The sequence below is a fragment of the Emydura macquarii genome, unplaced genomic scaffold (assembly GCF_026122565.2).
Source record: "Emydura macquarii macquarii isolate MOO-44397 ecotype Brisbane River unplaced genomic scaffold, CSIRO-AGI_Emac_v2 contig_431, whole genome shotgun sequence".
Lineage (NCBI taxonomy): Eukaryota > Metazoa > Chordata > Testudines > Chelidae > Emydura > Emydura macquarii.
Genome location: NW_027130568.1, coordinates 5,463,382 through 5,535,470, shown reverse-complemented (window position 1 = coordinate 5,535,470; position 72,089 = coordinate 5,463,382). Strand labels below are relative to the sequence as shown.

The 72,089-nt window shown below is 38.3% G+C and overlaps 1 long non-coding RNA gene across 1 annotated transcript; it reads right to left on the bottom strand.

Annotated features, from left to right (window-relative positions):
- Positions 1–27,337: 27,337 nt before the first annotated feature.
- On the bottom strand, positions 27,338–70,818 carry LOC137146244 (uncharacterized). The gene is made up of 3 exons (XR_010917865.1): positions 70,447–70,818; positions 48,179–48,246; positions 27,338–27,434 (listed from the first exon to the last, which is right to left on the bottom strand). It is a non-coding gene; the product is annotated as an uncharacterized lncRNA (long non-coding RNA).
- Between the last annotated feature and the right edge of the window lie 1,271 nt (positions 70,819–72,089).

Genomic DNA, 72,089 nt, shown 5'->3' with positions numbered 1-72,089 from the left:
ACTGCTAATTCCTAGTAAATTTTCATTGCTTCTTTCTTAGCATTGCTTGCAGACTGTATGGAATTCCTTGTAATAATTATTTAATATAGCTATAATAAAAGTTTAGTTTTTAGTTTTGTCATGTGTCAACACATTTGATGAGACTAAGCCTCAGCTGCACTTTGCACAGATCATTTTAAGGACGGAAGGAGGCTTTTCACTACCCTTCCATGTCATACCAAGAAACATGGGCAAAAATATCATGCACTTTTCTTTTTAAGGCATCTCATGAGACTATAATGTTTCACTGTTATTTCTAGTGATATAAAATTGCTTGCTAGCTCTAATGAAAATGTGCTATGCTTTGATGGAACAAGACACTCTTTGGGGTCAAATTCTGGGATCAAATGTCACTTTGTATTAATTAAAACAACAATACATGCTGAGAAAATTAAAATGCAATTTGGTTGGGGTCACACAAGGGAACAGTTATTCAGGTTTTAAATATCCTACTCCTTAAAATCTAAGATTCTTGGAACATATAAGACCACCTGACCCACATCAGAAAACAATTATGCACACAATTACTCCTACAATACCTACTGCATAGTCAGTCTGTGTAGCAGCATGTTATAGTATCATCTAATAAGCATTTAACTCCTGCATATGTGCATATTTTATAATAAAGACTCTAACATTATTTATTAATCATTCTGTTACTATGAATACATTGAATGTCACCTTAATAAACTACTACAATAATTTTCAATACTGTAGCTATGAGAATCTATTTTCTTTATTTTAATTAATTAGCACTTCCAATTCAGCGGTGTATTAACAAACTTTAGTTAACAATTAATATCCTTCACCATAAGATTTGCTCTAATGTGGTGTTTGTTTTCTTCACTCTTCCCCTTTCTCTTCCCCAGTGAAACACTGAATTCTAAATGGCCATCTGTCTAAAGTATTTGTGTTGTAGATAGAGCTGATTTATTTACAAGACACATCTTGGCAAGCATTCTTAGATCTCACCTAGGGTCTCAGGAAAACTGGGAGCTGTTTCATAATTCACAGACATCAATTGAAAGTACTTTACATTGCTTGTGTTGCCTGCACAAGGTATATAAAATATTTAGACTCTTCAGTCGAATTTGAAGAGAGAGTTTTGTCACATCAATTTTGACACTTTGTGTTGCACATGGCCAAAGCCAAGGGCCAAAATTTTCTCCTCACCTGTCAAATCCCAGTGAAGTAAGATGTCCACTAAGTCCCTTAAATAAAATTGTTACATGAAATGTACATTTAAAGAACAAAATTGGAGTGTTTGTGGCAGCACAGTCCGAAAGGAAGAATTTACTTAATCTAATTAGGACTCTAGAATATATTGAAAAGAAGTTAATGAGGTTAAGTTAATGAAGTTAATAAGGTTTTGGCTTTAGAGATACCAAACCAGCCATAGAATAAAACTGGTTGAAGATTCCACCACACAATGCCAGAGGAAGAGGGAAGTAAAGACTGAGGGGTGCAAGAGGTTAAAAATGACTAAGAAGAGGTGCAAAAGAATAAGCCATCACTAATTAAAGGTCAAAATCTTATTGTCATCTTTTCTCCTTTAAAAATAAGACTGTGGACACTGATTGTCCAAAGTTGTCTTCTGATTGCTTCTTGCACCATTTTTGGCACGTCACCAACACCATGTCGGAACACACAGCCGAAATATGTACCATTGCTCCAGTAAGGCACATCCTATTGTGTCTTATTGTTTGATTGTATTTTCTGAGATGCCAAGGGATAAAATAAGGATGTGATAAGATTGGCAAGTTGAATAGTAGAATGCATCTGGAACTTAGATGAACTCCGGAGGCCAAGGGGCAGAAAATAATTCCCTCTGTCAGGAAACCATATAACCAAAGTTTTAAAAGAATCAACATTTTGTCAGGTGAGGTTTCCAACTTGCAGATCACAGATTAGGAGAAATTCCTGAGAAAGATACAATAATAATGGCATTTTACTAAGGAAACAGTCAAAAAATTAAGAAATAAATTATGTGTGGGCTCATATTTTGTGATGTAATATACATGGCAGAGTTTAGGTGAGTCACAGTGGCAAAACAAGGCAAATCAATCTTATTTACAGATTTAGGAAAGAGAAAACAAAACAAAAAAAAAACATTTTCTGACTGAAACACTTGAAACAAATGGAACATTTTCAATGGTAAACGACTCTGCAGAAATTAAAGGGTATGATTCAGAATTTTGTCTTTGATGACAGAGAGCTGAAAGAATCTGATCTGTGGATGGATGGAGTTATCAGCTATAGGGAAAGAGGAGAAATCAACTATCTAAAAGATCATGAAGTAGGGAAAAATAATAGACCATAATGTGACCCGTCCGTGCCCAGGGCAGCCACCTGAAAATGCCAAGGTTAGGGCAGGCTGTAAAAGGAGAGCAGATTCTCCCAGCACTGGTGGGTGGCACTAAAGCCAGACTTCCCAACCAGCCACAAACTGCACTTCTGAATCCCCACAGAAGCCAGTATACAAATGCACACAGCCCCTTTTACTGCATTTCAGCTCCAGGCTCCCAAATCAGCACTAGGTCCAGTAAAGAGAGCAGTTGTTTAAACTCTATGCTCTTTACTAAAAAGGTTCTCTCTGACCCCAAGGGGTTAGCCACAGTACCAGTTCAATATAAGTCTGGATCTTACCTAAAATGCCACGCTGCCAGCCAATCCTTTAGTAATTAAAATTAAAGGTTTATTGTAAAAAGAAAGAAATAAACCATTAAGAGAAATGTTAAAGGGTCAAAGCAAATCAGATACATACAAATGATTGAAAGTCCATATACATCAGGTTTCTAGAAGAAATGTGGAGTTGCAGGCTTGTACAGTTCCTCTGGTATACATCCAACACCTGGTTGGGCCTTAGTTCTTTTGGTCAGTTGCAAGTGAATTGATCTAGAGGCAGGTATATGTCAGTAACTGGACAGGAACAAATGCAAAATGGTTTCTCTGGTTTGATCTTATATACCCTCTTTCTCTGGACATGCGGCCTGTGAAAACTTACAGGAGCTAAAATGGAGTCCAGAGTCACATGGGCTAGTAGTCCAGAGTCACATGGGCCAATCCTGATAACTCTCCAGGTATGCCTTTTTAGTTTCTTCCTGGGCCCTGTGCATCTGTGAGTGTCTTGATGGGCCATCCAGCAGGCTATTGTCTTGCTGCTTCTCTGTCTGGGGTGTGTCCCAGCCAGCCCAAGTTGACACACAGAAATATCAACTACATCCATAACTTTCATTTTACATATAATACATGAACATTACTATCTTACTCAGCACAATATATTCTTTCTAACAGTGCCTGACATGGTATATCTTACATGAATCATTATGATTTTGACATATTAATGTTAAGCAATATGACAAATGCCCCCCTTCCAATCCAACCAGTGTGACACATAAGATAAAAAGAGTTCTGATAAACCATGTCCAGTTAAAATCCAAAATTGAGCCTGCTGCATCAGCCAAGAATCAAATTAACAATGAAATAGAATTCCATTCTTGCTTAAAGTGAACAAATACCTAATTTTCAATGCATCTGAAACATCTGTTTTACATAACTATGCATTCTGGCTTGCAGTTTTCATCTGTTATGGTACATTGGTGAAACAGCATAATTAACATTCCACACCCATGCAGCACCTACTGTATACTTCATTTTCAACTCAGAATTATGGCTTAGAACCCTGGTAACAACTGTAAACTGATCATATCACTGAGGCAAAAAACATAGTAGGATTCAAAAAAAGTTACACATTCCTACAGATGACAGCATCTATAGTCATATTAGATAAAAGATAAAATAAACTCAAATAACGGAGATCAAAAATAAAATAAAATAGATAAACTAAAAAGTAGATCAAAATGTATAAGGGATATTCATGCTATAGGACATACACCAGCCACTAACAGATAAGAAATGGGAAGAAACTTTTTCTAAGGGAGGTTTATTCTGTATTCTCCAATATGTGGTTTCTAGTATCTGCCTATGAAATATTTGGTACTTGCCAATATTAAAGACAGGGTACGGGAATAGATGGAACACTTATGATACATCTCTATGTTCCCATAGATACCGGTTACTTCCTGTTCAAATTATAGGTGGGTAAAGTGGTATCTTATCTATTGTGTGGTAACTGTTGTCAAATGATGACCCTCCACCCCCCATTGGTGACCATTATTGTCATTTTGATTATTATGATTATTTATTACAGTAGCACCTAGGAGCCTAAGTCGTGGAACAAGGCTCATTTTGCTAGGCTCTGTACAAATGCAGCACAAAAAGACAATCCCCACCCAAATGGTGCTTAAAATCAAAATAATAAAATAAACACATCACTACTATAAATGGCATGATCATTTACTGAATGAGATAAAGACAACTTATATATGTATTTTATTTAAAGATCATCATCTGGTGTAATCTGGGGTTTATCCTTTGACATACATTTGGGTTAATCATTAATTTTGTACGCAAGGAGTACAAGGTATCTGCACATTAGTTTGGTGCACTGTGTGTCCTAAGCTTGTTGGAAAGATGTTCAGCTTGTGTAAATTGGTTTAGCTACACTCAAGTCAATGCCACTTTATGCCACATTCTTCAGACACACAGTGCACCAAATTATTAAAATACCTAAAACTGATTCTCACCATAACTACATACTGCCAGAATTGATACCGTCTTCCCATCTCCTCTTCCTGGTAGGAGGAACTAGGAAGTTTAAATGCTCATGTAAAACCTGATGCACACAAGGAAACTTTGGGGGTTCTTTTGGTGTTTGTGTTGATGCACATTATGCCAAAGCCTCAGTGAATCAGTGTAGCTCCACTGATGTCTATGGAGCTCTGTCCATTTATATCAGTTCCGGATCTGGCCAAATATATAAACAATATTAAATACACTCCGAGATGATGAAGATCAGCAGCCACAGCTAACATTTAAAAGGTTTTTTGGCATTGTATTGTCCATTCCATTTGGGAAAAAAAGATTTCTTATTAATCCATTTTTGCTAGGAACCAGGTTTTCCTAGCAAATTGCCCATTGTGGATAATGAACCTATTAAGACTGCTCATGCCAAGGAGTTAAGGCATTCAAGAGAGAGCAGAAAGTCATTGAAAATTATATGCTACTTTCATTTTTCCTTTTGTGTCATGAATTATAAAATATCAGCACTTTATTTTGAGGCCATACAAGTCAAGGCTACCGGAAGAGCAGAGGCTTCTAGCAGGGATGATGGGTCATCCCTGTCTCAGTGTGGGGCTTCTGCTGCAAAGATAAAATGGGTCTGTCATGAAATTTTCCCAACAAGCTAATGGTTTTTACTGTAGTGAAAAGCTTTTATTTTTTGCTATGATCTTTTGCAAGTGAGAGTGTAAGTAACTTTGTCTAACATGGAACTGTTTACGGTTCCACACTGATAAAGACTCAGTAACCTCTCTGAGCTGAACTATGTACAGCTCTGCATTTTTTGTAATGAATATCAATTCATAAGTTTAGTAATTCATTTTTAATTTACGGTGACTCTGTATTAATGAATTATATTTGCTACTGAAAGACTTGTTGTGTGTGTGATTTATTTTATATTATTACACAGTTTCAGAAGGAGGATCTGATGATGAAAACATGTACAGATGTATGGGTTTGGTGTAGCAATAAAAATGTGGGATAGGTTGAATGAAGTGAGAGAAACTGGCCTTCCAACTCTAAGCATTTTCTCTGTATACTATGGATATTTGAACTGTCCAGTGGAAAAAGTCACCACCCTTCTTCAACTCCCTCCTCAAAACAAACCTGTCCCATAATGCATACGGTAATACATATGTAAACCGCATACATTTATGCAGCAATCTGATAACGGTTGGCCAAGAGACAAGTTCAGATTGCTACCTATCAACAAGTAGTTTCCTCCCAGATATCTCTGGTGGCCTCAGGGTAGCCCTACAAGTGGCCCCCTTGCCTCAGTTTCTCCTCTTGTTCCCTCAATAAAACCCCTTCAACACACATACACACACACATTCTTTTATGTCCAGTAATGCTCCTTTTACCAGGGTCTAATTTCTTGATATGCAACATAAAACAAAACTCAGTCAAGGGACTTCTCTCCTCCCCCAAAACAGCTCTCTGCAGCAATTCTGTACCTTGGTAGGTCATTCTCAGCCTTACCTGTCTAGTGTATTTTCTTACTCCTGTGGACTCTGCTCTCTTTCTATTCAAAACAAACAGTTCATCTCCTCAAGTCTATGCATTTACCTTCTTATCAAGGCTCCTTTCAGGCCTTTCCTGCCTATGGTCTCAATCCCAAATTCCAGGACAATGCTGGAGCCTACTCATTCCTGAGCATGCCCCCTGTCTGCAGTTTCCTGCTGCTCATTACAGGGGAACCAGGCAAAACCTTTTCAGGTGTGCCTTCTTAAAAATCTGGGTTGGCTGTCTCAGGATGCTAGCCTTTAACAGGCAAGTCACCCTGTTACACTGCCACTGATTGGCTAAGAATTATGCACATCCTATTTTTGTTGCCCTGTCTTCCAAGCCTATCCCCCCACCACACTTTGTTTCATCTACCTGGTATATCTCATCTTTGAGTCTGCAATCTCTGGGAGAGGGGATGCCAACCCGGTGTGCAGTCTAACAATGGTAGAACTGTGGGGTTTCACCTAAGGAGAGCTGAAGGTAATGAAACTTGGCAGCTGTAGGTACTACCATCAGGGACTGCAAGGAGGTGTAAAGCACCTTTCATCCTGTAATAGTGTCACAATGGTGGGAACTGCAGGCATAGTAGCCTGATAAACCAATCTAAAGTGAATGCAGTGAAAGTCAAGGCCTATCACCTGAAGGGAGTTCCCACAGAGACTCTTCACAGGATAGGGCCTTTCACTAGTCAATTCTGTTAATTACAACACGATCATGTCCCTGTTTGGGGCTCTTCAGCAGCGAAGCTGGCAGGATGAGCTCCCAATAATAAGTTAAAAGGCAAATGTACTTCCATATATTTGAAAATAAAAAACATTAACTTGAAAAAGTATTCTCAAAGAAATTTTTTCTATGAGGCAGAGAGGGTAGGAGACACACGTAGGGAAAATCTACAATTTTCTTTTGCTCATTAAAATGAGGAGACTCAGGGACACAGCCCGTGCGCACGCACAATATCACAAATATATTTTCCCACATGGACAGGATGAAGAGACGATCTAGGACCTACAGAATACTCAGATATCTGAAGTTAGCCAGTCACATCACTTGTCACTACCTATTTAGTGGCATTTCTCAGAACTGAACATTCTGAGTGGCAAATAAGAGATGAAAAAAATGTACCTGTGGTAAGTGGGACATTGATCTAATCATCTCTCCTCACCGCAGCACTGGAATCTTTCCATTAAAACACTAATGCTGTGTTTTGTCAGTTCATATCTCTTCAGTTACTACTTGGCTATCAATAACAGTAACATGACTACTGTATCTCTACAGTATCTCAGTTATGTCTACACTATTGGCTGTAACCCTGCAGCTGCGCCTTTGTAAGGTCTCCTGTGTAGCTGCTCTTTGCCAAGAGGAGAAAGCTCTCCTGCTGGCATAATGAAGACTCCCCCAATGAACAGTGGTAGCTATGTAGGAGGGAGAGTATTTCCTGCTGACATAGTGCTGTCCACACCGGCGCTTTTATCGGTGAAACTTATGTCGGCCAGGGTGGTTTTTTTGCATACCACTGGCCAACAAAAGTTTTATCAGCAAAAGTGCTAGTGCAGACAAGATAGAGTGGCAACTAGAATAGTAGGATTCTGCCATGCAGGCAGGTTCCATTCAACTCCATTAGACATGACTTTTGCTGCAATGTTTTCTCAAAAGCTGAAAATTGTTGTCTTGTTTTTAAACTGTCAGCTATTGCAGGCTCAATGAATGTAGAATGTCTTGCCTTAAGGATGCAGCATACTTCTCCTGTGATAGAGACATTAGGTTGATTTAATTGGGGTTGGTCCTGCTTTGAGTAGGGGGTTGGACAAGATGACCTCCTGAGGTACCTTCCATCCCTAATATTCTATGATTCTAGCTATGGTGGCATGAACTTTGCACTGCAAAGTCCCATTGCATAACTATAATATAATGGCAACTTAAAAAATGAAATAAAAAGACATTTTTTGTTTCTGTTAAAGGACATGTCAATTCATTACTTTTTTGTTTTTTCTAAATATCTTTTTCAGTATAAGTAGTAATAATTTATTCTAAAAAGCATCTAAAGTAATATTGTAAAACATTTCCTCTTATTTTACAATCATTTATCTGCAAGCTACAATTTTACTGCGTTTAAAGTGTCAGGAAGAGCCAGTTTCATTCTTAAGAGAGATTGAAGACTATGACAGCTAAATGTTTCCTTTATTAAAATTTATAACTCTGCAGTCTTCTAAGACCATTGAATTTTCTATTAGATGTAAAGGAATCAAAACTCCAATATGCACCTAAATAACTTCACAGGCAAACAAACTGAGGAAGAAAAGAGCTGTGGGAAAAGTCTCTTAGAATGAACTTGGAGTAACTTGTCTTTTATGTTTTAAAAATATATTAAGAAAAATAGATAGGAGAAAAGCTGAGTAAGGTAAATTTTTTTTTTTTTTTTTAAATAGAGGTAGTCTGTATCATGATCCTATCTTGTCAAAACCTTGGAAGTTCAGGTTGTGAAGGAGAGACCTGGATAAGTGGTTCCAGAATTGGCCCATTTCTTAAAATAAAAGAAAAGAAAAATGCTTTGCAAATTTAATTATTCCTTTGGCTCTTATCTCATGCCATGTCATACTTACAAAAAGGATGGCTCTGAAGATGTCACGAGGGTTTGTTTTTCATTCCAGTACAAATACGGTATTAACAAAGAGTGTTAGCTCAAGCAAATTGCTCATCTCAGGTACTCTCTTCAGCAAAAGGAATCTGCAATCTGCACTCTAAGTGAAAAATTGGACACAATACAAGCAAGGGAATTACAGTCCTTTTCACTTTTAAACACACAGACAAATCCTGGTTCAGTGCACTACCCAAGTCATGGTTCAAGTGCAGGAGATGTTTGTAGGGATAGAGGAAAGGAATCCTTCCCCAAAATATGGAATGGCAGCAAAACTCCTATAACAGCATCTATGTCAATTTCTTGGTAAGGAATAGCCAAAAGATTAGCCTTGTCACAAATCTAAAAGCTTTCCCTGTACAAAATATAGTACATATGACAATCAGGGCCCTAGGGTTTTGCGGCACCGTAGCCCTGTTCTATGGCACACAATACAGGTACCCATCTCCAAAAGTTTCTGCTCACCTCTTCCTAGTATATCCTCTAAGTCAGGGCTCTCTTTGGCTGTGGAAGGAGATGAGTAGAATTTGTTCCAAAGAGTTTTCTCAAATACATGGAATACATAATCCAAAATACCCAGTAGAACCGATTGCATGTTTCCATGATATGATTCTAAAGGTTTTTACAGAGTTGGAGGTCTAAAATGTGCTTCTAATGACTGATGATTTTCCTGCCACTACATAGTATCCATCAGTATCAAACTACACTGAATGAGCAGCTGTGAAAAATCTAGAATTTCAGTTTTGTGTTTAAAAAAAAAAAAAAAAAAAAAAAAAAGCCATCTGTGATACTGCTGTATCATCCCCGACACTCTGTGGATTTTTCCTACCTCTAATAATGGATCAAATGCAATGTGTCTTAAAACATTGTCGGATTGGCATGTGCCATACTTTGCATACTTAAACTGATTGTCTTTTTAATTTCTGTGAAGCCTGGATTGATTTAAAATATGGAGTACTGGAAACACATGAAACCCCATGTTAATGCTACAAATGATTTCTTTCTTATTTGGGTTTACACCCTCCAAGCTTCATTTTCATTTTAAAGTTCAAATAAAGCTCAAAATCAGCGAAAACCACTGTGATTCACATTGTTTCAGGTTGAATATTTTTTTCGTGGAACAGGGGACTTCTAAATATGAAATGGATTTACAAATTTGACCCAGGTCGACTCAAAAAAATCTTACAATTCTTTTAGGGCAGCTTGATCAAATGTTGGGTTGGTAATGAAGCCCCAAACAGGAAACAATTGTATACACTTTGTAAAACTCTAGAGCAGTGGTTCTTAACCTTTCCAAACTACTGTACCCCTGAAGCCTGAGTCCCACCCCCACGGGGCTGAGGCATGTAACTTAGTTTCATGGTGCCCCTGTGGCTCCAGGCAATTGCCTTTCTTGCCACCCCCAATACCAGCTCTGCACTTGCGACCCCTCTAAACCCCCAGGTTGAGAAACACTGCTCTAGAGAATATACCAGCACTGCACAGAAAGTGCTTGGTCACATTTTCAAGAAGTGGCTTCCATTTGTGTACCTGTAACGTGCATTTTTCAAACCACAGCACATGCAAATACTGGTGATACATAAAATGTGCACAACCCACTTGTACAAATTTTGTGCATGCTTTACCAGACAGTCTCATGGCCAGAGTTGCACTGCACCCACCTAACAGGGAGGAAGGGACATAGTTGGCTTTTCATCACCTTTCTGCCTTCCCACGCCTTGAAACAGTGAGAGGCCAGTTCTGTCCCTGGCACATATTAAAACAGCCTATGGGCTGCTCTAACCTATGCTAGCAGGTATGGTTCCCAGGGGCTATTCCATCAAACTTAACTCCGGACCCAGGGGGTAGGGCCAAAAGCAGATGGTACAGAGGCAGATACATCAGTTTGATGTCCTCCGGGCATTTCTCTTACACAAGAAAATCGCCATCTGTCTCTTTAAGCCAACTTTCTGTTTCCTTTGCACTGCTGAAGGGGATAAAGGAGATAAGGCTGGATCAAGGATATGGCCTGCAAATTTCAACACTTTCACACAGAGATGTTAGAATAATTATGCATCCTGGTGCTACTTCTTGAAAAGAGCATGCACACGAGGACTGAATGCCAAAGTGGATGGTAACAGATGGTGGCTGGCATAAGACACCAGTGCAAATGGCAGCCCTTGTCTTTCCTCATGGGAGCTATAGAAGCAAGTCCATCCTGGGTTATAACAGGAGGCAGTGGGCAGGTGGAATTCCATTTAGTATTTACTTAAGTGGTTCTGAGAAATGCAAATTCATCAGTCATTTTCCAGAGCTACAGAAGGGTGAATGGAGACAAATGTGTACTTAACCCCGTCTCTGTAGAATCTTCTGAAAAACTTGTGACCCATAGTAGGAAGCACAAGGATGTCAGTTCGTACTAGATCATCTGTCTCATTTGGCTGATGGAGAAGAAAAACATGAGTTGACAGCCACAGCACTTTGAAACAGGGAGTGATGCTACTGCAATTCATTTGCCGGACAGCTTGTTAAAGACATTGCAGAAGCACTTACAGAAAAGTATTTCTGTGATAATTTATAAAAAATGAAAAATAGATATCTAAGAATACCACTTATACATTACAATTAGAAAGCTACCCATCATCCCATTGGTGAAACGCTTTCCTATTCACAGTGTCCTGCCTTGTATCTACATTACCAAAATCTGAAATTAAAACCCTCTGGTTTGTGGGGTGGGTTAAACAATTTTTGGTTTTAACCCTTATGAAAAGTTAGATTCCTGAAAATCTAATCAAATCTGCAAGATATACCTACTGACTCGCTTTATTCCAAGCAGTTGCTGTCTTTTGACTGAGATCTACATCACTGTAATACACTGTACACGGCCTCTCTCTATAGCTTGCCCTTGCAGAGGGATTGAGACTTGATAATCTAGTGGGTGTTCTCTATTTCTTAGTACTAAAATCCTCAATCAGTATACGGGGCCAAATTTGGAATTGGCACCTGTCTGTAGAGCTGTTTTGGGCTTTGTGAATCAGTGGTTATTTTCTTGTTAGTCTAATTATGTAGAAAGAGTTGGGTTTTTTGGTTTATTTATAATCCTGAACCACTCCCCACATCATTGGGCACAGAAAGCCCCAGAACCACACCAGTGCCACAGTGAATGATAGGGGGAGGATGTGGACAGTTAGCATAAGGGTGGATATATATGCGGATATAGCATAAGGGTGTCTTGTGATTTCACTCTCCCTTCCCTATTATGTGTACACTATCTTTGTGTTATTTAACTCTGTCTATCTACTAGGATACAGTTTGATGATGCACAAAATAAAATGGCATTATATTTAAATACGCCAGTTACATTTTATTTTCACTACTAATGGAGGAAAACATTAGCCAAACGCACACAATTTTTTGATAAAACTTGACATAGTGGTTCCAACTAGGACAAGCATTTTTCACAGTATCCTGCCATTTGGCCTCTTGCTAAGATCTGAAAAATCAGAGGAAGGAGAATAATCAGCTTCATTTAGTATCTTATGTAGCACAAAGTTTCCTGCGAAAAATACATGAAGTGGATATCTATATTTTGCAGTCCTTGAAAATAATGAAGAAAACATCACAACCACTCAGATTATTTTACATATGACCAGGCAATCCTAGACAGATGTCCAATGAATGTTGTTAGCTCTAAGTATCAGTGATTTAGAATTATAATTAAATCATTTGCCTTGCAATATTTAACCAGACTGATAAGTGCTTTTTGGATGAACAAGGGACATCTTCTCATCTGCATATAATAGAATGGAAATGGCAACATTCCCAATCACCAGGGAGTTGAAAACCATCCTCCTGAAAAGCATTACCCAAGTCATAAATTTAGACATTAAAAATGAAGGGGCCAAAATATACCAGATAGCTAGGAGGGAGGTTTAAAAAGGAAAGCAGTAGCGTAAAGCTGTGGAGAATGGTCAGGAAGCCTAGCATCCACTAACTTCTTGAACACTAACTAATTTCCTGGTGCTTGTCTTTTACTCAGTTTTCAGAGATTGCACAAGGGCCATGGTCCAGTGAAGATACTTCAAGATGCTAAGCAATCCAAACCCTATTCAGGAAGATGATTAACCTACACACAGTAAGTATTTGACTAATCCTATTAAAGTCAATGAGGCCATTCCTGCAGTGTTGCCCATTTATATGATTTTATTGTGGGAAGCATGACTATGATCTTTGCTGCAAACAGTCCCATGATGATGCAGAAAGCTATGGCTAATTTCGGGAACAAAGACTCTCCCCCATAATACCGTTTAGTCCAGAGACCAGGCATTCTAATCCCAGTATTTCCATTGACTACTGTTAATATGTTTGTACCCTTCACTTGGCTTCATTCTACTACCTTGGGGACGTAACCACAATCTACCTACTTCACAGATTAAAAAAAACTGAGAACTCCCAGAAGTTTTCATTTCAGGCACATCTGGGAATAGAATCCAGGTCTTTAATATAACAGAAACCGGTCTCGGACACTTTGCCACATAGTCTTTCAGGGACAAATTAGATGACCCCGTAACCCATAAACACACAGAGATCTGTGCCACCTTCTTGCAAGTAGACCACATACAGAGGTTCATGACTCTGCTACTGCCTTTGTACAGATGTGCAGAGATCTGGTTCATTTACTCAAGTGGCAGAGACTCATTCTTTGTTACATCCAGCAGTTCTAAAGTTCAGCCCCGACAGATGACCCAGAAGGGAGTATTGTTTCGTTTTGATATGCAGTCTGTAACCATTAGAGCATAACGTAATTGTTGAGGTCAAAGTGTGTGTGTGTGTGTGTGTGTGTGTGTGTGTGTGTGTGGTGGGTTAGGTTATTTTTTTGGTTTTTAAAGGATAATGGGAAAAATTGTAATTCAGAAAACATTAATGGGTTTGCAGCAAGCAGGTGATGTCTTGTGAGACAGCAGTGTTGTCCACCAAGCCTGTGGGCAAAATTACTCCACTGCACCTCTCTTCTCCCAAATTCAGGGATGTTCAGGATCTTCGCTATATTTAAAATAACATAAGCAAAGAGGGATCCGAAAAATGAAAACACTAAGATATTGAGAACAGTAATTTGACACTTGCAAACCTACAGAGGCTAAGAAGAAACTCCTTTCCCACATTGTTTCATTGAACAAATCAAAATTATAAAACCTTAGGATGGTAGTGCTAGTAAGAATAACATTCTTTCAACATTCTCTGGTTGTTGCCACTCCCTTTCAAACAATTACATACACATGCACACACACTATAAATCTAGAAGATGTAATCCCAATAGAATATATCCTACCCAAAAGTGCTTTGCAATCTTTTCTCAGAATGTTCATTTCCTATGTATTCTACTGTAATTGAAATATACTACCAATATGCTTGCCCACCCAAACTAACTGCAAAACAAACACTCACTTATTGATTACTTGTTCATTTCTCAGGTCACAAAGGCTGCCAAAATAAATGTTTGGCCCAGAAGGTTTTCTTCCAGCATTAACAGCATATAATGGCATCGACACCAGAGAAGCTACTACTATAACTGGAGAAAAAGTACCCAAGGCAGCACTACACACAAGTATGTGGTGTGGGAACTCCCAACGCTTAATGAGTGAGGAATCATTTCCAACTTCGATCCCACAGTAGGCTGCGGGGCCTACTTAATCTAATTCACTTAGGCAAGGAGGAGGAATAGGGCAAAAGATCCACCTGGTACTTTAATCTTTAAGGCTTGATCCTTACAGGACTGTTTGTTCTATTTCCACATCAGGTTCTTTACTCAAAAGAGATTTTATTACAAGGTATTTCCACTTCTTTGCTTGTATGCACAAAGTGGCAGATTTCTGAATTACTCACAACATTGAAAAGAGCAGACCCAGACAAGGTAGAATATGTCTAAGTATAACAACAAAATGTTGTTTAACATTTTATTTCTTTTAGAATACAAATTATTACAGTCCAGGATTATAAATTATATCAAAATGCCAGATGGTATCAGTTATCTGTAGGAATATATTCCACCATTCAACAAACAACCACGTCACAGATTTAATAATGTCTCTTCTTAGTCTTTGTAAACAAAATACTGAAAAGAGATTTGTTTTGTTACAATTTACTGCCCCCCCCCCCGAGTTATTATTTTAAACAATATAAAAGGAAAGATACAAAGAATCAATTCAGATTAATAAAGTCTGAAGAGTTGAAAGAGAAAGACAAAAAAATTGAACAAAGTGAGATGTATCTAACGATAAGAGCCTTCATTACAGAAGAAAGGTGATCAATATGACCATTATAGACAAAAATGGACAATATTTGACAGACCCTAAAGAGAAGAGCAAGAGATGGCAAGAATATATCAAGGAACTATAGGGTGATAATAGGCCTGAAAAAAATCAACTAGAGATTAATCAAGTAAAACCATCAATAATGGATGAAGAAATCATAGCAGCTACAAAAAGACTTCTGATTGGAAAAGCACTAGGTTGTGATGGAATACCGGCTATATCGTTAAAAAACATAGGGGATGAAGGCTTGAAAGCCCTGTCTGAAATAATCAAGAATATGTTTGAGATAGGAGAATTGCCAAAAGACTTTTCAACCTGACTGTATCCAAATCCCCCCACCTAAAACAGAATGCTATGGATTATAAAGACAACAGTACAATCAGCCTTGTATTTCATGCCTCCAAAATACTTTTGCAGGTTGTTCAACATGAAATACGAGAACAGACTGATAAAGAAATAAGTGAACAGTATGTTTTAAAATGTGGAAAGGGCATGATAAACACTATTATAAAATTGAATTTCATATTAGAATGATCAATTGCAATCGAGAAGGTAGTAAATTTGTGTTTCATTGACTTCCAAAAAGCATAGGACAGAATCTACCCCTATATACTACTCAAGAAGCTGGATATGTGTCAGCAGTGTGCCCTTACTGCCAAGAAGGCTAACGGCATATTGGGCTGCATTAGAAGGAGCATTGCCAGCAGATCAAAGGAAGTGATTATTTCCCTTTATTCGGCCCTGGTGAGGCTTCATTTGGAGTACTGTGTCCAGTTTTGGGCCCCCCACTACAGAAAGGATGTGGACAAATTTGAGACAGTCCGGCAGAGGGCAACAAAAATGATTAGGAAGCTGGAGCACAAGACTTATGAGGAGAGGCTGAGGGAACTAGGCTTATTTAGTCTTCAGAAGAGAAGAATGAGGGGGGATTTGATAGCAGCCTTTAACTACCTGAAAGGAGGTTCCAGGGAGGATGAAGATAGGCTGTTCTCAGTGGAAGTTGATGATAGAACTAGGAGCAATGGTCTCAAGTTGCAGTGGGGGATATTAGGAAAAACCTTTTTCACTAGGAGGGTGGTGAAGCACTAGAATGGGTTAGCTAGGGAGGTGGTGGAATCTCCATCTTGAGAGGCTTTTAAGGTGACAAACCTCTCTCTGGTATGATTTAGTTGAGGTTGGTCCTACTTTGAGCAGTGGGTTGCACTAGATAACTTCCTGAAGTTCCTGCCAACCCTAATCTTCTATGATTCCATGATGACGAGTGGTGATTGCAGAACTTTCTGATGAACTAATCCACCTTCCTGGAACTATGTGCAGAGCTTGCCCTGGAACTAAAGTGCAAGGAAACCAGAACGAAAGCTACCCTCACTGTGGAAAATCAAGTGGCAATCGTTGTGTGGAAGCTGGCAACTTTAGACTGCTATCTGTCAGTCGTGAATCAGTTTGGAGTTGGAAAGTAAACTGTGGGGGTTGTAGTGAAGCAAGTGTGCAGGGCCATTAATTGCTTCCTGCTAGGAAGAACCGTGACTCACAGTAACATGTAGGAAATACTTGATGGCTTTGAGGCAATTGGATTCCTTAACTGTGGTGGGACAATAGCTGGAATGTATATCTCAGTTTTGGCTACAGACCATTTTGCAACCGAGTACATTAACCTTTTCCATGGTCTTGCAGGCATTGGTGGATCACCAGGGCCATTTCACTGACATCAATGGGGATGATCAGAGAAGGGATATGATGCACACATCTTTAGAAACACTGGACTGTATAGAAAGCTGCATGTTGGGACTTCCTTTCTAAACTAGAAGGCTTAAGTGATATGGAAATGCCCATAAGTAATCTTGAGAGACCCCCATCTACCCATTGCTCATGAAGCCTCACACAGGGAACCTAGACAGCAGCAAGAAGCTCTTCAATAAACTGACTCAGCAGGAGCCAGATGACCATTGAATGTACCTTTGTCCAATTAAAAGGTTGCTGGTGTTGCCTTTTTGGCAGGTTAGATCTCAACGAGGAAAATATTCTGATGGTCATTGCAGTCTGCTGTACTTTGCATAACATTTGTGAAGCAAAGAGGGACAAGTTTCCTCAGGGGTGGACAGGCTGGCTGCTGATTTTGAGCAGCCAGATACCAGAGCAATTAGAGAAGCACAGTGGGGAGGGGGTATTTAATTTAGGGAGACTAATGATTTTGACAATGATTCCCAGTAAAGTGCCTTCATGTGATGCATTCAGCCAGGCAATGTTTTTTTGCTGCTTTGAATGACCTCTGTAGTGCTTGCTTCCTGAGTGTGAATTGTACTGAGCAAATAGTCTTGCCTATAGCTACTGTTTCAATACTAGCACCAATTAATGTGTTATGACATAAAGACTAATTTTATTTTGAAGACTAAAGTTCAATAATGGGACAAAAAATTGTCAAAGAGGGGACATGGCAATGAGGAACAGTCTCTCGGTTACACAACTGCATGTAACTCCAGCTTTCATTGCTGATGCTAAAATTGAAGCAAAGACTCCCATTGACTTCAGTGGGCTTTAGTTCAAATCATCATTGCTATGTCACTTTTAAGAACTGTGCTGTGAGTACATGGCTAGTTAATTAAGTTCTGAAGCTTCTACTGCTCCCTGGAACACCTTACAGGAATGTGCATAGACCTATATTTAAAGATACTTTTGAAAGAAGTCCCTCAGTGCTCTGCTGTGGCTGTTGGACTACTCAGTGAAGTCTTCAGCTTCTGGTGCTTTGGAGATTCCCTACTGGAATGGGCACAAGCCCACTCACTAGACAATTGGCAGTGGGACACTCCTGCATGGATTGTGGCTCTGAAGAGTAATTTCATTCAGCTATTGTGAATGAGAACACTGGGATGGCTGTAAGTTAATTTTATTCTGATTTTCTCTTTGTCCTGAATAGGGTACTGCCCCAGGCATCCTAAAGTTAAAGTTTTCACCTCTGCTGATAGGGAAGAAGAGAGAAAGATTGAGACAATGGGGCAGTTTTATAGAGTAAGACAATCCTTTGGGTACATAATCAGTTCAAGACAGTCATTGGATTTTTTATTATCATTATAACCTCAGTCTTTGACATAATACATCAGCATTGGGATAGATCTCAAAGGCAAGGATTGGACTATTATTATTATTGAAATATTCGATGAATATCTTAATCCCTATCCAGGCAGTACATTCAGGCCTCAGATCCGTTTCTGGAGCCCTATCTGGCACAATTGTCTAATCCTCTGATGGTAGTCTTGTCATTAAATTTCCACGCAGAAGTCAACAGGAAGCCAGCATTCTATTCCTAAAGAATTGTAATAATTTAAAAGGAGGGACCAGTACTTAACAAGTGAGCAGTTTTTTGTTTTGTTTTGACATCGGCTGTGGCTATTGTGTGATTTTCAAGTGTGGCTCCACATGGAGCATATTTCAACAATCCAATGTGGAAATTACAATGGCCTGATTATTCTGGTGAAGTCCACAGTCAAGAGGAAAAGTGACAAACACCTATCCAGACAAAAGAAGATACTGTTGGGTCACTGATGCCACATTTCCAAGAGTGCCACTTTCACCTCAAATTGCAAATGTCTTAGTAAATAGCAAGCAAACCCCTTGGGAAGGTGTTTGGTTAGACTGAACATCAACTAGTTCACTCTTATCCAGATTCCAGTCTTTGGCTAGACAGGAAAAGTGAAAAGACAGAACTCTTGTGAAACACTGAACAAAATATCCCTCAAGGTAGATGTGCATCATCCCTAATCCACCATCTGGGTTCTTTTCTAACATGATTCCATCTATCTCTGACAAATAGTTAAAAATCTCATGTTTTGTAACTAGTTATAATTGTTCATTTTAACTTCCCCATAGAAGACCCAATGAAAGAAGACAAACTAAGAAAAACTGAGTGGTTGTTTATATAGAATAAGTAGAACAAAAATGTGGCAACTGTGAAATAGAAGTCTATGTAATTCCTTTGAGAACCTCTGATGAGGTCATTCACCATTAGTGAAGCTTGTACATAGAATCCTGTCTGTGATTCAATGAAAGTTCATCAGAACAAAATGGTTTCCACCATACATTTCAAGTTTGATGAATTGGTATTTTCCAATGAAACAGTTTCTGACCAGTTCTCCTTCTGACATACTTTAAGAATTTCTTGTTTCTTGTTCTTTGCCTTCAGCTATTTGATCTTTATTTTCATCTTAGCTTTCTTAATTTCCTTTTTGTACATTGAGCAGTGGGGGCACGATTCAAGTGCAATGTATTCTAGTGTAAGGTCTTTTACACCCCTGTAGAATTTAGAACATCCATGATGAAGCTGTTCTAAATTATGCCCGGGGCTGAACTTATCCCAAATTTATCAGGGTAGCATAGAGATGACTGAAATATATCTTTGCCTTCCCCACTCCCCCCAGCTACTAAACAGAGTTCTAGCATGAAGATCTAGCCACTAGTATTATACATTTAAATCAAAACATCTAACAGACTTTTCATACTTCCATAAAATCCACAAAATCAAGCCAGAATTAAGGAATACACATCTCATCATTCTGACTCATCACCTCTGGATTTTCCTGTGTCTCATCTTCTTGAGTGTATATGTTTGTCTCACAGATCGTAAGTTTATTAAGGCAGGGGCTGTCTTTCTGTGACTTTTACAGTACCAAGCATATTAATGGTGCATAACATGCAACAACTTACAAGTGAGTAGGTTTTAAAATTAGTGTTATAAAATGAAAGTTATAAATAGGATTTAAAAAATACCGGTCTGCTCTGAAAAGTGACTACATAGAAATTACATTCTGTCAACAGATCTGTTGTCTGGGCATATTTTGAATTACCAAAAAACAAGATTTTACTACTTTTTATTCGTTTTAGCCCTGTAGAACCAACAAAATTAAATGAGAATGAGCTGGATTCTATTCTTTGTATCAACAGAATTGTTTGACTAGAATCTTGAATTTAATAGTCAGTACATTTGTAAACTCCATAAAAGGAAGTGAGATTGCACAGGTGTCACTAGCAGCACAATCTTGGCCTGAAGAGCATTTACTATTAGTAATGATGAGGTAGAAGGAAAGAACCCAGCTTGGCTTTCTGATCCCAGGCAGTTTACTTGTAAACTGAGTACATTTGTTCTAGAAATCACAGATACAAAAATGGAAATCTACAAGACCATATTCAAAATCATCACAGCATAGATTACAGTCACATTCAGAGATTAATTACACTTCAAATAAATCATAAATCCTATGCATTTGTTTTTTATATCTCTTTTGCCACTGATATTTTTGCCACCTATCATTGAACAATGTACAAATGTAAATCCATAAGGATTATAGATAGAAAGCTGATAGGTATAGAAGAAAATAAGTAGTAAACTGAAAATTATTGATATTCCACAATGTTTTAACTTCCAGCTGCGGTTTTTTATATTTATATTTTATTTAAGCAGAAAAGAAAATATGGTAGATGGAAGAAAAAAGCTTTCGTAATTTAGATATCAAGTTTGAGAAACACTCTGAATATAAAAAGGATGTAATATAGGAAACCGACAAAAAAAATTCTCCAGAATTCCAGTGCCTATAAGTTTTACACTTTACACTTCATAATTATTTTCTATTCCATGTTCCTGAAGTTTCTGAAATTCTAGAGAATTTTCCTTTCACAGTGTTTCCCTATTCAGTCTTTGTTTCCATGCCCTGTGTGTCTTTCAGACTTTAGATAAACAATGAGAGTTCGCTGCTTCAGAATTAACTTCATTCATACACTCATGAAGGCAAAACAAAAAACATCACCATAATCATATTTTTTGACAGTCAAAAAAGCAGCAATTGAAGAAAACGTCTGTGGCACAAACCAGTGAAAGTAAGCATCTGTAACTCTTTCTGTTGTGTTTGCTGCAGATATTTTAATGTAATAGTGTGGCACACATCATCATTTAAGAACCAGTGAATTCTGTGAAATAAGCTTAAAGGGAGGAGTTAAGAAAGAAGTGTAACAACTTTCTTTTTCTTCTTTTTTAATCTTTCATAAGGTTATTTAATGCTATCTTTTTAGAACAGCTTTTTGCTCATAAGAACATCAGAATAGCCATATTGTGTTAAAGGAATGGTCCACCTAACCCAGTATCCTGTCTCTGACAGTGGCAAATACCAGATGCTCTGGCAGTTGCAGATGTATAGGTGAATAGGGTTGCGTCCCTGACTACCTTGTCTAAAAACCCTTGATGAACTTATCCTCCATGAATTTATCTAATTCTTTTTTGAAACCAGTATGCTTCTGGCCTTCACAATATCCCATAGCAATCAGTTCCACAGATTAACTGTGTGTTATGTGAAATAGTACTTCCTTATGTTTGTTTTATACCTGCTGCCTATTAATTTCATCATGTGACCAGTAGTTCTCTTGTTATGTGAAGGAGTAAATAACACTTTCCTAGTCAGTTTTGCCACACCATTCATGATTTTATTTTACAGACCTGTATCATATTCCCCATTTTTTCTATATTGAACAGTCCAGGTCTTTTTAATCGCTCCTCATATAGAAGCTGTTTCATATCCATAATAATTTTTGTTTCCCTTTTCTGCATCTTTTCCAATGTTTGCTTGTTTTTTTGTTTTGTTTTTTTGAGATGGGGCAACCAGATCTGAATAAAATATTTAAGGCGTGCACATACCATGGATTTATATAGTGCCATTTTGATACTTTCTGTCTTATCTATCCTTTCTTAATGGCTCCTAACATTCTATTAGTTTTTTTGACTGGTGCTGCCCATTGAGCAGATGTTTTCAGAGAACTACCCCCAATGATTCCAAGATCACTTTCTTGAGTGCTAACAGCTAATTTAGACTCTATCATTTCATATGTGGATAGTTGGGGTTATTTTTTCCAATGTGCATTACTTTGCTGAATTTCATCTGAATACTGAATTTCATCTGTCAATTTGTTGCTCAGTCATCCAGTTTTGTGGGATTCTTTTGTAACCCTTTGTAGTCAGCTTTGGAGTTAGCTATCTTGCGTAATTTTGTGTAGTCTACAAATTTTTCCACCTCTGTTCACTTTGTTTTCCAGACCTATTTCTTTCCTTCTTTCTTTTTCCTCTTTTTTTTCCCTTTAAAAGTAAAGATAGAGATCCTGACTGAAAAAGACATCCCTCAAAATATTTGACAGCTAATAAAACAATTAGGCCAAGATTTTCAAGACTGAGTGCCCCAGCGTTAGACTCTAAAATCCATATTAAAGGACCCAGAATCTCCACTGTAGTCAATGGAAGCTAATGGGTGCTCAGCACTTTTGAAAAATGACACCCTTAATGTAGAAATCTAAATATGGAAATAAGAACCCAGAGAAACATTAGGCATCTAGTTTGTTAAATTGTGGTCTAAAATTTATTTTAGACTCTTTAAAATCTGAGAATGTGACTATATTTAAGGTTTTAGGCTTTCTAAATGTCTGCCCAGATTCTCTTTTGGATCAACACTGATTTGTATTGGCATAAGTACAAGCAGAATGATCCAGCAGTGCAATATATGGAAAGTGGTTGCAGCATCAGGAAACATCAGTGACTTTCTATATTGGGGTGCATCTTGAAAGCTGGGAAGGGGCATGTCCAGGGCAACGATGAATGTGGTGACTCAAGTTGCTGTGCCCCTCCCTAAGAGAGAGCGAAGCACATCCCGTGAAAATGTGACCAACTCTGCCCAATGTTTTTGAATCACAACAAAGTTGGCAGATTGTGACTGTCCAGTTCCGGCACCCCACAAAAAATGGCAAATTATGCATTTCTGGTTCCGGTCACGTGGCACCAGAAGCTGAAATTGAAGAAGTGACTGGGTCCAAATCTCAGCAAAATGACCCAGACATGGGGCCATAGCAAGCCTGCTGGGAACAAAAAGAAGTGATCCATGCCACTCAGCTGACAACAGTGCCCGGGTTGCAAAGAGGCCCAGATCAATTTCTAATGGGTTGACTTGACATATCTGAACAGACTCTTTCCCAAATATACTAAAAATTACAAAACCGCAAAACTCAGCTTTTGCTCCTGATACAAGAGATTTTTAAGCTTCTATGCTCCATGTAAGTAGACCAGCACTAGAGACAGCATTCAACCACGTGGCTGAAGAAGCAGGCAGAAAAGGAAAGAAAAATATCGTGGTTTTTATCTGTTCTGATTTAAACAACAAAGATGGTGACAGAATTATAATGATTAGGCATTAATGGAAATATAGTTAGTTATTAGTTTAAGGCTTTTCATAAGTAGTAAATAATGATAGTTTAGACAAGTTTAGCTAGAAATCTAAAATGGAGGCCGGTGATGTCATGCTAAGAAAGAGAGAAACAAAATGGAGACGTTAAGAATCTGACCAGTAAAAGAAAGGTAGACTGGGTTGAAATAAAGGTCACTCCTAATACCTGCAGGGAGAGGTCTAGTAGGTAGGAAGGATGATCCGAAGGAGTTCCAAGTTTGAAGTAAACAAGTAAAGCTAATTAGCACATTGGACAGCTGACTAGTTAAAAATGATATCACCCCTGGGTGGGGAAAATGCTGTTGATTGACATTAAGAAAGCAACCAATCAGGAAAGGGCAGAAAATTGTATATAAGGCAGAGAGGTGACAGGCTTGGGTATGGGTGATTATGGTCGGAAGAAAAGACAGCAGCAGCAGAGGAGCAGGAGAAACAGGAGAGGACATCTAGAGAACATCAGCAACAGCAGCAGAACACATAACATGAGAATGACAGAACGGAAGGACCATAGACGAAACAGGGATTTAATCAAGGAAGGAAGGATGTATGATTTTTCTTAGAATAAGGAATGTGAGAGTCTGATTGTAAATAAAGCTGGATGCTTGCACCTGAATGATCTCCTATCACACCAACTCTATGCTTGCCTGATTAATAGAATGTTATAGAATGTTATATGAATGTTAGTATGTAGAATGTCATATGAATGTTAGTATGTAGTAACAGAATGTTACTTATAGAATGTTAGTTTGTAGTAATAGTATTGAATATGTATTAGTATACGGTTACTGTATACATGTTTATGAAGGATTTGTATGGTATTCTAATACAACATTGTATTAAGGCTTTATACCCATGAATAAGGGATTTATTTATGTTATATGTTGCAACATTGTATGTTTATTATACCGCATCACAACTAAGTGTTCATAACATTGTAATATGTGCTAAGGAAATGTTACACTGTGTAGTGAGTATTGCATTGCAATTTTATGGTTTACATTATATTTGATTTACATCACATTAAGTTATATAGTTTGATGTTTTGTATTGTCTAAAGTGGCTTATTTTCATGTGTTACATTACAATGTTACTAATTCTAATACAATTGGATTTTAAATGTATCTAATGGAGATATTTTGTTTTTGAAGAAATTACTATTGGAGTATCAATCCTTTGAGCAGAGGGCTGTATCCATGTCCTCTCTAGGGTAAACTGAGACAGGCAGGACTAGAGAGTTTCCTAATGATTTAAATGGAAACCCTTGGTAAACCCTTGTAAATCGCAAGGGTGAACCACTTTTGGTTACCCGCTTATAGAAGTAAGGCTTGGGATTGGTTCATTGGTATACCCAAGCCAGTATGGGGCTCTCGGGTCCAAAGTTTAGGGTAACACTTCAAATTTCCCCACTGAATAAATCCCCCTTCCACATGAGTTCAGTTCCAAAAGACTAAGAATGCTGAGGATTTTGAGTTCACTGAACTGGTTTATAGGCCAGTATCCAATATCTGTGTGCCAGAAATGTGCTCAATTATATCTTGAGTTACTGAACAACTAGCTGTGAGGAATGTTTGATCTGCCCATCCTCTGAACTATTCTCTGAGCGTCAGTGGCCCTTTAAGAACAGAAGCAGTTCTATTTCTCCTAATGGAGTTTAGAAGTGACTGAAAAATTCTAAAGTTAGCCAGAACATACATCCTATGAATTCTCAGATTGCACATAAGCGCTACTTACCAAGCCTCATATCTCCATCCAGTCTCACTTCTCACCAGTGCCCATTTCCAGTGAAATCAGAGGCTTGCTCAAATTCTGAACCTTTTTATCCACATTAGGTGGAAGTCTCTTGCAACAGCAAATACGCAAACAATGAGTTTGATCTAAATCCTAGTGAAGTCAATAGAAGGATTCCCCTTGACTTCAATAGGTTTTGGATTAGCCCCGAGGAGAGCTATCACTGGCTCCTCACACTTTTCAGAAGCCTGCAAGAATGAATCATATGTAAGTACTAAATACTATTAGGGTATGTCTTCACTGATGGCAACAAAGTCGCCGCTGTCAGATCGACCTTTCTGGATCGATTGAGCGGTCAGTGAAGATCTGCTCAATCGATCCAGCATTCGGCACTATAAAAACCATCCCCTGAAGTGGTGTAGTACTGTGTCGATGGGAACACAGTTCCCGTCGGCTCAGTGCAGTGAAGACACTGATGGGAGTTACACAAGCCACTCTGCGTCGCTTACGTAACTCCTATCAACTGCCGCTGAATCGCCAGGTAAGTGTAGACCAAGGGTTAGTAAATGGTTTACAACATTTCATATAGAAATGAATCCAAGTACCAATAACAGCACAAAATCCTACATGGACATCTGTTTTACTCTCGCACACTTATAACTGAAAATAGCCAGATGTCTGGTCATAATTTCATTCATTTCATACAGTATCTGCCACTAAAACAGAATAAACTTTATGGATAAGCAGATGTCTTATCTTATTTTTGTGGACAAAGGGAAGGCATTTAACTTAAAAACTAACTAAAAATATGTATGGTAACTGTTATTTATGTATCTGAAATTATAGTCTTCATGGAGCCTGTACAATGGTGTCATAAATTCACTTTTTTTAAAAGAAAAGGTTAACAAAAAATAATGTTCATTTGCTAAAATATTGATGATCATCAGTTACTCGTTGGATGTGTTTCCTTACCTTTGTTTACTAGCAGGTGGTGTGCACTTTACATAAAGACTCTTTTTATGGAATTCTGTGTGCATTTTTCTCCAACAGAACAATTCTCACACTTCCTACTGATTCAATAAAGGAAAATCCTTGTTTTCAAGAGCATATTTAATTTCATATATTCTCTATGTGTATTTCAGGATTCCTCATGTGTGGAGATAAGTGAAAAAAATCAAATAAAGATAAGTGATTGTATATGCATTTGAAGCATGGGAATTTTGATTAAACGCTTCAGATTTCATTAGCATGTTACACAAAGTTCAAGAGTGACCTTCACTCGCATACTGAGATAATCATTTATACATACTGGTGTTTAATATAAAATATGATTAATCATGTCTGCTTTCTTTGGGATAATTAGCATATAATTTTGCTTCCTTGGCATATTCCAACTATGTCATTACTTTTGACTAAAATTAACACAGCAAATATGACACAAATGAAGAGTTTCAATGCATGTTTAATTACATGTTTAGGTTCCTATCCTGCTTTCCTTTGAAACAAAAAGGTATAAAAAAGGAAGCAGAGCACATAGATACAGTGTTAGGCAACAGTACCTACTAGGTCACAATATGTGAACTGCACTCTCTAAATAGGAAGAGATGTTAGTAAAAATACTGTGTGAGAGCTTCCAATGTGAGTTTTGTCATTGATTCCAACTATGTCATAAGAAAGGAGAACAGGCTAACGATAAGAATTACTGAGTAGCAGAATAGACTACGGAATGATCTTTTCTGGATTAACAATATCTTTTCTGGATTAACAATATATGGCCATATCAAACCGACAGTATTCAAAAGAAAACTCACTATTGACAACACAACATAGTTGTATGACTAACTCTGGCAGACATACTGTGAAATGTGGTTAAATTAAATCAGGCATATGAGGTTGTGTATCTTTAAATATAAAACATTTACTATTCATAGGTTACCTTCTCTTTAAGTAGATGGTGCTGTAGGAGCAGTTTGAATAAGCTGTTCTTTAACAGAATTGGGTAAATATTGCACCACATTTTTCAACAAGGATTTGACTGAATTTGCTTTGGCAATACACACAGCCCTTTGATCTCTTTCCATCAATGTTTGAAGGATTGAGTTTTACTAGCATGAATGTTAGCAGAAAGCAAATTTCAGAAATGCAAGTAACTATTAATCGAGGCAGTGTTTTAAATTAAAATGTACAAATACTAGTCCTGGTAGTGCTTTATGCACTCAACCAATCAAGAAAAAGAATATACAACTTATCTGACCAGTGAAGATTAAATTGTGAATTTTAAATGCTCCAAGTGAACTGTTCATGATGAATCTACAGAGTAAAAGAAGAACAAAAAAAATCAACCTTCTGAAACTGTAAAATAGATCAGTTGAATAAATTCAAAAATGCTGTGCTTTGTTTGCAGATATTCCAAAAGCAGATGAAGAGGCTAAATTTGTTGAAAAAATCCTTTGCTGCAAATTATTCACCAAGTGCTAACTAATAATGCTTTTGTGGTGGATTCACTTTGTCACATGTCATGTTAATATGGATAATAGCTTGTAACAGTGTAGTAGTATAGCATGTAAGTTCATGAGTAGCTGGGAGGGGACAAGTCCTTGTGCTGGGGAAACAGTTAATGCACATCATCATTAGCTACAGGTCCCTTTTATCATATATAAGTGAGGAATGTGATCCAATTCACTCCTCACTTTTTTAAATGCTTTAGAAAGTTTAACACTGACACACCCTAATATCAGTGGGAAACAATCATGAAAAATTAATGGTCATGAAATGAAAGACATTAGTGCATTATGGTAGCATTCTACCAGCACATTCAATTTAAAGTGCATTGCAAAACAGCGTAGACAACTGAAATGTCTAGTAAAACTTAAGGGATCTCAATGTATATCTTGTGCCAGCTGGCCTCATAGTTAAAAAAAAAATTCAAAGCAACTTCATTTGGTGATGTATTATGTTAATACATCATAAGAGTCATGTTGGTATGATGATATACATCACTAACGATAAGCCAGCAGCTGGTGTGAAGAAATTCATTTTGCAACTGTAAGCTGTGTTGCGTTTGAAAAAACTGAAGGAAGATATATTTATAAAAATACATTTAAACAACTTTGTAAAATGTCACTTTAAAATTACTCTTAAGGGGTAGAAGGGTAGGAATTCTGCAAGGCTATAATGCAAATGAGAAAATTATTGCAAGTCTATTTGTGAATCTCTTCTCAAGGCTTATTTCAATTTATCTTCAATTGCTGACGTCCACTCCATTCCTGTCCTTTAGACTCTATTTTACTATATCTATAGTGGTAGGAAGCATTATTTTATCACAAATACATGTAAAACCAGTAAAAATGGAGGAATCAAAAATATGAATATAAATAAAGCATCTTATTATTAGAGCTGGTTGGAAATACTCTGAAGGAACATTTTTCCATCAGAGAATTCCAATTCGTCAAAATCCAAATGTCTCAGGGAGGTGGTTTGATTTTCACAAAGTTCAGCTGCAAACCAGGCAGTAGTCCTAACCTGCCAGCCATTTGTTTACCTCAGGAACCTGCCTGGTTGCCTGCCAGCTTACCTATCCACCTATTGGGGAACCCAGGCTCCTAGTTCTTCAGCAGCCTGCCTGATGCGCTGACAGGGAGATGAGAACCAGAGGACCTTGAGTACCAAACTCCTCCATAGCTCACTTGGTGGACTGCAATGGAATGGGGCTTCCAGGCAACTTGATAGGGAGTTTGGAAGCCAGAGCTCTCAAAGATCAAGGGCTCCCAGATGAGCTGGGGCTCCCAGAGCTTCTAGGTTGTCTATTAGACAGGATGACCGGTGGTTGGGAGCTTGGAAACACTGGCTCCCATGCTCATGGCTTCTCAGCAGTATGTGGCTCTGAGGCAGTTCATGATATGGACTTCCTCTGAACTGATAACCCCAAGGTTGCTAGGATCCATGGCAACCAGCCATATGGGCCCTAATCCATTCCGTAGAGAATTTCAAAAGGTTGTATTTGTTTAAATCAGAATTAAAGCCCTGAGAAATGGAATCATCTTTATTCACACAGCTCTACTCATTAACTTTTATAGTTGATGTTGCTGTTCTTTCCCTCCACCTCAGTCTGCTTAAAGTTAAGCATGCGCTCATGTGTTTTGCTGAACCAGGACCTGAGCTATGTCTTTGTGTCCTACTAACCTTCTCATGTGAGCATGGACTGCTCTTGTTCAGATAAAACTTTAGACTTAAGTTTTTCAAAGGAGATAAAAAAAGGTATCTTCTGTAAATTGCTACTTTCCCCTCAGCTGTTGTAGAAATAAATTACTTACTGTGCCTCGTTTCACTGATGCTTATGAGTAACTGATCATCTATATTGATGATATACATATTGCTAATCCTAGACACAATAACTAATTTATGTGCTTAATTTATAATAAATGGAAACCAAATAAATGCTATGTAGTAATGCAGTTTTCCATTCCAAGTATAGCTTTTTATGTATTGTCTGACTTGCTGGGGCAAGCACCGTCTTTTCTACACATCTATACAGTACTTAGTTCAAAAGGGTTCCATGTTCCAATCTGTTTGGGACCTGTAGGGATTAGTGTGATATAAATTACTGCTATTAGTAGGAATCTTCGTCCTTAGCATAACAATGAAAAAATTCATAAAAAAGTAAATAAAAGCAAAATAATCTAAGAAAATGCTGCATCCACAGAGCTCCATTATGTCTACTGCAACCAAATATATAAGGGCATGACTGAGGTCCATAATCCTTCCTTTCCCAGGCAACTTGTTATCTCATACTGAAAGTCCTACAAAGTCATCCATTTTATCTTAGTCTCTTTGAAGTGATGGTCCTTGTTGTGACTGTTACTTTCCTGTGGACTTCATTGTGTTGCGTTAGAACATGACCATCTTTCTCAATTGGTTCTAGTAGCTCATTATTTTCTATATTACTTCAGATATCATTCCATTTGATTTAATTTGGAATCTACTTTAATGAAAAATGATTCTTCTGCCTCTCTCTCCATTTGGTACCAAAAATACATCTCATAAAATGATACAATTGCTATTTTTATTTCCACTCCAGCATCTCAGAAATTGCCTATATAATGGTATACAACAAACCTTTTTAAAAGGAAAATATAATAGACACATGTGAAGTCATGGCTTGGTCAAGCATTTCCAGTACAAGCTAAAACCCACAGGCCATGCCCCATGACACCTAAAGCCCCACCATAGAATGTCACCCTAGGAACGTCTACACAGACTTTGGCAGCAAGCCTCTCAGACTGGTTCAACAGACGTGGGCTAGTGGGACTCAAGCTAGCTCTCTACAAATAGCTGTGTAGACAGACCTTTGAACTTCTGGCTCTCACTGGAGCTCAGGCTCTGATGTCTGAGCCACAGCTATAACAAATGCTGTGTAGGCAGCATTTTGGAGTGCTAGCCCAAGCCCCACTAACCCGACTCTATTGATCCAGGCTGGGAGACACACTCCTGCAGGCTGTGTACACATACCCTACATAGCTTCTCTTATGGGGCAACTGCAGCTCGTCTATGGAGCACATTTTCTGAAACTTTCAAGGGATCGAGAATCAAAATGGAATATACCACTCCACACTTCCTCCCCCCCCATAATTAGAGCTGTTCTCCCCTGCAACTTAAAGACAAGTGAGAATTCATTTATTTATATATTTCACACTTGCACGCGCGCGCACACACACACACACACACACGTCCCCATGCAGATCTTATGTTAGTGCTTTAACCCCACTATTCATGCAACTACATATTATAAGCAAGAATTACTGAACAATTCTTCAAATAGACAAATCTATGTCATGGTTACAGAGCTAGCTGTCCCTTTGTCCTCTCTCTGGTCTCTATGACTGCACCGCACCCTCTCAGATCTCAGGCTTTATGTTTACTCATCCCAGAACAGTATTCTGTAATTCTCCGACTCTTAGGCTACATCTACACTTGGAACTGAGAGTGTGATTTTCAGCTCGAGTAGAGATACTAATTCTAGTTCCCAATGAGATGCCATACTAAAAATGGTAGCATGGGCAGCTAAAATGGCTACACAGGCTAGTTGATCTGAAACCAAACCCCTCCTGGACCCCAGGATGCTACAGCTACACTACTATTTTTATCTGGCTACTCAGTGAGAGCTAGCACAAGTACGTCTACTTAAGCTGTGAATCACACCCCAGCTGCAAGTGTAGATGTAGACTTATACTGGAGCCTAAACTATAGTGCCCTGTGTATAACCTCTCTTACTCTGCAGGTCTGACTGAGTTCAGATATCTTTGGTTCTTCCATTCAGGAGTCTGCAACTAGTAGTTATTATAATGATCAGATAGCTTTCTTAAAACAAAAGTATTGTTTATTTTAACAGTAGGAACAAAGCTTTTAGATAAAAAAGGATTATGAAACAACAAGCCATCTATACTGTTTCATCCATTAAGTGTGAAGCTGAATTGGCCTTCTGACTACAGTTCCACTGATCATGATAAAATGTTCCTAAAATAGAGAAGATGTAATACAAATATTACAAATAATTGACTCCCAGATTCTGACAATGTCTCTTCAGCCAGAGGTTGCCAGCTTATAGCCAAGTTGGAATCTTGTCTTTACCACAGACTCAGCTAGCTACATAGTCAGACTGTTCAGTCCCCTCAACTGACAACTACACCTGGAGTGACCTTTCTTTCTCTCTGTCAGCTGTATGTGAGTTTAGCAAACTCTGTGGAGTCTTCTACTTCCCTGTTAAGTTAGCCTTCAGATAGTTTTCTGTTTCTCCATTCTGTGATACTCTCTAATACACTGAACAAAACATTGAACTGTATGTTGTCTTCATTGATCTTTGAAAAAACAAAACTGTTCAACACTGAGCAGCACTGGCCTCTGGAAAATTCTAGAAACATTTGGCTACTCCACTAAATTCGTTATCATACATCAAATCCACAAAGACATGACTCTGAGACTGTTCTCTCTAAATCATTCCCTATATCTAATGGGGTGAAACAAGATTGCATGATGGCACCCATCCTCTTTGTTTCTTCTTCAGACACATTGTGAATTACACAACTGACAGCCTCCAACACACCTTCTACATAAGCTACATAACTAATGGAAAACTTTTAAATTTCCAAAGGCTCTGTGAAAAAACAAAAGTTCTTGAGAAATTTGAGATACCCTTTTTGTGGATGATTGTGTGCTACTTAGTCATAATTAAAGTGACCTATAGCTCATCCTTGATAGGGTCTCACAGGAAACTAAGCAATTTGGACTCACCATCAGCCTAGGAAAAAACAAAGTCCTCTTCCAATCAGCCCCATCAACCACTACTACTGAGCCAAATATCACCTCTGATGGTACTAAGCTAAAAAATATCAATCACTTTAAACATCTTGTCAGTATGATCTCACGTGATGGCTCCCTGGATCAAAAAATATAAAACAGAATACAAAAGACAACACAGGCTTTTGGAAGAGTTTGCCATTTGATACTCAAGCATCAGTCAAAAAATGTGATTATACATAATGCAGCAGTGATAGCATTCCTTTTATATGGATGGGAAATATGGACAGTTTACTTCAGAAATATAAACAAACTTGAAAAATTTCACAAGTGCTGTCTTCACTCCATTCTGAAGGTCCACTGGAAAGACAACGTGTCAAACATTAACATCCTTGAAAGAGCAAAATCAACCAGACTTGAGGCAATGATTATTAAAGTTCAAGTTAGATGGACAGGTCATGTTCTTATCAGAATGGGTAATGATAGATTCCTGAAAAAAGGTCCTCCATGGTGATCTGAAACTTGGACAGTACAGAAAGGTCGTTCATTGCTAACATTTCAGAAACATCCTCAAGCAGAATCTCAGCTCATGCAGCATAAATATTGATAACTTCAAAGACACAGCTAAGGACAGACCTGAATGGAGAGCAATCAACAGAGGTTGTAAATATTTTGAGACAGAGGAAAAAAATTAAAAAAGGGCTATTCATCATGCCATGTGTTCAGCATGGCCTATCTATTCCTGTGCAACCTTGCTTCTCACTACATAGCCACAAGAGAACACGTGAGATGACATGACATCATTGTCGCTTCTGACAGAGCCATACAATTGCTGTAGGCTCTCTCTGGGTATTGTGTCTGCTGTTTCATAAATGTTTCCTGTTCCTTTGGCTCACTTGTGCCCTCTTGCTAGTCACCTCATATGACCTGAGGTCCACTGCACCTATCATAACTCCTTCGGTCCATGCCTTCTAGTGCCTTTAATGGATGGATCATCACAGGAGTGCCTCTCTCCGGGGTCAGTAGGTCCTTGGCTGACCTGTTGTACTATAATGCCTGCTTTCTCTAATTGTTGGCTCTCTCTGCTCAGTGGTATCTCTATCCTTCTGGCTACAAAAGGTCTCCCATCACTGGTAGCAGGCTTTTCATCCTATCAGTGTCTGTGCTAGACTGGTTTGGAACCCATGTGTTGGGGTATTCTTGTGTGCCAAAAATGCTAACAAGGGATCTAAACCACAAGAAGCAGCCTCTGGAAACAATCTCAGCTATTTTCATAGCTGATTCCACCTTATCTTTACTCTGTGGATATGCTGGTGAGGAAGTGTAGTGGTCAAACTCATTTATTTGCAAGTTCCTTGAATTCCTCCATGGCAAATTTGGCTCTGTTATCTGGAATGCCATATCTCAAAGTGGGCCTTAAATTTGCAAATCACATTCCGCAGGGTACAATCTAGACTGCTGAACAGCTGTGTCTAGTTAGTTCTCCAATCTGGTTCAACCACTCTGGGTCTGTTCACACACAGCTTCCAGCATACAAAATCGCTTCCAGCTGAATTATATGAGTGCTTCTAGCCAGCCACTCCTGAACTATACTGCAGAGCAAAACCAGCAAAATCCCAGTCCCAGACTTGTCCCCAGAAATGTGCATCTTGTATTTCCCAAGGTCTTTCCTTCTGGACAATACAAGCTCAAAGAAAGTCTGTCATTTTATTAATAGAAAATGATATGTACAAATCTTGTTCTCTCAAATGGAAGTTGCCAAACACTTCAATTCAAACACACACTGGTTTAGGAAAAAAACCAATAAAACAAGTATATTAACTACAAAAAGACAGATTTTAAATTATTACAAATCATAAGACATAAAAGTCAGATTTGCTTACAAAGAAATAAAAGATAAAACACAAACCAATACTTAACTTAACAAGCTAAGTGAATTTAAAGCCAAAGATTTCTCTCAACATATGCTTATAGCAGTCTGGTTAGATTCCTTCAGCCAGTAACACTCCCCCAGTTTAATGATGCTTTCTTTGTCTTTCAAACATTATTGATATGAGTAGAGATGAGGGGCGAGAGGTGATGTGTGTCCTTTGTGTTCCTCATTTTTATATCTTTTCCACCTCTTTGAGAATCATCTCCAGCTAGGGTTCAGGCAATAGCCAGTCTGTTTACACAGGAACCTGTTCTATTGCCAAGATGTAAATATCTTACTCACGCCATTCTTCCTGCCAAAAATGACCACTTACCCAGGTGATAGTCCATTTGATTTTTGTTGACACCTGGCTGAAGCATCAGTTTGCCTTTCATCTCTGAGAAACTGGTTTGGACTGCTTCCCCAGATTTGGAATATGCCTTAGTAACATCATATAGTAGAATCTATAACTTTACATACAACATTGCCACACACATTTTACCAGGATAATAGTGATCAGTAAATTAGGAGTTTTCAAATGATACTTCACAAGGCATATTTTGTATAAAATTTATTGTAGTCTTGTAAAAGTGGTGAACGTAGGGGTACAGTCTGTCACAGTTGACTTCTCAAAAGTCTGAACAATACTCCACAGTAATCAAATATTTATCTTCAAGGAAAAGCAATAAGTCTTCACCCACCTTTTCCCATACTCAAGTGGGCAGCTTATGTGGTAACAGCCTTTCTGCTGGCAGTTATCACATAATAAAAGGGTCTCACACCTGCCAGGTTAAATTCCGGAGTTCTGGATTCATTTTCCACCAGTAAAACACACTCTTGAGCCCATCTAAGACAGCTGTCAATGCTCAGGTGTGAGACTTGCATTTTTTGCATAACTTCATGCAATCATAGAAGATTAGGGTTGGAAGGGAGCTCAGGAGGTCATCTAGTCCAACCCTCTGCTCAAAGCAGAACCAATCCCAGCTAAATCATCCAAGCCAGGGCTTTGTCAAGCCACACCTTAAAAACCTCTAAAGATGGAGATTACACCACCTCCTTAGATAATCCATTCCAGTACTTCACCACCCTCCTAGTGAAAAAGTTTTTACTAATATTCAACCTAGACCTCCACCACTGCAACTTGAGACCATTGCTCCTAATTCTGTCAACAGCCACCACTGAGAACAGCCTAGCTCCATCCTCCCTAGCACCCCCTTTCAGGTAGTTAAAGGCTGCTATCAAATCCCTCTTCATTCTTCTCTTCTGCAGACTAAACAAGCCTTCCTTACAACATGAGATGGCGATGATAGTCTTGTCCTCTAAGTATGATTCCATCTTGCACACTCAGCTTCTCTTTTAATTTGAAAATATGGTTCTGCTCCTACTGGTATTTGTTTTTCGTCTTCTGGCAGCCCTACTTGTATTGCTCTCTTGACTGCCTGTAGTTGATGTCCTTTTCCACAGCCTCTTTGATGTCCATCAGCTATGTCATTGAAATTGGGAGATTGAATCCATTTGCCTGCTACATTACATCCTGATCTCCTTCCCCAGTTTGCTGACACTGGGAACATACGACAGTCTGAGGGTGTCAGCTAACACTAGTAATTAGCCTGGAAAATATATCTGATCTGTACCTGGTAGCACTGGAGGTGCATCAACATGTGCTGCAGTCTCTTCGGTGCACTGAGAAGGGGCTGTGTCACAATTTTGGCTAGAGGTTTGAAATCTGATTGCATTATTACTGGGTGACCACAGGTATACTAATGCAATCACTCCACTCCAAATACCACAGCTGGAAGCTTTTTTTTATTTGGGTGTATTCCTGATCAGTCTTTGACAGGGCTGCGCTGACATTAATGACCAGCTGCTCCTGCAAGAGAGCTACATTGAATCCTTTCCTCAATGCATCACGATGGAGAGTCACTGTCTCTTCTGGCTGGTAGTACTTGAGGACGAGAGTATTTGTTATTGTTTCAGCATATCAAATGTTTGCTGTTTGGGAGCACTGTGAGCTGATGGTATGGGTTCTGCTACTGCAATCAACTGTGGCCAGAACTTGGACAGAAAATTTCTCATTGTTATTAGCTGCTGTACCTCTTTCATATCTACTGGAGATGACATATCTCAGACTGACTTGATCTTATTGGGATCTGCTTTCAGTCCCTCTGCTGAGAGCATATATCCAATGTATGTCACCTCATGCTTTCTGAGTCACATTTTTTCTGAATTTAGTATGGTCTTGTCCCTGCACTGCTGTAGAAAAGCTTGTAGTTTTCTATCATGGTCTCATTAAGCATCTGTATCATTGCTTCCTTCACCTAAAATGAGGATATTATCTGCAATTATTTTCACCTCAGGCAGTCCTTCCAGCACTTTGGTGAGTCTTCTTTGGAACACATCTGGTGCTTGATTTACGCTCATCAGTATGGATAGCCATCTGTAGGGACCAAATGGTGTATCAAAGGTTGTCATAATGCTGGATTCTTTATAATGACCTTGTAAGTCAAAACATTCATATCACAGACCTTAAAGATTCTGGGTTTGGAGATTTCAGACAAGACGTCATCAGTTGTGGGGTGTGGATAGTAGCACCTTTTGGATGCTCCATTCAGTGGCTTTGGGTCCATGCAGATGTGAAATTTGCCTGATGGCTTCTTTGCCACTACAATGCTGCTTACTCAGACTGTACCGGCTTCTACAGGCACTAGGATACTTCTTCTCTGTAGACTTCTGAGCTCCTTGTGTACTGGATTACATAGTGCCTCTGGAATTTTCCTTCCTGGTAAGCAGCACCCAGGTTCAACTTTGGGATTTACTTCCGGTCACAACTTTCCTTCAAGGCACCAGTTGCCTTTGTAAATATCCCCATATGATTTTAAAATTGTCTTCATTGTTCATGGATCTCCCCCTTTTGCTTCTTACACTGCAGCTATAAAATTCTTATGCTGCATCCTGATCAGATCCATGACTTGCATGGCTCTATTCCCCAAGAGGCGTCCGTAGTGCTTACCACTCTCAACCACAAACTTCATCTGGTCTGCTGTTATTTTTCAGGTAAGTTACTATAAGATCATATTTTCCTACAGGCTGCATTATGCTATCATCATGCATTATTCGATTGCAACTGCTCTTTGCAATGGATGTGTTCATTTCCCTGAAGAATCACATTGTGGAAGGCTCTGTTATCCAGCTGAAATCACACAGGGCATTTCCCTTTTAATTTTGTTGCATGCACAGAGATTGGTATTGTCTTTTGTTTTTCTGTCTCAGCAGCCTGAACCTGATATTTCCTCAGATTCAAGAAAAGAAGCAAAATGTCATCACTCCTGCCTGATGTGCAATCCTCCTCCCCCCCCCCCGTACAATTCTTCCTTCTTCTTCCTCTTCCTCTTGTACTAAGTCTTCCTGGGGCCTTCCTCTGCTTTTGCACATACTGCTAAAATGGTTCAATTTGCCACATTCCTTGCAATACTGCCCTCGTGTTACTTTACTTTTAACTTCTCCTTTACCCTCTCATGATTTTTCCTTATAGTAAATGCATTTCACTCTGGGTATGGAACCATGGCCACCTACTTTCCTTTGCTATTGTCTCACAACAACATGTACTTCTTGAGACACTGTGTCTCTTAAGGCTTTCATCCTTTCAGTGAGGGATCCTTCTCCAGTGAGGAGATCCTACCACTGCATGTCCCATGTCTGAGCATCTGTCTAATGTGAGACTGCCCTCCTGGAGCAGCTGCTTCCACAAGTGGTGATCCCAAGTGCTGCAAACGATCCTGTCCCAAATTAGGGAATCTGTCAAGTCCCCAAAATTGCATTTAGCAACCAGTGTGTATAAAGCTGCAATATAGGGGCCTAACCCTTCTCCTTCAGATTGGTCACTAGAGAAAAAATGTCTCCACAGTTTTGTTCTGCTTTGGGGAATGATAGTTCCCCAGGGCTCCTAGGACTGTTGGGAGGCTTGAGGCAACAGTGAATTTCAGAATACTACAGATCTTTCTGCCTTGTTCTCCAGTAAGGTAAAGTAATAGTTTTACTTTCCGGCTGTTGTCCTCCTGAATGACCAGGTCTGGGTACAGCTCAATCTCCTCCTTCCACCAGGTCCATTGCTGGGCTAGGTTTATGTCCGCAAAATCTAGGGCTCTGGGGGAGCTTCAGATTGAGTTCCATGGCTCACACCGCAAGGAGCTGCACTCCAGAGAACTCATTATTCAGACATTGCCACCATGTTTCATTCAAAGTGTGAAACAAAATGCAGGTTAAGTTGAACAAGTGAAACTTCATGCACTGCTCTGTCCATGTGACTGGGTTGCTTCCAGTCAACTCCTCCACTTCCCTGTTTTCCTGGTGTCCCATCAATAACAGTCCCTTCAGGAAACATTGACCCTCTGACTCCAATTCCACTATCAGGATACATATCTATCTTGTATACACGTCTATCTTACCCAAAGGTTTACCAGCCCCTGATGGTAACCTAGGCATGCCTCGCTTCTTCAGACACACTCAATGGCTGCCCCATCTCAGTCGGATTCCCCCAAAAGTCACCCTCCTCTTAAACCAGTCAAAATACTTTTGATCTCTTGTGTCCACAGGCCTTTTCCGGACTTGAAATTGTCTTTTAACAGCTCTACTATTTGCTGAGAAGTGGCTTATTTGGAACCATTCTTTATCCTTCCTGCTTGTTTTTACTGACAGGCCCCTCTTAAGCTAAACTAATTATTCATACAGTAAACATCTCAATAATCAGGTCAATATACAGTATTCCTAAATTATTGTAGAGCAGCTCCAATATTCATCACAATATAATTTAAAATAGTCCAGAGCAACTAAAGAGATTTGTCTCTTCTCATCCCAGGATAACAAAGCAAGCTAGCCTTACTATAAGAAGGGCTTCTAATATAATGGATTCTGCATTGTACTTTTGGGATCTCACATTTCAACCAACATTAAGGATGAAAAGTTTCTAAAATCTAAAATTATTAAACCCTTCAACACTCTCAATGAATAAAACAAACATGTAAAAAGACCCCTTCTTTAGGAACTCTTAGAACATTTCACAATAGAGACCTCTTCGTAGGTATTAGGCCACTGACTAAATATGGTGATATAATCTCCTACGAAAGATTTGTTTCAGGGATATTTTCCCCTATGTTGCATTTTATTTGAGGTATTGTAGAGCATCAGCTCCTCAAGGTAACATACTGTCTTTTAAAATTCCTATGTAAAGTGATTATCTATGTCACAATAAATAGTGAGTGAAACTCAGTAATGTGACACAAAGATATGACACAGACTAAAAAGTATTAGCTAGTGGTTGACAAACTGGACTAAAAGTAAAAAGATCTGAAAGTAAATTTTCTTTTCCCCGATCTTCCTCAGATTTTTTGTAAGACTGTGGGTGAAAATTTTTAGACGAGTCTGCTATTTTTGGGAACCCAAGTTCAGACTCCTAGGGCCTGATTATTCAAAGGTGTTGAGCAGCCACTTTTCCCATTGATGTCAATGGGAACTATCAGTACACAGTGAGGGGGGAGGGAAATCAACCAACTTGATGGTTTACAATATTCAGAAAGAAATAGAAGGCCCAGTTCTGTGAATCCAGTCCATTGTTTTAATAAATGGATTATCTGTCAAGGATCTGCCAGCTAACTTCAGCTAGCTATTCCTTTTGTGCACATCAAACAGTTGGTGTGCAAATTGCATATATAAATAATTGGAAATAAGATTCATGAGACCAAACACTGAAATCTAAGCTTGGCCTTTATTTCTGTGGCCCAATAGTTACAATCTGAGTTTAAGACATTTTTCAAAAGCCAGGCCCGTCAAATTAATATTAATCAAGTTAGCTTATATGCCTCACAAATCTGTAATATATCTATTTGTTCATCATCATGGATTACAATTCTGTTGATAGATAATGATCTAGTTTTATTCTAACCATAGATAAAATTAGAAACAATTTAAATAGCAATTTTATTAGCAACATTTTGCTTACTCCCTACTGCCACCCCAGCCCCCACAAAACACAGATTTTTATGTTACTGTTTTTTCCCATATTGAGGGATATACCTCCATGCACATACATATATAATTTTAAAAACCACATACTTACATCATGGTAAAATAAGCATGCATATTGAAGGAGCATATCTTCAAATAAATGGTTTTAAAATCATAACAATGCTATCCATTCCTGCACTTTTTAATCTGCAAATAAGTTCCACTCCATGAATGCTTCAAATAATACTTCAAATGACTTCTATTGCCAACATTAGAGGAGAATTGCTATTTAGCTATTCAGAGCCAATCATATTCTAATAGTTCTCTTGGTTTGGTGCAGACAGAGAGAGAGAATAAATGTATGCACCTTTGGTTTTGGTCATTCATACGAAGGGTTTAAAATAACAGCCCTTAAATAATTAACCACAAACACTGTGTTAAAATGCCATTAAGGTTGAGAAAAACTCACAAAAGCTATGAAATTCTGAATTAAGTCTCTTTAACCCTTTCAAAAAGGAAGCAAGATTAGCTGCTGTATATCCCTCACTAGTAATTAGATGTGCTACAGTTACAATTAAAGGGGCAAAGGTTTAAGCTCAGCCTTGTTATACTTCATTATTAAATCACATAGGGCGACAGTCTTTGTTGCATGGACTGATAACGCTGGGAAATGTCAATTGTTTCCCTATTGGTATTTAAAAAGCATGCATAGATTAACAGAGTTCAGGGAAATTGCAGACCTACTCCCTGGGGTTTAAATCCTTCTGTGTGAATGGTTTTGGATCCATGAGACCAGGGAGCCCTGTAACAGCTAATAGTGACACAAGAGAAAGAGATGAGTTCAAAGGCAGCTCTTCCTGTCTCATTGGGGTAGGAAGAAATTGACAAGCAGCAGAGTAAAGCAGAAGTGGAAAGAGAGAATAAGCAGAGGTGGAAACGCTACCAAATCCACGAGTTCCTGCTGAATAGGGAAAGATTGTGTAAAGTGATATTTATTATTTGTACTCCATTAGCACCTAGAAGTCCCAACTGAGAACAAGGTCCCATTGGGCAGGGCTCTGTGTACAAGATAGGCCTTGTTCCAAAGACTTCACAATCCCAATAGACAGGACAGAGAAAGAGTAAGGGGCAAGGATACAGCATACCAACAGAATGAGCACCGTGATGGAGAGCATACATGATACCAATCTACAATTTTTTTAAAATAAAATATTTTTCTTTTTTTTTTAAATGTACTATGGAAGCCAGGGTTGGGGTGAAAAGCAGGCCAGAATGAGTCGACAGCCATGTAGGAATGGAAAGGGTCAAAATAAGGGGGATGAGGGACAATAAAGAGGGAAAGAAGGGGACATGAGAAGAGGAAACAAGAAGAGGAAGGGAAGGAAGGAAGGAGAATGCCATGGATGTCATATAGAGATTGTGTGCACCGTATATAACAAACCTTGAGAATGTCTGGAAATGTGATACCACCATATTCCTCCTATGCTACTTTTTGACAAAGTAGTTGAACTCCCCTGCTGAACTAGTGAGATATCATGGATTTAGCTAAGAACAGAGTGACCTTTTATGATTTGTCTTCTCCTTCTGATAGTAAAATTGCATAGCCTAACCCACCAAAAAAAAAAAAAAAAAATCCCCAAACCCCAAATCTGCCTCCCACTGATAGTGACAAGCTGTTTAAACTAAATATGCACTGCAGTTCTATCTCTGCACTAGCATTGGTAGCTAAAATCAGGGTGTACCTGGTCCAGTCACAATCAACTAGCAAATTTCCTGATTGCACTAGGTGCACCTGGACATTACATCAATTTTAGGTGGATTCCACATTAAGATAGATAGGCAAAGAAATTACTGTTCTGCCTTGTAAATAACAAAAAATGTAGACTATGGCAATCAAAATGTTTTATATATAATATACACAGGAATACAGTCCAATGAATCACAACACAAGGCAACAAATCATTCTGCAAACCAACCTGAAAAAGCGTTAGCAAAACTAAAAGGTACCAAAGGTTCCAATGTGTGGTTTGCAAACCTGATTTACACCGCAATTTATATTACTTAAGTGCATTGCTTTAGGTCCTCAAGAGTCACATATATCAAAACAAATGTTTATGTTTAAGTGCTGCATTTCCTTTTTCAAGAAGCATCTGCAAAAATGTAAACTACAATGTGCCTACAATGACCTTAAGGCTAGAAAACTGAAACAATCAATGAAACAAATTAGTTTTCTATTCTCATATAACTTCCTTTTCTGTCTTACAAAATAATCGTTAATTAGTAGAAACCTCCTCAAGACCACATTTTTCTTCTACCTAGGTGAGATTTTTATATCTAGTGAGACACCACATTATTTACTCCTTCATGAATCAAAACAACCTTGATTAAATATTTCAGGCTTAAGCAAGTTTACTTTACCTCCTTTTATCTGTAACCTTTATCTAATTCTGTCTGTTTTCTGGGGTCCCAGCTTCCATTGGGGCACAGGGCAGGTTTTAGTAACTCTAGTAAACTCAGACCAGAAATAGCCACACACTATAGCATTTGCCTGCCCTCCAGCAGTCCTTGGAAACTCCTCCTTTCACTTTAATTGAGTGCATCTATTGTGGAGTGGATATGGGCTTAACAATCTTGCAAGACACTGAACACCTTTTGTGTTGTCCTTAATACCTCTGTGGGTGTCTATACTGATGTCAGGTGAATCTCTTAAAAAACATTTCATGGGCAGAAAAAACTGTTTTTATTCTGTTCCCCATTATTATTTCCAGTATTAGTAGAGTGAAACCAGTAGCAGCACCCTTATGCCACCCTTATGCAACTCTTATTTAAAATTGTTGACTTCAGTGGAATTGCTCACATGTCGGAGAGCAGAACTCAGGAAGATATAGCATGAGTAACTACAGTCCAACTTTCCCATGCTGTTCTAACTAACAGGATAATTATGCCAGCTGTCAACCTCACAAAAGGTGAGGAAGGTCAGCTCATTAATGCTTATAAAGCACATTGTGATTCTCAGAAGTTCATAAAAAAAGGCAAAACATTATTTACATTAATTAATACATTAACCCTGGCTTAGAAGGAGAACCTTAGGAGAGAGAGGGCAGTTCATGCCCCATGCCCATACAGTCCTGAGTCAATCTAATGAGAGTGCTAACAAGAAAGTCAACAATGAAGGTGGCTTTTGGGGTGTGGACAACTAATCAGCATGGATGGAGACCAACAATCATTTCACACAGGTCACCGAACAGGCAACAGACAACACTGCAAAACAATTTGGGAAGCTAGTGGACTGGGTTTCCTTCAAATCAGGGGTGTAATGATTCCCTGCCCTAGATGTTACCTGTTCCTTTAAGCTCTTCAGTCTCAAATCAAAGTAGAGTTTAATACGAGTAAGGTGTGATAATGTTCTGTATGTAGGTTAGACATTCCAAACAGAGTTGCCATTAAAAAAAAGTCAACCTTGTATTGTGCATGAGATACTTATTTCCTGTTCTAAGAATAGGGTAAAACTGCAATATGCCCAGTACCACCATGTGTAATTGTCAGTTTATGCTCCTTGCAAATGGACCAATAAGAACATCTCAAAATGGCACATTCATTTGTATTTTAAATGAAAAAATGTACAATTCTCAGTTTATAAATATGCATTTGACTGATATATTGGAATGACTCCTTCAGAGAAGTTCTAATGCATCAGCGACAATACTCATTTAAACAAAAAAATCGTTTCATTACTACACATACCTCCCCCATAGACCACCATGATCTCTTTGGTACATTATTAATATGAATTGCAAAAACTGACTAATTACACTTTTACCCAGGAGATAACTTTTCCAGTCTCCAGCATAAATAGAATGCATTTTGAAACTTTGTAATTCATTCTTCACCTGAGTTTCCTAGCCTGATATACATAGAAAAATAAATTAATTCTTTCTCCATCCCTCTCATTCAGTCACTCAAACACACTCTGAAAGCACATGCTTCTCTATTACATGGTCTTTATCAGAGACTAAGGGAAACTATTTTTTGTCAGAGACCCCACTGAAAATATTGACAGCACATCACTGACCTAGCATTTTTTGCACATAGCACTGCTTATGGTAAAAGTAGGCTTTACATGTGTTTCACCTTTTTGTTATATTAGTCATTTATTAAACTGATACCATAAGGGAAGAATGCAGTGTGAACAGAACGTAAACAACAAGGCATCCTGGAAGTTGCAGAAACTGATTTGTTGAATGTTTCTGTAAGGTTGATCTCATGTAATGTGAGATCAACATCAAAGGATCCACTGGAAAGAGGAATAAATCCCCTCTTAGAATGGAGCCAACACTTCAAAGTAGATTTGAAATAAGTCTGCTTCTATTTAAGATTACTTTGGGGAAAAATTATTTAACTAATATGTTTTGTTCTTTCCAACACTGCAGAGACAAACACTAGAAAAAAACAGTACCAGACTGTAGGCTCATTTAAGAAGGCAGTGCATGAAAAAGACTGGCTAAATTGTGTACAGAAACCAAAATTTAAAACAATATGTAATGTTAAAAGCACATTTTTCTGGGTACTCCACATCCATGCTTTGTTGCCATAACAGGAAACGGCTTAATCCCTTTTGCTACACAGCAGTGAGGTGTTCAAAGGAATGGAATTTCTGCTAGAGAGCCCCAAAAATAGCAAGTGGGAAGGAACTGAACTGAGCCAATACTCATCCAACCCCTCCTGCCTTCCAAGAGCCTCTCTTTGCAAATACTATGTGTTTGAGGATCTGGTGGGAGCAGTTAGTGCTCTCAGTATTAGCCCCTAGGAAATTCACACTATGACTTTGATCTTGCAAACATATATTTAGGTTACCGTATGCATGTGAGATTTGTCCCACTGAGGTAATGGGGCTTCTTACTCAAACAGTTGCCTGACAGGGATTTACATTTGCTGGACTTTTCCATCAGAGATTAATGCTGCAACATCAACTTCAAAACTCACTTTCAAAAAGGGGTGAGAGTGCAGACCTGGGCTTCCACAATGGAAATTATCCCTGAGCAGAGGAAGAGAGTACAGCTCTCATAAAGTCATCATAAACAGAGTCTACATATCACTATCTCATACATGTAAATTATATTATATTCTAAGCACAGGGAAACATTTTACTATATCACAAACCAACAACTAACACATACTGGTAAGTGTTGACTTTATGATAGTCAACAGTTTAGGTCAAGCAAACTTCCCCTCCACCCTAAAATTCAACTTTCCCTTTTCTCTACTCTTCTGCTTCATTTTTCTAAATCCTCCTAATCCTACCTGTGCTGACAAAGAAAAATACCAGTGCCATCTGCCTTATGTCACAGTCAATACTAGTGCAACCACCCTCCCTCCTTTTGCTTTTGCCCTGCAATACTCTAGGGGAAAGGGTAATGATGTGTGTTTCAAGAGAGAGAGAGAGAATATTGTATTAACATGATTCTTCTTAAACTATCCTCAAGTACAAACGGAATGAGAAGCCTTTCCTGATATGTTATGCAGGAATTTAAGGTCGAGAGTTGATAAATTCGTTTACTTCACTGTTTCGGACAAACTGTCAGAGTATTATCAGAATAATGGAGAAATTGCTATTCAAGTGACAGTATCTCCTCCACAGATATATGAAGTCCACAGAATAAAATGTCAACATTATCTTGATGGCAAAGAAAAAAAAGCCACACAACCATCCCCATAGACACGATTGAATCAACATTATAGTTTGATGTCCCTATATCCTCAGAATAACTGTGTGAAACAATGGAACAGATGGCAGTTCTACACACAAACCAGGCTTTACATACTGCTTACATTTGATCTCCTGTTTAAAACTTAATACACTGGAAAAAAAAAAAAAGATAAAATTTCTTTTTAAAGAGTAACCAAATAATTTGAGAAAATGATGCTCATGGTGGGTTTTTATTATCTTGTTACTTTAAATAATGCTTTGGACTTTTTCTTTAATGCTTCTCTTTCCCAACCTTTACCATAAAGTAAAGTAACAGATATGTAGTATTCATTGCTGGTATAGTAATTCAGAATCTCATTCAGCTGTGAAAATCTGGAATGCACATATTTTAGTGTTCGTTTCCTATCTACTAAGATTTATTTTCTTAAAGAGAAGGGTGGAGGAGAGAGCTCAAAACAAAGATCAAAGAGAAAAATTAAAGAATATCCATCCATACAATTTGACTCTGTTTAATACAAAATTCCTGTTAGTGTGAAAAAAAGAGCTTGTTCTCAGGGTCACATGACTTTGAGAAAAGGGATTTGTTTGTTTGTTTGTTTTGTTTGAACTGAATCTGACCCTTATTGCTTAAATAAGTAGCCAGTTCCTTTATAATTAGAGCCTCAATGCCAAAGCACGTGCACATGTAACAAGTATTATTGAATTCCCTTACTTATATAGCTTCCAGTGATCAGTCATGAGCTTGGGGACAGATTCATTAGAAACTAGACTTAGTTACTTGCCACCTGCTTCCACCCATGGGAACTAAAGTCTCTCTCTTTGTTGTGGGTTAAAAGGTCTGCTAATATTTATGCAACTTGAGCATTTTTTTAATTAAATGAATCCATTACCTTGCAAAGGCAGAGCAGGGGTTGTCAGATGGAAAAAAAACTTATAAAAAATATTTCTCTCTCTCTCTCTCTCTCTCTCTCTCAATATTTCAATCATCCACAATTATTCTTATTTATTTTAGTTTTTAAACTCTTCTTTATATTAGGGTTCTAGGGCATTTATAAAGTTAAAGTTAGTAGAAAGTCAAGGAAATTTCTCAAATCATGCATGCATCTTCATGGGCCTGATCCAATGACCACTGAAAGTCAATGGAAAGATGCCTTTTGATTTTTTTTTAAAGCAGCTGGTCAGCCATATTGCCTGAAGATATCAGTGCTACAAAAACATACAAGTTGGAAAAGTACTAGCTCCTTTAAATGATCAAGTTAAACATGACACTTTAAAACTAACTCCCTGTCCATATTTCCCCAGTTTCATAAACCCACACATAGGATCCTCAGGGGATCAATTAAGCCTCACTAATAGCTTAGTGCATTTGACCATTTAGACAGCTAGGATTTCTTTTTTTTTTTTTTTTTTTTTTTGCGCTAATAGTTTGCTATAGATATCACCAATAGTATCTGGCCAGATGAATGTTTGTTCTATCTGTCCAGCATCACTGTGGTGGTAACTCCCAGGCACAAGAATAGTTACACACAGTGCTGTTAACAGCTGATGTTAAAGTATAGAGCTTAGTGTCATCTGTATATTGCAAGCACCTGAGCCCACAGATAGATTCAGAAGCATGTGTATGAATCAGTCAATGAATGCTCCTTTTGCACTGAAACTCAATTGGGAGAAGTCTAAGAGATTGGCAGTGGATAAGTGAAGTAGAATATGGTATGTTCAATATTGAGCATTAGTTTATAAAATCGATAGAATCCAATGAAGGTTCTTAAATAGTAGCTGAATTATTGTCTACTTAGGGATGAATGGTAGATTTGCACCTAAATTCTCAAAATCTTTAACTTAACCACATTCTTATGTCTACATTTGTCTGCACTCAATTTTATCAGGTACTGAAAACAGTCTTTTTTTTTTTTTCTTAATCTTATTTGTTTGTTCCCACCTGAAATCAGAAGTCTTTGTGGCATCAATCAGAACACAGTTATCGACTATGATGTCCCAAACAAAGGATTATGATTCAGGTGAGAAATAGCAACAAGAGCAGATTAATTTTTCTGAAACAAAGAAATGGGTTTTCATACAAATATCCTTTGGAATGCGGAATAATGGACATGAAACTTATGCAATGTATACTTGAATACACACCTTATTTGCTTCTAAAACAGAAGATTTTCAAAGCTTTCCTTTGAGCCACGTATGCTTTTAAAGGAGACCTAAAAGGAAACAAAACAATTTTTTCTTCTTTATGATGAATAAAGCCAAGGAGCCTGAAACTCCCCTTCTCTTGACCCCCTTCCCTTCACCATTTTTTCCTGTTTGTATTTATATTAAAAATGTGTCTTGTGTCTTTGGACAACTGGTGAACTAATGAGATTATGAAATCACAAATGATAAGGAAGTGAAAACTGATATATTTAGATGGGATTTTTTTTTTTTTTTTAGTAAGTTACAATTTTTTGTTAATGCCTAGTTAATTCAACTGTCTAAATGAAAAAGATCTTTACCATTTACAAGATACAAGAAAGGCCTATAATTCTTCCAGCAAAATCAGGAAAGATCAGACTCATCATACATGACACCTCTTTTAAAAAAAACACACACTTACATAAACATTTTCCAGGTCTTTTTTATATATCAAAGAAGCCAAGAAAAGGGCAACCCGCCTTTTTTTCTCCCTTTCCCAGACCAGCTTTAAAGTGAAATACACATGGTCTGCTTGTAGCTGTCTGAAGCACAACTACTATTTCAAATTTTTGAAGTATGTGCCTATATTGCCTCTCTGTATACAAATCAGGTAATTAGACACCTAATTACAGGACAAAATTCTGACTCCATTGAAGTCAATGGCAAATCTTCCATTCACTTCAACTGGGCAGGACTGACACTCCCAATACTTTTGCTGAAAAACTCTTGATTAAAGACGCTATCCATTTTCGCTTCATACAGAAACTCTGCTCTTTCAGGAAGAGTCATTATTCAGCATTTTTCTTTTTCTTTTCATTAAAATAGCACTCACTTACTGCAAGTATTATCCTAGAGGAAAGATTCTTTGCCTAACAAACCTAACAAATGTTTTTGAGCTCCTGTTTGGTTTATAGTTAAATTCAGATGAATACATGCACATTAGATATCTATATTGCCCTTAATGCCATCAGCCATCTCCCCAATACACTCTGACCTTCTTGTAGCATGGTTCCAATCCTGAAGGAGTCATTATATCCAACTGAACTCCATGCATGGATGTGCTGCAAACACACATCTATTTATAGGATCCTGTTCTTGTTAAAATCAATGGAAACGCCCATAGACTTCAAAACATACAAGGATCAGGCCCTAAAACATGTTTAACTATTTGAAACTGATTATTGGGTTTTATAATGCAAGTTGTGGAGGGTGGAACAGAGCCCAAAGACTGATCATTAGATTGGAAAACTGCGAACATTGTTTTGCAGAATATTTTCTAACAAGTTTTCAAAAAACGTTCATAATAATTCCCAGAATGATAAGGGACTTCCCTGCCCCCACACACCAACACGACCCCAATAAAAAGATAACGAAAACCCCATGTCTTTCTTGTTTAGCATATTTCTTCCACATTCCATTAAATGTGTGGAAATTCAAAGATTTGCTGGATTAGTTTCATACCAGCATAACATGGAGACATGCATGAAAAGCTTTCCCACATTAGCAAAAGAAGCAAATAGCTGTAGGTGAATGTGAAAGCAAATAGCTGTAGAAGGTGAGGTGAAATAGAAGGTGAAAGCAAATAGCTGTAGGTGAACAGTTTCCATAAGTTTATAACTAGTGTGACAAAGCCCTTCCTCTGCCTTGGTGGGTCCAGTGCTTCCTTCTAGCGGTAGGTCAAGGAATTGCTTCACCCCTTAGCGTTTCTTCCACTCTCTAGTGGTGTGTGCGGGTAATGCTTCTGCTCTAAGATGGTTGACCCCTGCTGGCTCCCGGTCCTGTTTCTGGTTTTCACAGGCCTTTGCCTCTTTGCTGGCGATCTTGCCCCTCCTTTGAATGGCCGGTAGGGGGTGGGGGGAATCTGGTCCCGCCCTCAACTCCGGGTTCCAACCCAGGGACCCTACAAGCCACAGCCTCATGCCACAGTCACTAGTTATTGATGCTGCTTTTATGGTAGCAACACTGTTCTCTGTAATCAGTCCTTAAAATAGAACTAAAAGCTGCATTCAAAGCACATTATAGCTACAGTCCAAAAACGCAATTAAAAACATTCATCTTAGTATTCTGTATTCAATCTCATTCTACGACCACAGTCATCAAATTTCTGAAATTTAAAGGAAAAACAAAAACTTGTTTTGATTTGTAAAGTGACAGAGCAGCAACTTGGCATCAGCATCAGGAGCAAGGTATTAATTCGTTTACTATTATTAGTGTCTTTCTTAGCAAGAAAGTCATTTATAATTTCCTGGATCATAGCATGATTCCCATCCCACTCAGAGATGGAACATGCACTTTCCTATTGGGATGCTAGATACCTTTGTGAGTCTTGTTCAGCCAAATATACAACAGCATGCACAAAGGAATGGGTAAGTACTTTGGGCTGGACAGTGACCTTGTCTAAGTAGGGAAGTAAAGGGAGGGTAAACTGACCCCTCAACCCGTGTTCAGCCTACCCAAATATTGATGCAGAAGACACCTGTTCCCCAGATACTCCCCCTGTGAGAAAATGGGTGGGAAAGGACAAGGTGTGGGGAAAACCTTAACTCTACCTACCCCTTCTCACTGGTTTGAGAAGCTGGCCAGGCACAAAGGGGAGAAGTTATATACAGCAGCCTTTCAAAGGCTGCAATAACTGAATTTCCCTCTTTAGAACAAGAAGAAAACATGCAACGAATTGGGACACTGAATCAGTACAGCCAACCTCAAAAGATTGAAAATCATGAGTCAGACCTCAAAGTTATGAGGTTGGCCCCCAGAATCCTGGGATTTGAAGAAAACATCAAATTATGTTTTTAAGTCTGTCTTGACTTTTTAACTCCCCTCTACTTCTCTGCCCACGTGCATGAGAGAATTTCAGATTGAAAAGTCAAGCTTTAATGCACACAAAAATTCATGCCTCTCCCTGACTGCTGACATGGAGACTCCACTTACCTTCTCCTCACCCCTAAGATAAGGGAACTAGCCTTCCATCTCCCATTACTGCCTTGGCTCTGTCACCTCCCCCTCTAGTGTAAGAGCTCTAAAATGGAGCTGGAAAATGACCAACAAACATCCAAGAAATACAAAACACTCTCCTTTTGTATCAAGTTTTCCTATTATTTTTAATAAAGAGCCATGTGACCTATAAAAATGTCTTCACAACATCAAGCACCTTGGTAATGGCTGTAAAAGTTCTACGCCAAGCAGAGCTCTCTGTAACTCAGTACAGTAATCATATTTATAATTCTTGCATGAAAAACCTCGCATTCAAAGCATTTCCAAAATAATTTTAAATCCTTCTACTTTTGTATAATTTTGGTGAAAATCAACATGTACATTATCCAATTACAATAAATTCAGGATTTAAAAAAAAAAAAAACTCAATTAATTGCTCAAATGGCTAAAGATTATTATTTTTTATTTTAATTATCCTTTCTTCCCATTGACTTGGGAAGAGGAGAAAGTGCAGGTCAGTAGAAGGTAAGGAAGAAAGGTGGAGAGAGTTGGTGAAAAGCTGCTGCTGGATCTGGGGCAGAAGAGAAATACTGGACTCTGGACCCAGCAGCAGCAGGTTTTTCCCCCTCTGACTCTGCCCTTCCTCTGCTTCTCATTGCCTCAGGACCCTCTGTCTCTCTGTAACTACTGAGATAGGATCAATCCAGGAATCAAAACAGGACTCAGTGGCAAGGGCCTGTGTCCTCAGATCCATAGGTCTCACAGAGCTCTGGTTACATACTCTTACTTGAATACTGTGAGAATAAGGAGCTTCTTGCATCATTGAACGAGTTCCTCCAGCAGGCACCAAAACTCATGCTTAATTCACGAGGCCTGATCTATGATAGAAAATTAAATCAGCTTAATTAGATCGCTTGGGGGTGTGTGAAAAATCAACATCCACACCCTCTCCCTCTGAGCAGTTTAGTTAAATTGACCTAACCCCCAGTGTAGACAGTGCTAGGTTGATGGAAGAATTCTTTCATTGACCTATCTACAATCTCTCGGAGAGCTGGATTAACTATGCTAATGAGAGAGGTTCTCCCATTGGCGTAAATAGTGTCTACACTGAAGCATTATGTGATTTACCTTTTCCATCTGTATTGGTTCTCTAGCGATAAGGTTAGTAAATACTTTGTTTAGTCAGCTGGGTAGATGATTGTTTTGTAAGATACCTCTCTCTAAATTTCAGCATACAGAAGATTCCTATTATAAGGAACCTGCTTGGCAAAACCCACACAATGTTGTGAAAATGTTTCTCACAGGGAGCAGACAAGCTGCCAGCCGTAGAGATTCCCTCTTTGGCTCTGAACACACAAACACGTTGCTTTTTCATAAGGTTAAGAGTCATTTAATGTAGCTCAGAGCTGGGCACCTAATTTGGCATTTGAAAATCTCTCCCTAAAAAGGCACTACGTATCTGAAATAGAACAGTGTGGTGGTTTAAGTTCACCACAGTTTTTGAGCAAATGTTTATATTGTTTCAGTTCACACAGGCTCTTACTACTCTCCACATTTTCTTTGAGGTTAGGATTAGAACGAACTCGAGATCTCAAAACAAAACTCAGATGAAACTTCAGGAGTTTTGCCTGGTTTTGCTTCAGTTGAGGCCACTGAGGTTAGCTTGATTTTCTGTCTGAAGCCATAAATACCGGCTGAGTTCTCCCAAAACTCAGCCGCTAGCTCACGAAAAGTTTCACAATCTCTCAGTGAATCTAGTCCCAAACCAGGCAAGCCATAAGGAGTTCATTGCCAGGATTCTATTTACCACTGAAAGGTTATGGGGCATCTCAGCCTCACAGAATGAGAAGACGGCTGCAGAGTCCAAATGATCCTTTTGGGTTCTACTAGATGGATAAAGATGCAGCAAAGTAGTATTGAGACTACCTTCTCTGACCCCAGAGAGAGAAGGCTAAGGCAACTGGATACCTGACGTACAATGTGCCTTGTCAAAAATAGCCAACACTACATACCTACTGGCTTACATACACAAGAAGCCTGTCAACTGCACAAAATAAAGGAAATTAAGAGGAGGGGCACATTTTCAAAAACAGCCTCTATTGCTGTGCCTATATTTTTGGACATGAAGTACACAGTGTGAAGAAATTTTGCAGGTTCAATCAATTGTGGATGCAAATATTTAGAGTTTACACATAAAACACCTGATTTAAATGAACTAATATCATTCAAAGTTCACAAAACAGGTAGCTTGATGTCGAAGATCCACCATTTGGAGGCAACATGATTTCAAGTACATAATCAGAGGCCAGGTTGAAGCTCCTTTGAAAATATGGCCCATAACATGTGGTCCGATCCATGGTCTTAAGACTCCTATAGTGATCAGACTACATGAGCTCCAATATTCATGGAAAGACAGCTTCACTGAAACAGACAGAATGGCAACCTTAAACAAAAATTATAAAGTACAACCACCATTTGGCTTCCCCTTCCTTACTTTGCCACATTTTATTTAAAAAACCATGCACAATTCCAGAAGACCAGAATTCTTGAAAGATCCTAAAACCCTTATATATGCACAAAAAAAGAAAATTCACAGAAGTTCTTGCTTCTGTTCCATATTTCCAAGTCCAACTCAGAATGTCTTTGGTCTTGCACATTTTAATCAGATTCTTAATGTTATTTTAATGCATCTTTTTGTATTTAATTAAGTTCTATTGCCAGGAGAATTCTAATCTGGACAACTGTGTTCTTTGTTTAGGCCATCCCTGACCTTTGCTTAGAAATTACTTAGTTAGAGCTGTTCTTGATTATTTTTTAATCAACAGTATGAAGAAAAATATTGAAAAAAAATCCTTCCTCTAGATAGAAGCACTGCATAATTATTCTGTGGCTTTAGCTTTTAGTTTTTTTAAAAAGTGATTGATAGCTTGCAAACAAAAACAACAGCAGCTGTGTCTAACTCAGTCATAGTTCTGATTGTTATATATGTAAAAATGTGTTGAATAAAAGTCAATTAATTCAGCTACAGTTCAACATATTAGCTTTGGTTCTCCCCAAAAGATCTGATTTCAGTCATATGTACAAGTAAGGGTACTAAGCAACTTCAATGACTTTTTAAGAATATTTTGCAATTACAGGGCACCTTTTAGTTGAGACACTCAAAGCACTTTCCAAATGCTGCACTCCCACTTGGAAAAAATTCCACTGACTCCAACTTAGGAGTTTTGCCTGAATACGAAGGACTGGCACATTATTTAAACTTCACAATGCCCCTATGATACGTAAATATATTATACTTACTTTTGCAGATGGATAAACTGAAGCAGAAAAAGGGTGTGATTAGAGCTGGTTGGGACTTTTCCATCACAATGGATGGTAAATGCCCTTTTTGAAAAATTTTCCCACAGAAAATTTCAATTTTGACAAAAAATTTAGACTCTGCTGGGAAAATTGAAATGACGACTGTTTGTCTGCCTGCCTCAAAGGCTCCCATGAGGTGGGAGTTGTCCAGGGGGGGAAGGACCTGCCTAGAGCACCATCTTTTACCAAGGCATTGGTGGGGAAAGTGACAGAGGAGGAGGAAGCCATCACTCCTGAGCACTGCCAGGTCCAGAGAAGAAAAAACAAGAGAAAACCCCAATACTGGGTCACTATCACACGTGGATGAAAAAGGAAAGACCCCCAGGAAGCTCCACAGTTCTTTCAAATCCTATCTCTCCTTCCCTCTCTTTGGTGCACTGTAGTTAAATGCTGACTCCATTCTACTGATGAGAAACATGTATAACCTGATCAGTGAGGCTTCCAGCACAAGACAATGCAGCTCACTCCCCTCTCCTGGTGTGCTGAAGGAAGAGCTGATGGAGTGTGCTCAGAACAGCCATTCTCTCTCCTCCTCTCTGTTTAGACCCCCTTCCCAACTCAGGATCCTCCCCAGAGTACAATTTGGCCCTGGATCTGAATTGAACCCTATGGCTTTGGTTTACTAAGTCATGCATTACTTACTGTCAAATAAGTGTAGTTCCTCCACAGAACTATGATGAGGTATAGAAAAGCAACTGTTTTTATCCCTATTGAAAGTCAGTATTTAAAAAGAAAAGTCTCCGAAAGGCAAAGGTGCTCTCATACCTTAAATAAAATTAGGGTGGCAAGTCAACCTTTACAGTAGTTAAGCTAAAGTCTATTCAAGTATAGCAGCATTTGCCAAATGAAAAAACTGGGCAATAAGCCACATTCTGGTGCCTCAGAGAAAAGCATAAGCACAAATGTGAAGCTGAATAGCCACAATGTATGAAGCCCCATAGAAATACTTGCACTTCTCTACTAATGAGATAACAGCTAAATGTTTTCTTTTGCTTCATTCTGATGTTCATGGGTCAGGAGTCTTTCACTGAATCTTCAAGCTTTTGTCACCTAAAGACCAAATCTATTTCAAAGCTTCATGCTGATTTTCTGCATCATTCTCTTACAGAATGAGCTATCGCAAACAATATTCAAAGCTGAGCAGCAAAAATACATTTAAAGGGCAGAATCTATGCACGGTACATACTTTGAAAATCTTCACCAGACTTCTCAAAACACTTTAATATGTGTCTTTCTTCCCCTGCCCCTGAGACCAGCTAGAGCAGTAATTTAAATTAGGATTATTAACTATCCTGAAGTTCTCTATATTCTTCTACACCAGGTGCAACTTGAACTTTTTAGGACACAAACACGTGTCCCTAAATTTATGAGAATTTACTTTTTCCACTCTAATTGGTAACAGTTAATATCAGGTTATTTTCCATCTTTGCACACAGGGTATGATTGACTTTAGGGAAAACTAGTGACAAAATGATCTTTGTTGGAATGAAAAAATTTGCCCAGATCTAAACTAGTTTTCCCTCTTGCATAGCAGAGGATGCAACCAGAGGCACATCACAGCTCAAGAGAAGCCAATAGACATATCTAATGGTTCTCTAGCATTCCTCAATTCCAGCTCCTCTCAGGCAGAAGGGAAGGGAAGTACCCAGGGGACCAGCCTCTCCCCACTCAGCACAGCTAGATAGTGGCCACATTTACAGGTTCCCCAGCTATACTGAGCTGAGACAGAAGCAGAGAAAGGGTATGAATGGAACAAGGTTATGCTTTATGCATTCTCATAGGATAATGGTCCCCTGTTTAAGACCCCCTGTTCTCTAGGATACTAGTCTTTCAAATATAGTTTGAAACTTACACATCTCACCCTCAAGGAAGAAAGATGAAGTGGACTTACATACACAGAGATTATGCAAGGTTGCCGAAACTATGTTTTCCCCAGGATATTAGAGAGAGAAGGTGGATGAGGTAATATTTTTTATTGGACCAACTTATATTTGTGAGAGAGACAAGCTTTTGAACTTACACAGGGGCTGTCTTCAGGTCTGGGAAGAAGAGTTCTGTGTAAGCTCGAAGGCTTGTCTCTCTTACCAACAGAAGTTGGTCCAATAAAGAATATTATCTCACCTGTCTTGTCTCTCTAATATTCAGATAATGTCTGTTCAATGTAGATTTCAAATCATGAATAGCTCATTGGGATTCTGAAGTGTGCAATACATTCAGCAGTGGTTCATGAAGACATTGGCTCCTTCAGAAAACACATGGAATGTAATGAACATCAGCAGAAAGCTGAAATTAAACCCAAGAACACAAATATTCAGTTCTTCTCTATTAAACATTCCACTGACAATGACAAAATACCAGCAGCCAACAATGCGCCATGATACCGCTTCTAACCATCACTGTTATGTGTCAACTGACTGTGGTATAAAGCTTTATTTTAAAGTGTCTGATGACTCCAAAATCTGTAAGAATATTTACTATAGGAGCATAAAGCATAGCAGTGTTATGTTAACAAGTACACCAAATTCCAGTCCCTCTGATTCATACCTGGAAAAACTAAACAACAAGCCACTTTCAGTGCTTGTGTGTGTGTGTCAAATAGAAAAAAACGTAAAAATTGTTCTCTTTTGTGGCAAGGTATTTTACAGAAGACAGCATATAGAAGAGTTCTTTCACTTCTATGAAGATGAAAGTGCAGATGCAATTTCTGCAGAGATTCACAGTTTTTTCTAGATTTTGATTGAACAGGGAAAGACAACTGCATATACTGTTGTCAGTGCATCAGAAAGCATTAATCCATCTACACTATTTTGAAATCTATTTTCTGCAAATTAGCTGTAATTGTCCTGCATTCTAATAATACAGTCAACAATACATGAAAAGTTCTCATTTAAGATGAAGGGTTATCAAATGTTTCACTGAGTTTTCTACCTCAGTAAAGGCAGTTAAATTAAAATACTGAAGAAGTGCTCTTATTTTATAGAACAAGAATACAGTACCCTGTTGGGTGACATTCCAGTGAGGGTTGTCATATTTGTTATAGCCATCAGTCAATCTCTGAGAAAAATATGGAAGTTACTTACCTGTAAGAGGAGGTTCTTTGAGATCTGAGGCCTTATCTGTATTCTACACATGAATACTTGACACCAGCAAGTAGCATATGTAGTAACAAGTAGCATATGTTAGTCCATGCCTGCACAGTTGTTTCCCTCATGCTTCTAAACAAAAGTATAAGGTGTGATGTGGATCAACGCCTTTCCAGTTCCTCCTCTCACTGCAAATGAGACAGGACCTGAAGCAGAGGAGCAGGAGGGCAGGTACTGGAATACAGATAGGGACTACACATCTCAAAGAACCTCCAGTTACATGTAAGTAACCTCCATTTCTTCTTCAAGTATTGGTCTCTATGTATATTCCACATGTGGATGACTGGTAATCAGTATTCAAATAAGTAGGGGTGTGTGAGAATGCAGTTGGTATAAATGACTGCAGCATTGTTGTCACAACTGTTGCATCTGCAGAAGACTTGGACTAAGGCATAATGCTTCATTAAAAATTCTAAACTGGAGGCTGGTGGATGTAAATACCTTCCTCTGTAGATGATCAAAACATTTAGCACTCTTGTCTGCAGGTGTAGCCTTGGGGTGTTGTAGCCTGGATCCTTCTATGACTGCTTGCACTATTAGGGAGTTGGGGCAAAGTAAACATAATGGGGTAAAACAAGCATTATGGGTAAACATAAATTTTGCCCCTTTAGATGGTATAAAGTTTCAGTCCATCCTGGGCAGCAAGGTGTCTCAGTAGTCAGAAGTGACTAATCTTGGGTGACTATTGGCATGGTGGTCAGTGGATCCTCATGGGCGTGAGTCATATAATAGCCAATTAGCAACTGTGTGAATTTTGTAAGAATAAAGATTCTGCTTGCAATCATACTAGTTGTTGTGCTTTATCCGTCCTGCATCCTCTGTCATCAGCAGTGGAATCCTCTGCAGTGCCAGCAGGCACTAATCTTTCGACTTATGACCTGGAGCTGGTACCAATGGATCTTCTCCCTTTGTGCCTTATCATGGTTGGGAGGTTTAGGTGGACCTAAATCTTTAGGACTGCATGCATGGAGGAGTTACATTTCCAACAGTGGTCAGCATTTATGAGTCCCATTACCATTAGCCTATATGGGAACCAGTATATTTGAAAAAGTGTCTCAGATCTATATAATTTTTTTAACATTAGATACAATTATATTCTACTGGGTTGCAGATAGTTGTGTATCTAAAGCTCTATTACAAGCAACTTTCAAATTGTCAATCTTTGGCAGAGTTTTTTGGGCCAGAAAATCATAAAAGGATAACATTAGCTGAGTAAATATGGGAAGTTTCCTCCAAAATAATAAAAGTTCTGGAGATTCTGGAGCACCCAATACATCTCATCCAAATACATTTGTAGGTAAATATTTTAATCAGTGATATTTCCATGCTCTGGAGCAGGACAAGCATAATTATTGCTGAAGATCTACAAATGGTGTAAATTTATCATTGCCAATTAGCTGCAACACAGTCATAATTCTTCTGTTCATCCAATACCTCCACATTAAGGTTTTGACACCTATTTTGAGGAGAGGATTGTCCATAGGATCACGTCTACATGGTAAAATGGATGGAAGCAGAACCTTCTAGCCAAATATGACCAAGAGAGATTACTGTGGGAGCCTAGGAGCCATCAAATCTATCATAATTTGATCCTACAATCACTGAAAGGGGCAGAGGGTATATCAATTCTTGTTCAATCTGAACACAAGGTGGGGTCTGTGGGATCAGATCTAACAGCCACAAAGATGCCTGGCTTACCAAAAAAGGAGATATGATAATTTTCCAAGTTGAGAAAACAACATCATCCCAAGAATAGGGGGTTGTAATTTGTTCAGAAACACTCTAGGTTTCTTACCCATGCCCCAAAGAATATGCTGAAAATATTATTGAATTTATTAAAATAAGTTTGAGGAATAGAAATAGGGAGACCCCTCCGGACATACAAAATTCTGAGAAGAACGTTCATCTTCAGTATATTAATTTTTCCCGACAAACTGAGGATTAATGAACTCCATCTTCACGCATCATTAGCCACCTGGGCAATAACTGGTTCTATATTTATCTTAGGGAAGTCCTGAATATGTTTGGGAATCAGTATTCCTAAATATTTCATATAAGAAGATTGTCATTGAAAGTCCCAATTTCAGAAAAAGGTCTTTATGGGCATACTTGGTAATGCGTAAGATTTCTGATTTACTCCAATTAATTTTAATTAGTCCAAACTTTTTAATAGTGGTTAGAAAATTAGGGATGGTAACCTCAGACTTTGATACAAATACAAGAGCATCATGTGCATAGATCATAATTTTGTACTCTTTGGCCTACCGTGATAGCAGGAATATTCGATTTGCTCGGATGGCAATAGCTAAAGGTTCCAGATCTAAATCAAACAGAAAAGGAGATAGGTACAAGGCAGGGCTGCCCCCTCTCTGTAATGGAAATGGGACAGAAATAATGCTACTGATAAACTACCCTGGAAGTTGTGTTACAGTGTAAAAGCTTAACCCAAGCAATAAATTGTTTACCAAATTCAAATGTTGTTAATATATAAAAAAGATTGACAACATAGCATGGGACTAAGGCCTTTTCAGCATCTAAAGAACTAACAGCTAAGTGTCCTTTAGAATCTCTCAAAGCAGCAACAACATGAATCGGCTGATGCAAATTATCTGAGCCACATCTATTATGAAGGAATCTTACCTAACATATCTGTATAATATGAGATAGAACTTTGTCCATCCTCATATCAAGAGCTTTAGTGAAAAGCTTAGTGTCACAATTGATTAAAGAAATGTGCCTGTAATTATCACATAGTCCAAGCTCTTTCCCAGGTTTAGGAATAATTGAAATTACAGCTTCTCTGAGCAGGTGGGAAAGTTTGCTCACTCTTGGCCTCACCGAACATATTCAATAATCTAGCTGTTGAAGCTTCAGAGAACTTTTTGTAATATTCAGTTGGGAACTCGCCTACATTGGAGTCTTTTCCACCTTCATTTCTTTTATAGCCTGAGTCAGTTCCATGATTTCTAGAGGGGCATCTAAAATTTCCTTCTCAGAGTCAGAGATCTGTGGCAGAGACAATCCATAAAAGAGTTATCTAGTGCCTCTTTACTGATTCCCTCTTCAGCTAAATATAGATTTAAATAAAACTGCTGAATTTTTTATTAATATCTGACTGTTATATATAATTGATTGCTATTATTGTGAATAGCAGCAAACTTATTTCTGTTAGCCTTTTGTTTAAGTCTGTATGCCAACAGCTCACCATCTCTCTCACCAGATTCCCAGTAGTTTTGCTTCTAACAGAATAAAGCAAACAGCCTTTTGGGACAAAAGTTTGTTGATTTCTGACCTTAGATTAATGAGGATTCGGAGTTTCTCAGGGGAGGGGGCAAAAGAATAGTCTACATCCAAAGATTTAATTTCCTTTGCAAGGGTTTCAATTCTATGTTCCCATCATGTCCTTTTAAATGTGACCTGAGATGATACTTCCCCTGATGAAGGCTCTCAAGTTTTCTCAAAGTGTGGCAGCTGATGAAGTGGTGCAGTCTTTTTTTTTTTTTTTTTTTTGGAAAGGTTCTAAATCCTGCTGAAGAGAGTTAACAAATAATGTATCAAACAGCAGAGATGTTTTTAATCTCCACTTTTTAGTTGGGGGCACATGCCCTGGGAGCTAAAAGACATATGTATTGGACAATAGTCAGCTATAACAATAGTACCAATGTCACAATCGGTGACATAATTGATCAAGTCCTTGGCCTATTTCTTAGTGTCACATCATGAACATATTGAATATGCAACAGAAAAAAAGTTATGGTCCGCAGCCATAGGATTACCCAGTCACCACATATCTTGTAAGCCTAAACAGCCATGTACTCATAAAATACCTGATGAGTATCGGTGTTTTTATATGGAGATGGAGAAGCTTGATCAATGACTGAGTCTACTGTTTTGTTAAAGTCTCCAGATATAACAAAAGGATGATGGTCCATGTCAATAATACTCAAAAATGATGAAAAAATGGGATCATCCTGGTTTGGCCTGTATAAATTGGCTAAAACTATTATAGAATTTCCAGGCTGAGTTTTGAGGACAGTAAATCTGCCCTCACTGGTCAGACCTCATGCTCAGAATGTTAATATTCGACTTTTTATGTATTAGTATAGCAATGCCATTTGTTCTGGAATTAAAATTAGAAATTCAGAGGCCTACCCAATCTTTATGCAGTTTACAAGCTTCAAGTTCTGTCAAATGTGTCTCCTGGAGCATGGAAATGTCAACATTCTCTTTTTATTAAGCACTGAATATTTTTTTCCTTTTAATAGGGTTATTAAAACACTTTATATTCCAGGAGACAATTATCGGAGCCATCATTGTTAAAATATACCAGATAAAATATAAAGTCACTTAGTGAATAAATGAATTACAAATTTTCCTGAACAGCATAGAGTTCTTGCATATCTAAGCACCAAAAGTTATATAATCCCAAGTAGGCTGTCGCTTCCCAGTATATATTTTACAGAAATGGGAAAGAAATTCCCAGGATGGGATGGCAACAGAAAGGGGGCAGAAAGAGCAATTAAGTAAGTGAAACAAAACAAAACAAAAACCAGAAAAGATAATGGGGAGAGAAATACACATTAGTATCATACAATGAAAAAGAAGAATCTGTTTAAATGGTCCAAAAAAAAAAAAAAAAAAAAACCAAAAAAAAAAACCAAACAAAAAAAACCCCACTTGACACACAGAAGGGGCAGCCAAATAAGGTGAATCTTGAAGATCCTCACAGCCCCTGGAGCTCCAAATATTACAATCACCTATTACCAATAGAATCCTGATACATAGTCCATAAGGAAGCACCATCTGACAAATGCACAATAAACAATTATTTATTTTACACACACACACACACACACACACACACACACCCACCACTGATAGATTATACATTGATGCTCCTTTCCTGTGAGTTAACGTAATAAGAAGTAAATTGATAATAACCATTTAACTCTTCAACCCCAATGAGTGAGAAAAAAAGGACCTAACATATCAATATCAACTGGCATCCATCAACTTGTTTAGAGCAGCCACATCAGAACGACATGCAACACCAATAAATACATTTAAGACAGTTGGCTCATTCTATAGATATCTCTTCTTACAAGAAAGAAGTTTGCAGAATTTTGAGGTATTTTTCTGCCTCCTGAGGGGAAGTGAACTATACTATCTTCTTGCCATTCTTAATATGGAGCATTTCCAGGTATTTAATAAATTCCTTCAACAAGTTCAAGTTCAACAAATTCCTGGCCATTTGTTTTGCTTGGTTAAAAGCTACGCTCATTGCACCGCATCATGGGCATAATTCTGAAAGAACAGAATTTTAATTGCTTTTTCTATCCTTTTTTTAATCTAGATTTCTGCAACATAAATTCCTTGATAGTAAACCTCAGGAACTTCACAATCAACGTTCCAGGCAAACTTCCTGGAGCTGGCTTGGGGGCAAGTGTCCAATGTGCCCATTTTATATCAAAACAAAAAAGTCTTACTGGCAGATCCAACAACTTAATTAGGAGTTTAGAGACAAATTCAGAAGATTTACCTTTCTCTATTTCCTTAGGGAAATCATCATGAGTGACTTTCTATATCAAATATCTTAATGTTATTAGTATGATTACAGTATGTATGCATCATTACAGTTCTTCATAACCAGTGATTTTCTCTTTGAAATCATCTTCACTTCAGAAATTCCATGTTCTGCTTCACCCATCCTCCTGGATAGAGCTTGTATAGTGCACTCTGAATCTCAGTCCTGGTGGTCTGTAGAGTGGAAACACTATATATTTAAATTAAACAATATTTGTGGCCACCTGTTGTAGTATAGATGTCAGCTATGTTCCATCATGCTCAGGGTTGGTTGGTTGGTTAGTTGTAGTATAGAGGCAGATTTTTGTTTTGGGTGCTTTCAGATTCAGAGAGTAAGATGCAAAGCAGCAGGGCAACTTGGGGGTTTCAGTGGTCAGGCACAATATTTTGGGGTGGTTGAACAGTGGAGTTTAGGGGATAATGACTAGGGATTCTCCGGGGAGCCTCAGAGCTCAAGCAACCTGCATCCACCTTGGTCACAGTACTGAACGGTCAGGATACAGAATTCTTAAACTCTAGGACTCTTGCCATAGTCCTTCTCCTCAGGAGGAAAAATGGAAAAGGTCCCCAAGGCGAGGGAAAACTGCTCTAACTGTAACACTATTAAGGTACTACAGATGGCAAAATATAAAGCTATGTACAAAAATTTACAGAAAGAAGGACAATGAAAAATCTTAGAATACAGAGGATTCCAAGTGGCAGTAAGAAGGAACTACAGAGGCATTGGTCTGCACTGCCTTTTATACTTCTGATTCCAAGCACAAGGGGAACAACTGCGCAGGTGTGGACCAATGGACACTACTTGTTAGAAATCTCCAGTGTCAGGTACATGAAGCACATGCATACTCATATATATACACAGGGACCAGCACTAGACAGATAATCGGAAGGCTGTCAGATTCTACTTTCAGAAGACAAAATATACTTTTTAACCTGGAAATTCTTCTTGATCACAAACACAGGCCTTAGGCAGTATTAACTATCAGGGAACACACATATGGGGCAGGGAAATATGCTGCTTAGAACAGGTCCTCTCTTCCTACAGTCTTGCTCACTTCTTGATATTTTTCAGTGGGCGGAAAGGACATCCCACTTCTATCCATCTCACTAGGGTGCTTATATAACCCCCAGTATTGTAGTAACTGAGTGTCTCACAATCCTTGATGTATTTATCCTCACAATACCGCTGTGAGGCAAGTAAGTGTTGAGGACAATTTCAAATCCTGATTAATATAAACTATCTGGGGTTAGAATGAAAACAATTATGCAACCTTAACTATAGCAGCCATCATTGTTCCCATTACAATAAGTTATTTGTGACATAACAGTACTATAATCTCCATTTTACAGATGAGAAACCGCAGCAGTATGAGAATAAGAAAAAATACTCCCACTGACCTCATTTGGGCCAGGATTTCCTCCTAAATGATTTTCCAATAGTCACACAGAGAAATAGAAAAATGCAGAATTTTCATTTCACAACAAATTTTGACATTTTAAAATTTGATTTAATTATCAATCTGAGTGAAACATAACTTTAAAACTTCCAGCAAACTGGAAATTCTAAAAAGAAAAAAAAAAATCAGAAATACTGACATATTGTGCGTCCTAAACTAAATATGCTCCCGAGACCCAGCAGCAGCTGTGTGAAATTGGCATAATTATTGTCAATTTTATTGCTGTCTACCACAGAACAGCAGAGATAAGGCACCACTGGATAGCGAAGATAAAACTGCCAGGAATCATGTAAGTTTCACTTAGCAGCTCCCAGGGCTTTTAAGATCCATGACTCTGGAGCAGCCCCATCATGAGGACTGTCTGAGGCTAGAGACCCCAGGGCTTCCAGATTCCCAGGCCAGCTAGCTCCCTGGGCTGCCCAACTCTCAGAGTAGACGGCTCACCAGACTGCAGGAGTTGAAAGTTAGTCAAACCCTGTATGTTTCCACTAATCCTGTTTTATCAGAGAACTCCCACCCAGCTCTGCACAGGAAGTCTTTGGCAAAGCAGGGAATTGAACTTGTTTCTCAAGTTCTGGGTTAATGTCCGAATGACTAGACAATCCTTCGTCCTTGGCCACTTTCATTTTTTGCAGGCTACCACAATGGCTTTCAGATTTGCTCCCCTCATGCCCACTGAAAGGCAGAGGCCATATATGGACCACTGTTATTTGCATCTGCACACACGTGTGTGCTTGGTAAATTCAACATATTTATGCTACTAGTTAAGATGTTTTCATAGCGAGTCATATTTTCATTTAATTGGTTCATTCCCGAAACAGTCTACTTCATTGATTCCAAGAGAACCAAGTAATGAACTGAGCAATAATAGAAGTTAATTGGGATGCAGTAAATTAACAAAAGTGAAAGATGTGCAAACAAAATAAACCAACATTTTGTTTGGGGTTTGTTTTGAGATTTTGGGGCTTAATATAACAATATTTTTCAACTGGAAATAAAGCAATATTACAAGGAAACAAATAACCCTAGTTATCCTAAACACTGAAAACAATTCGTGTTAGCCTTGTAATTTCCTACTAGTGCTCATGCGCATGGTATGGGCTCTGGGAGAAGGAAAGAGGAAAAGGAAAGAGGAAAAGGAAATTGAAGGTAAAAAAAAGTCTCTTTTCCATCCCCAGTTCCTTATTTCCTCAGTTTCTTTGGATACTGCTGTGCACATAAGTACTGACTTCTGTAGGAGGAAATAGTATTGGTATGTTAGTGACTACGGTCTATATAGTTTGGTGCAGGAGGAAATCTGAAGGGGAAAAAAAACTAATATGAAAGCCATGTGGTTCTTAAAAGGCATAAACTCTTTTCCAGCAGCAGAAGCACAAGATCCATAAGATTCTGGGGCCAACCCCTGATAGATCCCTCCCAGCTCCATGGAAGGTCTCTGGTTTTCACTGCCTCTCTTCCTCCAGTCATGGCATCCTTGGTAAGCCAACATCACAGTATTCATGTATTTATTTGTTATACGTTCTATAGTCTATCTTAAAAACACCTATCCTATCTTAGGGGTCCTTGCTACCAATTAAAAAAAAACATTACATAACCACACCGGCAGGCTGAAGCATGCACAAGGGGGGACCAGCCGGGGCATGAGCCAAACTCCTCTGGCTGCTGGAGGGAGATCCAACTCCACCAACCACGGGGCCACAAAAGCGCCCCTCCAAAAGTGGCTGATTTTTGTATTCCTCTGCATGCCCTGACTGCAGCACATGTCCATCACCATCCTACACCGACACCCACAAATCAAGAAAAAACATATTACAACCCAAAATCCCACTGAAATCAATGACATCAGGCCTGGAACCAAAACTACAACAACAAAAATCATTTACTTTGGTTTATTACAACCTATTATTTTTAAATGTATGGGATGCAAGAGATTCCAAGGCAATTTAACTATACAGTAAATGTTAAGGGTGGGACGGGATGTTAGCGACTAGAGGGAGACAAAACTTTTATCTGGAAGACTGATTTCAAATCAGAATTAACTGGGTTATAACCTATAATCTAAAAACTACCAATTTTCTTCAAACTTTGCAGAAACATTCTCCCTTGCTTTCACAGTAAATCTGGCAATTTTCAGAAGGACCCAATTTTCCAAGCTACATTTACACCTAAATTAAAATATGGCTTTATAACAAAACTGGTATCAACCTTAACCAAGCTACTTCCAAGCACAAAGGGAATCACAGACAGAAGAAACATCAAACTATTTCTTAAGCCCTTTCCTTTTTTGTTTCTATATCAGTCCCCTCATCCCCCCAGCAACAAGCCTTTTAATTTCACATGTTTTGGTGATTTGTCATTAGAAGCCAAATCAGCCCTTATGTTTCATATTAAAATTTACAACTATATTTGAAAAAGAACAATCAAATTGGGACTAGATGGAGGATTTATTCTAAAGTAGGTGAAGTTGCAAACCATCTCTGTATTTCTGAAATCACTATGTTAAATATTCTGAAAGATAAAAAAAAACTTTAATTCTTATTAACATATAATCAGTCCATTTTTCTAGTGTCAGTCATTAAAAACCACCACTTCTGAGCCCCTTCTATAAAATGGGAATTATAGTTAATATGCTTACATTGCACCATAATTTCCTAGTGAAATATCATTGTTTTGTGATTCTGTTTAAGAAGCTGCAGTAAAATTAACCCCCTTTCTTGCTTACCTTGGTTAGATATAGCCATGTTCATAAAAAGAGGATAACAAAGTATCCAAAGAGGATAACATACAGCATGCAGTAGTTTGTTTAAAAAGTTAAACAATGCATTAGCTGAAGGTCTCCTGAAGTTAAAATTATTTTTTTCATGGCTAAATCACTATGCACAAAGCATCACTGCATACACTATTAACAGGTTGTATCATATATTGTAAGTGCTGACTCTCACTATTTCCAATTTTTGCATAAATCATAGAAATGCCTACAATTAGCCACCTGTATTTCTTTTGTATCCTTTCCAGGGCCTGATTAAGGTAGTATTGTTTATTATTGTGATCAATAAAGTTTACAGTATCTGTCAGGTATTTGCCAGTGTAATGAGAAAATAATGGGACACATTAATGAAGCTCTGATTATGCAGATATGAATAGCTTTGATGGTGATGCTGTAGTCAAGGCTGGAATAATCCTCATTATGGACCTCTAATCAAATGGTGCAAACAACTTGCAAAGGAAAATACATTGAATCTGAAACAGTGTTTGAAGTTAACTATGAACTATGTTTACATTTGGAAGGCATGATCGACACACTGTGGCTGTTTCATCCTGTAATGCATGAGATTTCCTAAGAGATGGCAAAGTCTTTAGACCCTTATAAGACCAAAGTTACAAGTATCCAATTAAGGGAAGCTATGATAGTGAATGTGTCCATAAATTCCATGCGAAATTTGTTCATCCTTGAAGTTCATTAGTAAATAAAATGAATAATGTTTCAATATTGAAGATATTCCACATGCAATTAGTGTGATGGTATTTGTTTTCTGTTGTCTCCTATATCTTGGCTAGGAAGGCTGTATGACAGAAAAATTATGCACTGGAAAACTTGTTTATGCATAAGAGTTAGATATTTCCATTGCTTCTTGAACTAACCAATATCAATACTGTAAGCTCCTCAGAGCAGGGAGTGTCTTTGCACTAAATTCATTGTCAGTAATTAAATAATAAATAATAAAGGAGCTGCTTCTGTTTTTATTATAATGGCATTGTAAAAATTAATGACAAACTACTTGATCCTGACTGCACTGTAGTGTATTTTCACAACTAATTAGATGGTGGGTAGGGTGTTTTTGTTTGTTTGTTTGTTTTTAAAATGGCAAGAGGCTTTCCTACTCATGCCTGTGACAATTTCAGTTTAACATAGGGAAAAACAGAGCTGAAACTATGCTTTCATCTCCCCCATATGTTGAACACTTATCTGCTACACAATTCCCCTCACACCCCCCTTTGAGAAGAGGAAATGAAATTGTAATAGGGATGACAATATGTAGTTTAACTTTCAGCTTTGTACAAGTGCCCAGGTCATAAACCATTGAGAAACAAGGTTTACAATGGCAAGAACAACTGACCTTCATCTATGGTGTCTTGACTATAATGCCATACTGTGAAAAATGCCATTTGTAGTATGTCAGAGAAGTACAGATAATTTACTACTACCGACAAGTCATTAAAGAACTTCAGTGCAGTGAAATTAATACCTATGTCTGGAGAATAAAAAGCTACTACCTATTTCAGAATTTTACACATCATTTGTTACGTTTATCCCTCCTGGATATTAGCACATGATGTCCAGATGCAATTGAAACTAGCAGCTTGAAAACAACTGTGTCAATCTAAACCAGGTCTAAAATACCCTTCTTTAAAAGCAGGTGAGTATTTGAATTCACACTGGTATAAAAATCAGATCATGACTTTAGATGTTTTAAACTCACTTTCTCCACTTGGATTTATTTAAAATAAAATTGAATTTAAGAGTGCACAGCAATTTTTCTAAGCATAAATTGGCAGGTGGTATCCATTATTTAAATTCTAGTTATAAACTCACACAAATTGAAATCTATGTTCCTAGAAATTCAGTTTTCATGCATTTTAGTCATGCTAAGGCAGACACTTGCATGAAATTCAGCTATGTTGGAGATCCATTAATAGGTGGGCTTAGTTCAACAGTTCAGCAGACTGAAGTAGGAAGATAGACAAGAAAAAAATCTACTGTGCATGCTTTACACCATTCAGAGAGAGGAACATATCCACTTGATGATTTAACCCAGACTTACCCAGTGTGGCTGTCTGTTCTATTGTGGACATGCCGTACAGAGTTTTGCCAATCTGTTGCTGGCTTTGGGGTAATAGACCTAGATCTTATAGCTCAGGCACTAGAAGCTCTTGATTTTAGTTCCAGCAGTCTATGGCTTGACCCCTACTGCCAACAACCCATCTAGAGGTGTCACCTTACAGTGACATAGAGATAGGTTAAATAATGCACAAATTAAGAAAACATGTGACAGCATCAGCAACTGCAAGAAATTACTCCCGGGCTGACTGTGACACAGGCTTTTTAGTAGTTATTAGAGACAGGCCAAGGAGATTAGATTTAAATCTGTTTAAGCAAGAGTTTAAAATCAAATGAGGATTAGAGTTTTGGTTTGGATCCAACAACAACTAAAAATCTCAAAAGCTGTTCATTTTAGATTTTAATCAAAATAGGATTATCTAACAAAATCAGATGACAATCAAACTGATGAACAAACATTCATTCATTAATCCCCACAACATCCATGTGAGACCGATATTGTCTCTATTTCACAGATGGGGAAACTGAGGCAGAGAAGTCAAGTGACTTGTCCCAGGTTCCAAAGCAAGCCAGTTGCATGGCCAGTATTAGACCTAAAGGCTCGTTGGGTTCCAATGCTACTTCACCTTTTCTTCAGATCATATTGAAGACAGATTTTAGAACATTGATAGTTATTACAGTCAATAGACAGTAAAAGATGAAAATAGAAGAGAGATGCAGTCATGGGAATGAGAAAAAGGAAAGGAGAAAGGAAAACCTTCTAGCCAAACATAAAACAAATCTGTTTTAAATTGTAAAAAAAAAAAAAAAAAAAAAAAAAAAAAAAAAAAAAAAAAAAAAGCCTCTGAACTGTTTTCCTACTGGGTTTCAGGCAGTTAAGAAGCCTTTCCCCATGTAATCAATTGATCTTACCATCATAATGCCTTGGCATTAGGCTGCTATGTTACAGGGGACTTTGCCTTTCATGCCGTCTTGGTGGCCCCTTCCTTGGCCCCATAATGGCCTATCTTTCTGTGGCTTGGCCCTCTGGTTAGGTTACTTAAGTTCAGTTCCCTTCTGGGGTAACAAAAGTCCAACTGTAAGTCCAAGTAAATAGCTAAACTAATAATTCTTCTGCCCCTTATGAGCTACACACTGAAGTTCTCTGTTTCTTGGCTCCTGCTCCTTGGCTCTGAAGATTTTCTCCCATGCTGCTTCCTCCCAGCAGGCTTTTCTCCATTGCCTACCTCAGGGATCTCCCTGCTTCTTTCTGGCTCTAACTCAGTCTCCCATCCACCCAGAGAAGTCTATGCTCCTCCCTGTCAGTCTCTTCCAGCCAGACTTCCCCCCAGGACTTTTCTAGAGAGGGAACTCTCCTTGCTTGTCTCTAGACTATATTCCCAGGTCTGTTTTAATAGTCCTCTCTCTGCAGCTGGGATCACGCATTATAATTAAGTCTCCATCACACTCAGCTGGGGGATATCTTTTCAGTCACAAGCAAGGATCAACCAGCTTGTGATATCTCCCCCCCCCCCCCTTTTTTTTTTTTTTTGCATGCTGCATCTATAGTGGGGAGCTTCCAAAACTCTAGTCTCTTATTTCTCAATCTTGACAATCAAAATTGAAAGTATTTCCCAAATCTGTATTAATCTATAAATCTCCTAGGATTATTTATATATTGGGTTATATCAGATTCTGATCTTGAAATAATGCTGCCTGAAGGAAACACTATAAAAATATATACTGTATTTTAAGTTTCATGTATTCTCTTAACATACTATTCTCCTAATGTCTGGCTTTAAATCTAGGCAGCACATTGTCTTAAGCCATTTGAAAATGTTTTTCTGGTCTTCCACCAGCCATACAATTCCTATTCTAGCCACGTCACTGTAATGAAAGTTAAGTTCACAGCTTCATTTTAAATTAACACAAGAGCATGATTAACAAATCACTTTATTGTAACTACATCTTTACCTGTTATAAAAGGGAAAGATCAAGTTGGAACTCCCTTTTATTACTGCTCTCACAGAATAATTTGTTTCCCCTTTGGATTTATATCTGTCATCTTGGCTTTTTGATGAGCTTTCTCAGATTTAAGAAACCTCATTTCCTATTCTCTAGTCTCCTGAAGAACAAAACAAAACACTTTTCCTTTGAAGAACTTAAGACATTATCTTAAATGTTAAGCTACTAAAACAGCATACACTTTAATGTAATCACACCTGGATGCATAATTCATATCCTGTGAAAGCAGTAAATTACTCCAAAATGTATCACTCTTATTTCTGAGGGTAGAATTCTCTATCCCAGCAAGCATGGGCCATGGGAGGCCCTGACCCAGCTGAACCAAGGATGGTTAACATGCAAGGTGAGGGGTGAAGATTCTAGATGCTCACATAGAGGATCTATACCATCTGCTTACCAACATTGAATGGCTCCCTGTGCATTATAATGAAAGTGAGTTTTGAGGAGAGGATGTAGGCAGAGGGTTGACCTTCACGAGGAGGGTATGCACATCTTTCAAGGATTGTACAGCAGCATTCTATCTGCAGTAGTGGCTGATCCGTGGCACGTAT